Raw genomic sequence first — 72,089 nt, 5'->3', positions numbered from 1 at the left:
TGAGGAGTTGTGAACAGTCATGATCACCATGCAATCATCAGTGACTATCTCAACTTCTGACCTTACAGTCAAGGGAAGGTCCTTAATGATGCTGATGAAGATGGTTTCTGAGGAAATACTCAGATCTGCAATATCTCAGGGCTCAGAACCACCATCTTTTATGTTCAGAATTTTTTGAATTAATGGAGACTTTTCCCTTTAAAAATGCACTAACTTCAATTTTACCCGAGTTTCTTGATGCTATATCTGACCAATTGCTGCCCTGTCATTATTAAGGGCAGTCACTCTCATATCACCTTTGTCAGTTTTTGGACCAAGGCTGAACTAGGTGTGAAATGGCAGATTTGATAGAGTATAATTTTGTGTTTAGGTCCCATATGTAGCATTTCAGATGCTGAAAATGCATATCAGGAACTCAGATATGTTGTGACAAATTTTTACTGCCAAATATATATTTATCCAGATTTAACATTTGACTCGTATGCCTTGATTCAGTCAACTCTTTCATTACTGAAATGGATAGATAGATCATTATGTCATAACTGATGACTGTGTTGGTCAATCTAAGATCATACATTACCACTAGAAACATAAAACCAGTCAATCAGTTATTCAACAAATATGAAAATTGGCATTTATTTAGTACATTATCAAAACACTTCCAAGTTCATTGTTTTTAAGCCCATAAGAAATAAGAACAGGAGTAAGCCATTCAATGTTTTAAGGCTGAGCCACCATTCCATAAGATCATGGCTGATTCAATGTTCTTCATGTTCACTTTCCTACCTTTCCCCATGACCCTTCATTTTCTCTACCGATCAACAATCTCTCTGTCTCAGCATTAAATATACACAAAGATCTTGACTTCAAAACTCTTTAGGCATTTAAAAGACTCAACCCCCATGAGAGAAGAAATTAAATTTAATTCCATAAGACCATAGGACATAGGAACAGAACTATGGCCATTCAGCCCATTAGATCTGCTCCGCCAATTAATCATGGCTGATCAGATTTTTAAACCTATTTTTCTGCTTTTTTCCTGTAACCTTTGATCCCCTTGACAACCAAGAAACCTATCTAGCTCAGTTTTAAATATATTCACTGACATGGCCTTCACAGCCTTCCATGGAAATGAGTTCCACAGATGCACCACTCTCTGGCTGAAGAAGTTTCTCCTCATCTCTGTTGTAAAAGGTCTTCCCTTTACTCTAAGGCTGTGCCCTTGGGTTCTAGTCTCTCCTGCCAATGGAAAGATCTTGTCAATATCCATTCTGTCCAGGCTCCCCCCCCCATCTTTCTGAATGCCAATGGGTGTGGTACCAGAGTCCTCAAGTGTTCCTCATATGTTAAGCCTTTCATTCCTGGGATCATTCTCATGAACCTCCTGTGGACCCATTCCAAGGCCAGTACACCCTTCCTGAGGTTTGGGGCCCAAAATTGCTCACAATAGGTGGTGTGATTAGAGCTTTATAAAGTCTCCGAGGTACAATTCCCGCTTTTACATTCTAATCCTCTGGGGATGAATGACAACATATTTGCCCTCCTAACTACTGACTCAATCTACAAGTTTACCTTAAGAGAAACCTAGACTGGGATTCCCAAGTCCCTTTGCACTTCAGATTTCTGAATTTACTCCCCATTTAGAAAATAGTCTATGCCTCTATTCTTCCAACCAAAGTGCACAACCTCACATTTGTCCATGTTGTATTCCATCTGCCACTTCTTTGCCCACTCTTTTAATCTGTCTAAATGCTTCTGCAGCATCCCTGCCTCCTCAACACTACTTGTCCCTCCATCTATCTTTGTATCATCTGCAAACTAAGCCAGAACGTCCTCAGTTCCTTCATCTAGATCTTTCATGTGTAAAGGGAAACGTTGTGGTGTAGTGACACCCTTGTGGAATACCAGTAGTCAATAGCTGCCATCCTGAGAAGGATCCTTTTATCTCCTCTCTCTGCTTTCTGCCATACAACCAATCCTCCATCTATGTTAGCACCTTGCCTCTAACACCATGGGCCTTTATCTCACTCAGCAGCCTCCTGTGCAGCACTTTATCAAAGGCCTACTGGAATTCCAGACAGGTAACATTCTATTAAGAGTCGTTCCAGCAATGTGGTGTACCCCGGCAGTACAGTTCATTGACTATAGAAATAGCCACTGCAGTTATTGTATGCCTAAATTATGACAGGTGCTGACTTTCCAGTTTATGCTTTCCTAAGTCTTTTACAGTACCTCTTACCATCACCCTACTCACACACACAAACAATACACATGCACCCACACAGCATATTTGTCAAACTTCCCACTATTGCATTAGCAGGGAATCTTGCTGTATTCCAACAGATGCATAATTTCCTCAAATGGCCAACAAAAAAAAACTTCTTGTGACCATCATAAAATAGATTTTGTTTTCTTTATCATTTGTAAGGACTCATTTGGGGAAAAAAAAACAAAATAATAGAAGCAGTAATCACTGAGCAGCAGTTGTATAGACATTGTGAGTTTCAGTCCTAATAAGGCCAGCTCTGTACAGGAAATCTGAATAGGATGTCCTCACTCGTTTCAGTGCTTAGTTTAAGATTATTGTACAGAACATCAAGCCCAACAATAATTCACAAGAGTACCACCAAGAAATTAATTCTATATAATTTCTCCCTTTACCACAGTACAAATGTTAGCACCCGGAGTCCTGTGTACTATGTGTATTTTCTAAACAATCTGTTCAGAGATTGTATTTACACAACTCTTAGAAATATAGATTTAACTATTACTGGTTGAATTAACCGTAGTCCGCAGCAGCTCTTGTCTATGTCCTACCCCATTACAATCATTTCCTGATTTGTCTGTTTTGCCTGTTTTCAGCTAAATCCTCAGATTTCGCTCACAGAAAAATACGACGAAACCTACAAGCTAACACGTCAAAATTTAATTGAGACCACATATTTGTTTGTTATAAAGGCACCTGTACAGCGAGCAAAAAGGGATAGTCATACTTAGCTCGCCATGTGAAGTGAAGCAAACTCCAACTGCTATGTTTTCCCTGTTCAGGGAGGCTAGCAAGTAGCATAATTATCTGGATAGTGAAAGATGGGTTGATGAAACACAAAATAAATACATATGCTAGTTCTTACGAGGCTATCTCCCACCAGAAAGTCAAGGTGGTCTATTTTACTAACATTATATAAAAGGACAGGCACTGATAGAACAGGGAGTTCCATTAGTGTCAGAGGAATGGTTTGCACATCTTGCTGGAAGAGGAAATTGGCAAAATAAAACAGTGGCTGTCTTTGGAGCAGCAAGTGCAATTGTGCAGGGCTGTTGGAGTTCGGAGCGACAGTAAATTAAAGCTCCCTGGCATGACAATTGGATTTTACACTTTGAATCTCTAGAGGTTTTATCAGGGCAAGTTTATCATCTTACACTTTCTCAATGATCACCAGAGCTAGTACATGAAGTCTGCGATGGGGTGCACTCTCGCAGAAAGCCCTCGTCATTTCTAATTCTTTTTCTCTTCCAGTCGGTTCTTCCCAAGATGCTTGTGGAGACAAATGGAAGGATAGAATCAAGGCGATTACAAAAATCTACTTGCCCTTTTCCTCATTTCCTCTAATCCTGCGATCAAAGGGGGGAAAGTCCAACATCTACATTGTGTTCCTTTTAACACATTGAATCTTAGGTAATGTCACTGTTGATAACATCTTTGTTTATATTCTAGCTTTAGCCTGTGTGAACTTTCAAGTTCTTATGCCATTGGTAGAATTTGCAATATTTTAAATGTGGGCTATCCATGATGTAGAACTTTTCAATCTGTTAAGCAATGAAATGAGATATCCTCTGGATGCTTTCAAATTATTAACTGATCATTTGACAGGTCATCAATCAATGATCAAAAATTGCATAATTCCATTGTTGGCTTGCAAAAGAAAAGGCAGTTTTCTCATTATGCAAATGCTTTCATAACCAGTTTGGATTTGTTAATTTCTTCCCCAAATTAATTTGGCATCTTGATCTCAAAATCTCATCCTTGTTTTCAAGTCCTTCCACTCATCTCTTGTGAACTTGACCAGAACCACAACCCTCCCAGATATGAACTCCTCTAATCTGGCCACTTGTGTATTCCCAAATTTTAGTTGACACTCTATAGGTGGCTATGCCTTTAGTTGCCAAGCTCTGGAATATTTTCCCTGTACCTCTCTGCCTCTTTTTACCCTGCTTTCCTCCTTTAATGTTAAAAATCACACAACACCAGGTTATAGTCCAACAGGTTTATTTGGAAGTACTAGCTTTCAGAGCGCTGTTCCTTCATCAGGTTACTAGTAATGTAATTTCTAACTTTGTTCACCCCACTGGCACCTCCACTTCCTCCTTTAAGCCATTCCTTAAAATCTACCATCTGACTAATATTTCTTTATTAAGGTCAATTGCATATTTTGATTGATAATGCTCCTGTGAACCCCTTGGGACATTTAACTATGTAAGAAGTGGTAAATAAATAAGTTGTTATATTTAACATGTCCCTATCTTTTTGACTATTATCAATTGTACTTAGTCTAATCATCTGAATACAGAAATTAAGACATTAGTAAATGTCAGCATGTTATTAGTGTATCCATCCCTTTTTGCTGTACTTGTGTGGATATAGAGTCATAGATGTCTGCAGCTCATAAAAAAGCTCTTCAGCCTACACTTGTTAAAGTATGCCTTGGCATCACAAGTATACATCTAAATACGTCTTAAATATTATGCAGATTTCTGCCCCAACTCCTCTGGCAGTTAGTTCCAGATTCTCACCATCCTCTGAGTGAAAAAAAACCTACTTACCCTCTAAGCCTCCTGCCCCTCACCTTAAATGTATGCCCCAGCCATTGATCACTCCACCATGGGGAAAGTTCCTTCCTGTCTACCCTGTCTATGTTCCTCATCATTTTATACAGCTCAATCATGTCCCTCCCCAGTTTCCTCTGCTCCAAGGAAAACAAGTAATAGATCAAATCTCACATAAAACTAAAACTTTCCAGTTCAAGTAACATCCTAGCAAATCTGCTCCGCATCCTCTCCAGTGTAATTGTATTCCTCCTATAGTGTGGATTCCAGAACTTCACACAATGCTCTAGCTGTGATCTAACCAATATTTTATACAGTTCCAGTACAATCTTCCTGCTATTAAACTCTATGTTTTGACTATAAAAAAAAGTATCCCATATGCCTTCTTAACCACTTTATCCAGCTGTCCTGCTACATTACAGGACCAGTAGATATGCACACCAATGTCCCTCTGATCCTCAGTACTCCTCAGTGTGCTACCTTTCATCATATCGTCCCTTGCCTTGTTTATCCAACCCAAATGCATCATCTCACACTTGAATTCCATTTGTCACTGATTAGCCCATCTGATCAGCCATCTATATCCTCCTACAATTTAAGGCTATCCTCCTCACTACTTACTTACCACCCCATCCATTTTCATATCATCTGAAAACTAACTGATCAACCTTCCTATATTGAAGTCTAATTTTATATACACATATCACAAACTGCAAGAGCCCCATCATTGATTCCTGCAGAACCCCACTGGACAGGCTCCCAGTCACAAAAGCATCCCTCAACTTCCTGCCATTCAGCCAATTCTGGATCCAAATAGCTAAATGTCTTTGGATTGCACAGGCTCTTACCTTCACTTCTTACCTATAGCATTAGATATTGTGTTTCTGCACAGCCACTGCAACCGTGCCAAACACTCCAAATGTTAAATGTGGTCATCATCTCATCTAAGAATGCACAAATATGAATAGATGGAAGAGGCAGTTGGATGTGTTGTTGAAAGGAGGAGGCATTCTGGATATGCTGAGACGCTGAATGAACTCCCAGAGGAAGTGGTGGAGGCTGGTACAATTGCAACATTTAAGAGGCAGTTGGATGGGTATATGAATAGGAAGGGTTTGGAGGGATATGGGCCGGGTGCTGGCAGATGGGACGAGATTGGGTTGGGATATCTGGTCAGCATGGACAAGTTGAACCGAAGGGTCTGTTTCCATGCTGTACGTCTCTATGACTCTAAGTGGGATTTTATTCTAAAACAAAAATATGTTGAACCTGTGGTTCAATAACTATGCTTACCAGTCATAACTTTGTTAATTAAAAGAAATAATTATTATTTTGGCGTCTGATTTTCTTAACACTCATTCATTTGCTGTTTATATAAAGAGTTCACTGATGAGAAACTGGTTAGATGTGGACATATTTCAAATCAGTGTCAGTGCAATATTACATGGAAATAATGTAACTCTCCACTCCATGATTCAAAAATCACTAACATTGAAGATTTAGTTTCCAGGGGTGGAAACCAAAATTCCAATGATCATTTGCTGTGCTGACAATATTATAAAAATACTAAATCACCAGAGAAAGAGAGATTGGACAATAGCTAAACAGGAATGGGGAGTGAAGTTGGGGTAGGGTGGGATGAGTATGTACAATAGATAGGTAAATGGAATCAATGCAAAGTACACACAGGAAACTAAATGAGAGTGAGAAAATGAAAACAAGGTGGTATAGTAAATGAAAAATGAACGATTGAACGAACTGGGACAAAATTGATATAGACTGAAATGAGAATGTACAGAAGGCAAACAAAAAAAAAGTAAAGGCCAGGGAGTCGGAATAAAAGCAAATGTTAGATTAGATTAGATTCCAACAGTGCAGAAACAGGCTCTTCAGCCCAACAAGTCCACACTGACCCTCCGAACAATATCCCACCCACCTACTCCCTACTAATGCACCTAGCGCTATGGGCAATTTAGCATGGCCAATTCACCTGACCCGCACATCTTTGGACTGTGGGAGGAAACCGGAGCACCCGGAGGAAACCCGAGGAATAGGATAAGAAAATAGGTAAAGAACTTTGGAAAGGGGGTGAAAAAAGAAAGGATTGAGATGGATAACAGAGAATGGGAAAAAGATGATTTATGAGTAGTGTGAAAGTAAGGGAGGAAGACAATTGTTGCAAAGAAAATCAGGTACCTGATAGCGTGTAAGAAAGTGACTGTGTAATGCAAAGACATATGAAGTAGAACAAAACGGTGTGAAAATGACAGAATGTAACCTGTATCTGAATATGACACGGCTTTGCAATCCAGGCCGCTTGGGAAAACATTGTAAAAAGGGGGAAGCCTAATAGGAAAAAAAGTCGAATATGAGATAACTTTTCTTTTTCTCATTATCACAAACCATTAAATAATAGCACAACTCGGTTCTTTACGGTCAGCACTGAGCATCAGGAGTACATTTTCTAAAGCACATCGAAATCATTTGATTAGATAGGTATCGATAAATACGTGTACAACAGGTTAATACGTAGTTACATGATTCATTGGCAATACGTGATGAAGCTCTTACCGGTTTGTACATCGTACTTTCACAATGCTTTGCGATGCAAACGCATCGCTAATTATTTAATCATATCAAAAGAGAGACAAATATAGTTTCAACTTTATACAACGGGTTACTAAATAATTATTTTTTTCTGGGATGGATTGATAAATTCCAGCCTCCCTCTCAGGAACTGCAGCGAGGTGCTGATTCTGGTACCCAAGCGAGTACTAAAGGAGGCTGTTTTTCTTTCAATTCCGCGCGGTCCTATAGCCCGTGCGAGTTCTCTCCTGCACGATGCACACAGGCCCAACACCAATATCATGGAGAAGCAAACGTGCAATAATGGAATATCTAACCAACAAAAAGCTGTGCAAGCAGCAAATTAATAACACTGAAGAACTGACAGAAGACAATATTTTCTTTACAAGACAGGTCAGATTGTACTGTGATTTGGCAAAAGAGAAACGATGAAAAAGGTTAAAATTTTGCGCGCACTCAATTTGTTAAGTACCTAGATCAGAATAAATCGAAATGTGTGCTTTTTATTGCTTGTTTTGATTGTGATTGAAGTTGCTAAATAGATGTGCCATCATGAAATAAAAGTTGAAGTACAAAAGAAGCAGTCCAAACAATTGGCTGATGCTAATGACAGGATGCTGTATGTGTTTTTCTGGGTGAGACTGGCAGATTGGGCGCAGATGGATCTGCTGAAACCTTGAAGGTGCAAATGAAACCCAGATCCTCCTGGTTAATGTATAATTTGCAACATATGGTATTTTAAAATCCAGCCCATGCTTTTGTGAAGAGGATAACTCAGTGTACGACTCACTAATGATTCCCAATTATTCATTAACAGTCTCCAAGACCAGATCTCTATGGATTTTCATTTGCTAATATTTGCTCTTCAAATATTTTCTGAAACGTTTACAACATATTTTATCTACAGACTCGGCCGAGAACATCTGTGATCGTTTTCACAGCAACATTTTATTAACAGGGAGCTGAATGGCCCATCCACTGTTACCCATATTTACCTCTCATGCACAAACACAAAAAAACGTAATAAAAGGGAATAATAGGGGAGATTTATGATTTTTTTTCCCGTGCAAGTGTATGTGAACATATGGCAGGCGTTGTTTCAGAAAGTTCTTCGCTCTTTATCACTGGAGAGAGGGATAGATCCGCGACGCAGTTAGACCCAACATCAGCCTCTGCAACCCGGAGACAGTGGTCACGTGACCAGGCCCATGCAGAAACACAAGGTGATGTGAACTAGATCATTCCCTTTTCAAACATAAAATCAACAATGCCTCTACTCCCCAGACATCCCCAAACACTTGCCACTCAGTTGTAAAGCTGAGCATCTTCCGCGTCTGTGCAACATCGGGCTGATGGGCACAGTTTGCAAACTGAGGCCAAAGATGCTGAGGACGGGAATTAAACAAAAACTTCCCTGTCTTCTGCTTATTACAAAGACTCCTTCAGTATCCGACCTTCTTATTCATCATGTTTGCTTTTTGATTTGTGGTCTAGAAAGATTAGGTTCTTTTTTGCACGTGATTTCTGTGAGGGTGCGATTGCAAACACCTCATCCCTGGAGAGGTTTGTATCCAGCTGCATGTTGTCGCTGTGATCTCCAACCTGTTTTTAAAAAAAGGAATTCTGCGTTTCACTATTTTTTAACGGGGCTTCTTTTGTAACCCGGACACCAACTCTCCATTAACCTGTCATTTCTCCTCTTCATCGGCAAATTGAATTAATCATCCGTTATATTATATGCTACCTCCCAAACTCGATGTAGAATTTTAAATATTGTTGGGATACTTGCGCTGTACCGCATTATACAGACTGCCACCCCGTGTAGCACAACATCTTTCTTACATAATTATTGCAATTAACTGTATCACTTTATGATACAACCTACTGCCCACATCTGAATCAAACTAAATCTAAATGCATTTTAAATTCTGATAACGCTTACATCAGTTTGGATGCAAACTGGGAGAAGGGTATTTCGCGAAATATTTATTATCAAGCGCATATTCGCTTTTAGTTCCGAAAAGAAAATTGCTCATCGCCCCTTCCTTCTGCGAGAGCCTGGTTAAGATCTCAGGCTATTCAGGGAAACATTTCACTCGTCATTCATCGCTAAAACAATAGATGTTAAGCACACGCTCTCCGTCAATGATGAAGAGGAGCGCACTGCCAGTAAAACGCGAGGAGTGTGTCTTGCACGTTTCTCAAAAGACAGAACTGCCTCGTCAGTGTGAAGCTCGCTCTCTGATTCAAACTGTGGCAAAGTTACATTCCAGAGTCGCACCCCCACTCCCTCCTTCCCAACACATGCTTGACAGTTTAAAAGGCCTGATTTTATTTTAACTGAGCCACCACAGTGGCTCTCCCCACGCATTCAGAAAGCTGCAGCTGTAAGACCCACTGGGAGGTAGATCTCACGCTTGTAGTGATCTTGAATTCGCCATGCGAGAAATAATGTCCCAGTTCGGCGTTTCAGAATTTCTGTGGCTCCTGTAACTCGGCGTAACACTGTCGTTCCATGCCGCACAGCGCTCAAACAGCGCATCCTCCAGGGTAATAGGGTGATTAACGTTGTTTGTTACCCCAGCAATTTCACTCCGTTAAACGCCCATCATTCAGGTTTTCAAATCAACCCCTTCCAGTGGCATCAGTCGTCAAATCTATGGACACTTACAGATGTGAAAGGATTTGGTTTCTTGCTAAAGTACATAAATCATATTTGAACAGTTCGGGCAACTGTGAATAAAACTTCTAAAGTTTGCCCATTATTAAACTAAGATACCTTTTTGTTTGAAAAAGATGTGAGCTGTTTCGATTGCGTTCTTTCCATTTCGAATAAAATCGCCCCATGTCCTGATATAATCAAATCAACTGACCGCAGGTGATGCGTACTCAGAGACCAGAAAAGCGCAAGGCAAAAGGGAGGTCTCTCCTTTGGGCGCAATGAAAGGACCGGACTCGTGCCGTTGAACATTTTAAACAGGGATGATATAAACAAAATGTTCTGGTTTAAGTTTACATCCATTACGAAACTCCCAAACAGGTAGAAACAAAATCAAACTAAACAATAAAGTTATGTTCGAACAGGGATAAAAATATTGTAACTAAACATATATAAATCATTTGTTAACTTGAAAAAGTAAGTGCCAGTGTTGCTCTTCCACAGTTATGTTTGTGACATGGAATTGATGAGTTATGTTCGTAATTTACGATAGCCCAGAGAACAATCCTATGGTTTACTGGACGCGGGCTGGTGCACTCCTGTCATTGTCCCAAACACACTCCCAATTCCTGGGCTCTGTCAAACCAGGTCCTATCATGTGAGCATGGGAACTTCTCTGGTATGATTGGTTGTGGGAAATGATCTTGACCCAATGTGAAAGGATTTGAGTTCTTATTGATTTTGTTTACAAGCTCCGCAGTATTTATGTTACAATGTGAGTAAATCTCTTCCCACGACAATGATGATTCATTTTCTGCCGGTGGATTCAGTCAGTGCACGTCTCAAGTTAAAGAGAGTTCCGAGGCAATTGTTAGACCCTGCACTGGGTCGGCTGGAGGGCTATCTATGGCTGGGTCACAACGAGTTCTCCAGAGATCCCCGATTGCTCACTCCTCCTTCGCGATGTGACCTCACCTGCGTACTCCTATCAGAGTCTGCTTGACGAAGTGTTAAAATCAACAGGAGGCAGGGACAAAAGACTACATTAACTCAGGACCAGCCCGCAGAGGGATTACAAGAGACAAACATTCACTTCGCGCTGAATTCATCCAACAGAAGGTAACAAAGCTCAACTCGCGGTACAACTATTTCTGATTATTTTTGTCTTTACATAATTGGTAGAGTCCAAGGGTGAGAAAGTTTAAAGTGATCGTTAGTTGTTCAGTGTAAATCCTGTAATTGTGAGCGATTTGACTTGAACAATGATTTGAAGTTAAGGGGAAAAATTAACAAAACTTTGTTCTTCCCGTGAGAACCTCCATTCAGTCGCATCCTTTCGAGGTTAAAGACCCTCAAACCCTTCTTCCTTCGTACTTCAATGTACTCGCCTTGGAGACATTGAATTCCTTTGCACTGCTTCCCGGGTTTAATGATTTGGTACGTAATAGCGTTTTGATCAAGGCTCTGCTATTTATTTAACTGTCATGCATTGCTTTAGCAGTAACAATATGGAATTCTGATCACGCTTCCCATTGCTGCTGCGGCTCTACTGAATAAGTTAAGTACTAAGCTCAAGAACTCTTAGATCTTATTCAATTTTGCTGCAAGCTGGATCAGCAGTACCTACCTCATAGAGTTGTATGCCGTCAATATTCTTTGCACAATGTGCAATACCTTAGACTTATTTTCCATGTCATTTTATCCCCCTGAAGAAACCAATAACTTTTTGAAAAGAGATTGGTTTCTAAATGACCAATGAAAGTAACCAAAGACTAAGGTTTCACATTTTTATTGCAACAACTAAAATCAATCTTTCTCCTCAACCAAGCATTGCTTAACAGGTAGAAAATACATCAAACTACAGAAAATGAATTTTAGTAAAAATTAACATGATCTATACAATATAAAAGCAAATTACTGCGGATGCTGGAATCTGAAACCAAAAGAGAAAATGCTGGAAAATCTCAGCAGGTCTGGCAGCATCTGTAAGGAGAGAAAAGACTCGACACGTCATGATCTATACAATCTCTTTCACTGTGTCCTGCATTTCTGGCAGCTGTATAGGTTTACAAGAACAAGTCCAAACTTTCTCCAGGATTTCCAGAAACTCATTTCTCCTGCCACATTCTAGTGAAACTATAACTGTCCTTCAAAGCTGTGCCACTCAGCCTGATTATTCCAGATCAGTCTTCCACCAATATGGCCTGTGCAGTTATTCCTTGTTCATTAAATCCTCATTGGTTCAGTCCTCCTCCTTTCAAAGGTGATTAATACCTAGCTGTCACACCCAGGATTTGGCAGCTGTAAGAATATTGAATGACCTCAGCTTTAAGGATGTATGTATGCAATGCATATCATATCACAGACTACCCACTTCTCACACTGCTCAACGTACCACACAAATATCACACTCCTATAAGCAGATCTCCTAGCACTCAGGATTGGTTCTTTATCATCCTTGTTTCCTTTATTCCTAATCACTTCTGTGCTCTTAGCTAGTCAAGAATTGATGGCTGCTTGGCTTCCAAAGAGACATGAGGAAGAAGTCAAAAGAGTGAAGGGGAGGGTTTTACACTTGTAACCAACAGCTGAGCTACAGAGCAAATGTCAGAGGCCAGTGTAGCATTGTTTGAGTTGCTGAGCACAAGTGGACTATAGCCACATCAGGAAGATTGGATCAGATCATGTGCAAACTCTCCAGAGGGTACGGTTACAAAGACTTCTTCTAGGAGTTCTCAGATTAAGTATTGTGATGGGGTGGATTATAGGAAATCATCTGATAGTGATGCATGCTGAAAGGTCCTAACTGCCCCAGAGTGTGTAATAACACTTCTGAACAGGTTGATTAAAAATCTTTCAGTGCATTGACAGGCCTGCCAGCAGACTCCACTGACTAGCCAGGAATTTGGAGGAATTCAGCTCCAAGTGATACATGGCATTGCTCAGATTTTAGAACCTATTTCTCCCCTATGGTGAGTGTCACTATTACAGCATTGTCAGATTGACCTATGGAATGTCTGCTGATTCCTATCTGAATTTCACTGTTGCAAAGACAGAGATCATAAGGTTGCTAAATGTTAAAAAGCAACTGCCTCCAGGCACAAATTGCTACCATGCAAGTTCAGATTGCTACTACTCTTGGTGTTGAATTCAGTTTTCAAAGGGGCATGCAGGTTCTCACAGTAGTCCAGCAATCTATGGTGAAAGAGATTATGAGGATTACTGTGGTGCCACTATATGGGAAAAGCAATAGCATCATGGATCACAGTTCTGCTATGTTCTGTCAGAATGACAGTTTTCACCATTCCACTGCTGTTCCATGCTGGTCCTTTTTACTTGAACTTTTCTTGGGATATGGATAGTGCCAATATTTGTTGCCTATCCCCCAATTGACTTTGAGGCCAGTTAAGGGACAACCACATTACATGCAGACCAAGTTGGGTAAGGATGGCAGATTTCCTTCCCTAAAGGACATCAATGAGTCATATGGAGCTTTATGACAGTCAATAGTAGTTTCATGGTCACTATGACTGAGTGCAGCTTTCATTAATTGATTAATTGAATCAATTAATTGAACTTACAATCTGTCATGTCCACATAATATTAGGTCTTTGTAACTTCACCCTCTGGAGAGTTTGCAAATGATCTGATCTATCTTCCAGACATGGGCCTCTGGATTACCAGTCTGGTGACATTATCATTACAACCCCCACCTCCTTCTTATTATTATCACTCAGGCTGCTAGCCCAGACTGCTGCCACCCATTCCAAGGTGATGCACTCTGAAGTCAGGTCCTCAAGGTTCAGAACTGCATGAGAGTGCCCTATCAAACCATATGCAGACTTCCCCATGGCAAGCCATCAACACTAAACCAACCAAGTTGTACCCACTGTGATAGAACTGCAAGTAATTACTAAGCTGGGGAAGGATGCCCTCACACAAGTCAAGAACTAAGGAGATACATAAAACTGCTTTTTTTAAATACTATTGATGTGTATTTGGATAATGTTGTTGAATAAATCTTTTTGCTATTGACTTTTACTGAATTACATTGACTAAATGCATACAGCGGTGTCTGATTTAAAGAATGATGGGTCCATGTTGGGATGGAGAAATTCATTTTAACTGAATTGAAACCTCACAATGTTCTGGTTCCTATTGCTCCATCCATGCAGTGGATGTGGATTCCTAATTTACTATCACTTCCTTTATCTCCTCCTCCAGCACTGGTCCCTCAGAATTACAAATTTCTTGGTGTCACCACCACAAACATGGAAACACACTTGGCCATGTACTGTAGAGACTCCACAGGAAATCCAAGGAGCAAAATTGTTGCTTTAAGAGGCCAATGACTTGACCCACAATGGTGTGGGTTATTCTATTTCAGAAAGTCTTCATGTGGTAGAATGGTGTAAAAGGTAGCTCCTGTTATTGATCAACTGTCTTCTGTTGCATGAAAGTGGTGGGTATTGCAACTGGTGCAGGATGAAAGCAACATGGGTGCTGCTGGGATGACAGGCATTCAGAGTTTTTTTGGTGTAGTCACAGATGTAGTACAATAAGTGAGTGGTAGCCTTTGTGTTTGTGGTACTGCTTCTTGTTAATATGGGAATTTGTGTGATTCATTGACATTCTGCAATATAAGGAAGACTCCCAACATGGAGCAAGTATCTTTAACTTGTGACACAAGTACTTTCAAAAACCTTGCCTCAACAAACTAGTCAAAATTGCTTCAGCTGTAATTTGTATATATAATAACTAGAAAGAAATTGAATACTCACTCTAATTGCCCTGACATATTGATGGCTGATTGTTCTGAACTATTAGATAGGGAAATGCATAATACCAATGGAGTAATGAAGAAGAGGTGCTAACATGGGTCCAAGTCATGACTCAGGGAAACCTCACAATGATAGTGTTCTCAAAGCATTGCATTTCTTCTCTTTTCAGTGATGGAGGGGGCATGTAGGGTAAGTGCCATTGATTTGCTTTCCCTGTACCCCAGCGGCCCACTGTAGATCCATTCCTCACCCTCACCAATCTTTGCTGAAATGAAACTTGTGGAAATGGTTGATGTCTAAATTTACCAAAGTCAATATTTATACCAGCGGCTTGCATAGTTTTCAGCATTTATATGCCATCTTTCCCAAACATAGAAAGCTCTTTACAGCTAATAAATGACTTTTGTACTGTAGTCACTGTTGTAAAAATGTTTAGATGTAAGATATAGTGTTTTGTGCCTAGAGAAAGGCTACTTTCAGGAAAGCCAAAGTGGTGAGTGGGAACAACGGTTAGAAAGGCAAGAAACATAAAAAGCAATATGATCGATGTTTGATCTCCCCTGTAAAATTTGCATTGTTAGCAACAAAGTATGTATAAGTTGCTGTCTCATGGTAAGAACAATGAAAACCCTCCCAGGACAGTTGGCTATGAAGAGGTAAATGGGCAGATGTTGATTGTGTTTGTGGTCATGTAAGAGAGTGCCAAGAAAGAACATCTGGAAATTGTGATGGTGCAAGGATAAACAGGAGTATTCTGGAGAAAATAACTTCTGCAAGGTTGGCAAATAGAACGGAAGTCATTCTTTATGGGGTTCATATCAAATGTGGTGGATATGGTGGAGGTTGCCAAAGATTTGTGATTGTTAATAATCTAGGAATGATGTGGGGTCATGGTGGAGAATGAATTAAAGAGAGGAGTTAGTATTCAGTGTTTTAAAGTCCTGATGAAAGATTTATTCCTTCTCTCCCAAATCCTTTTTTTTTGTAAAATCAAATGTTGTTTTGTGAGAGGAAAGGCTTTTTAACCTCAATCATGAACATTTTGGATTTGATGACCATGTTCCACAGTAATAGTTGGGCTTAATAAAATCAGATGGTGGTTTCTTCTCCGTGCCTGCTTCGGAACCGTGGTCTAATTGAAATGAATTTGACCCCACTATGTCGTGGGCTTTTCTAATTTCCACATAGCGCATCATTTGAAGAAGTCAAAGAAGGTTAGTGAAGCAAAGATTGCCCATTCTGAAACCATGTTGTGTGTCAGACATTAGATTTTTGTTCATATAGATACTCCTCAATTTTGTTCTTTAAAATCTATTCCATTATCTAGAGTCAATCGATGCAATTGTTTGGTTTCTGATCGTTCTTGAAAATAGATAGCGCTATAGTTTGTTCCCATATCCATTGGAACAGTCTCTGATTAACATTTTCTAGGTCGTGTCTAAGGGCCCTTATATTGTCTAGTAGTTTGATTTATTTAAAAAATAAAACATTGTCTATTAAATTCATGTAAGGGAGATCAAAATCATTAAAGTTGCAAAAATGGTCATCTCAGAACAATTCGTGCGTCTGCATTAGACAGAATATTGAGGCTGTCGAATTGGGTCTATGTAGTGGAGCTCTTCCAAAGTAGCTCTGCCTCAATAGGAAATGCCTGCTACTCATCTGGAAAGTCCGTTCTACAACTTAGCATTCTCGCCCGAAGGAACTAAAACATTTAACCAAAATATTAGCAGAAGTTGTTCTGATTGTTGAATTTTTTGCAGAACACCAATCAATGATGACAATAGAGAGAAGCTGAGTCTGAATCTGAAACAATGTCACATAAAGGTATTTAACCATTTAATTTCAGAGAAAAGTGTGATGGTTTAAATTTATTTGTTAATGATTCTTTTCTGTAGTTGTCGCAGTGGATGCTAGAATACAGGGCAGGTCGACCAACATCTGAAAAGATCGCTTAATATTTCGGCCTTGACCATTCATTTCAGATTTCCAGTACTTGCTGGGCTTTGCATCTGAACTGATCATAAAGTCTTCTTCATTATGCAGAGAGCATAAAATTCAGGGAATAATCTTATTGAAACAATTTCTGCCCGTGGGATATCGGTATCGGCATTATTTCTATTAATGTGTTCGGTTTGAGTGCGTACCATTTTAACACGTCGAATGAACAATTGAGTCTCGAAATAATATGATTTTGAGTGATAGATATATAAAGAACTAAATGCCATTTAGTTAAATGAACTTTGCTGCAGCTTCCGATTTGAGAAACGCGCATTTTCCGTTTGTTGTTACAACATTTCCGCTGTGCAGAGCACTGAACGAAGAGCGCTGTCCATAGTGCTGCACAGAAAGACAGCCAGCGGATGATTACAATATAGTGCAGTATTGAGTGCGAGTTCCAGTTTCAATGTCTGTTATGTTCTGAGTTAAAAATGTGTTGCTGGAAAAGCGCAGCAGGTCAGGCAGCATCCAAGGAACAGGAGAATCGATGTTTCGGGCATAAGCCCTTCTTCAGGAATGAGGAAAGTGTGTCCAGCAGGCTAAAATAAAAGGTAGGGAGGAGGGACTTGGGGGAGGGGCGTTGGAAATGCGATAGGTGGAAGGAGGTCAAGGTGAGGGTGATAGGCCGGAGTGGGGTGGGGGCGGAGAGGTCAGGAAGAAGATTGCAGGTTAGGAAGGCGGTGCTGAGTTCGAGGGATTTGACTGAGACAAGGTGGGGGGAAGGGAAATGAGGAAACTGGAGAAATCTGAGTTCATCCCTTGTGGTTGGAGGGTTCCTAGGCAGAAGATGAGGCGCTCTTCCTCCAACTGTCGTGTTGCTATGGTCTAGCGATGGAGGAGTCCAAGGACCTGCATGTCCTTGGTGGGGTGGGAGGGGGAGTTGAAGTGTTGAGCCACGGTGTGGTTGGGTTGGTTGGTCCGGGTGTCCCAGAGGTGTTCTCTGAAACGTTCCGGAAGTAGGCGGCCCTGTCTCCCCGATATAGAGGAGGCCACATCGGATGCAGCGGATGCAATAAATGATGTGTGTGGAGGTGCAGGTGAATTTGTGGCGGATATGGAAGGATCTCTTGGGGCCTTGGAGGGAAGTAAGGGGGGAGGTGTGGGCGCAAGTTTTGCATTTCTTGCGGTTGCAGGGGAAGGTGCCGGGATTGGAGGTTGGGTTGGTGGGGGGTGTGGACCTGACGAGGGAGTCACGGAGGGAGTGGTCTTTTCGGAACGCTGATAGGGGAGGGGAGGGAAACATATCCCTGATGGTGGGGTCCGTTTGGAGGTGGCAGAAATGACGGCAGATGATACGCTGTATATGGAGGTTGGTGGGGTGGTAGGTGAGGACCAGTGGGGTTCTGTCCTGATGGCGGTTGGAATGGCGGGGCTCAAGGGCGGAGGAGCGGGAAGTGGAAGAGATGCGGTGGAGGGCATCGTCGACCACGTCTGGGGGGAAATTGCGGTCTTTGAAGAAAGAGGCCATCTGGGTTGTACGGTATTGGAACTGGTCCTCCTGGGAGCAAATGCGGCGGAGACAAAGGAATTGGGAATATGGGATGGCGTTTTTACAGGGGGCAGGGTGAGAGGAGGTGTAGTCTAGGTAGCTGTGGGTGTCGGTCGGTTTATAGTAAATGTCCGTGTTGATTCGGTCGCCCGAGATAGAAATGGAAAGATCTAGGAAGGGGAGTGAGGAGTCTGAGATGGTCCAGGTGAATTTGAGGTTGGGGTGGAAGGTGTTGGTAAAGTGAATGAACTGTTCAACTGTTCTGAGTTCGTCGGTTTTAGCTGGCATACTGATAGGATCAATGCATTCCACCTTAATGTAATTGGGATAAATATGTGACCAGAGTTTATATTCCTGTTTATACAGCTATGTTTGCCTGAAAGTCTATATACATAGTGAATGGGAACTGAACTGAGTGCTCCCTGCAGAGATGGGCTGCATAATATGAAGACTGCCTGATAACCACTTGTAGAAGAATGGGTTAAAAAAAAACATGCATTTCTCCTCTACCTTCTCTGTTTATAGGTGTGGGCTGTGTGAATCAACTTGGAGGGGTCTTTGTGAATGGACGCCCCTTACCCACCTGCAAGCGGAAGAGGATCATCGAAATGGCAGTGGGTGGCATCAGGGCATGTGACATCTCCAGGATTTTACAGGTCAACAAGATTTAAATATTGCTTAAACCTCTTAGGAATATAAAATACATAACAGTAAGATTCAAATGTTCATGTCTGAATCCAAAATAAAGGGATGAATGGCTTCCCTGTCTGTTGTATACTGAGGTCCAAGTGAAATTAACTGGGATAATTGCTAGTAATTTCAATCATATCCAAAAATTCAAGACCAACTAATAATCTTAGAGGGAATGAACATAGTGCTACAAATGACTGTTAAGACTTCATTTAACTAGAACATTATTTTGCTGAACATCAGCAAGATCAAAGATATCACATAAATTAAGTGCTATATAAATTAAAGTTGCTGCTTCATCATGATTGTCACCTGAGCAGTGATTAATGCACCTTACTGCACCATATTGAACCTTCCATCACATTGCAACATCTTACAGCACCCTCCCATAGTTACCACATATTATTGCTTCCTCTCTCCAATGCAGGTGTCCAATGGCTGTGTGAGTAAGATTCTGGGCCGATACTACCAAACAGGATCTGTTGGTCCAAAAGCGATTGGTGGGAGTAAACCACGACTGTCAACTCCAGAGGTGGTGGCTAAGATTGCTTACTTTAAATGGAATAATCCCTCAATGTTTGCCTGGGAAATCCGTGGGAAGTTATTGTCGGAAGGAATCTGTACCAAGGACAAAATTCCTAGTGTGAGTTTGTTGATGAGTTATTTTTCATGTATCTATGAACTCCAACTTCAGATAAGGCTAAGACAACATTTTTTACATCAAAAAGCAGGTTAAAATAATAAAATCTAACAGCATTGAGGAATGCCACTTAGGCCATTGTGACTATGTCAACTATTTGAACAAAATGTAACTCATACTGAAAGGTTAAAAGTATTTTATGTTTGTCAATTGTAAGAGCTCAATGTAACAGGGCAGTTTCAAATCGGTTTGCTGAAGGCTTAGGCTTACTTGATAAGAATTCTACTAATTAATTAAAAATGAGTTAATTTAGAGTTGTGTAAGTTTAGCTGTCACGGCTGCAGTGAAAGGCAATATTTGATGTTGAGTTGAGTATGCTTTTTGCCTAGTATAGGATGAAACCTATTAAGTTCAATCTGGATCAATCTAATGTTAGGAATACAGGAGATACAAATAGGAATAGGTCATCCATCCAGTCAATCCTGTTCTGTCATTCAAATAGATTGTAACTGATCATTTACATCTACATCATTTTTCATCACTATTGCTATATCCCTTGATGTCATTGGTATTCAGAAATATACAAATTTCTGTATTGAACATTATCAATGATAGAGCTTACGTAGCCCTCTGAGATAGAGAATGCCAGGGTTTCACCACCTTCTGATTATAAGTGCACTACATGCTGATCTTAGGTTTTTCTTTTAACTGTCCAGATATTAAATGTACAGTCCTAATTGTGCCAATGTGAATCTTTCTTACTTTTACCTTTGAAAGAGTGATCCTTTTATTTCATCAAGCCAATTCTGCCATTTTTGTTAGACCATGACTGATCAATAGATCAAAATTATTATATTTCCTTTCTTTATATCCCTCAGTATGTTTCTTTCGCACAAACCAATGCATGTCAATCTTGAAATTTTCAATAATTCCAATACCTACAGACCAAACAGATTGTTAGATATCTACCAAACTTTGTTGAAGAAAAGTACTTTAGAACCTCAATCCTAAATGACCAAGGTTTAATTTGAAAAATCCTTGAGTGGAGGAAATTGTTCTCTATAAATACCCTATTTAGTTCCTTTATTATTCGAAAGATGTCAATTATACTATCCCTCAACCTTCTAAATGCAAGAGAGTGTGTGGCAAGTTTGTGTAACGTATTTAACTATTTAAACTCTAATATTGCATCAATTTGCATCAAATGCCCTAAAATGAAAATCAGCAAATTAATTAATTCATACTATTTTACATTGAAAGAACCTATGCTCATTATTGATTCTGCAAAGGTATGACTGAATAAGTGCTTTTTGCATCTTTTCTAGGTTTCTTCTATTAACCGAGTCTTGCGGAACCTGCAGTCTGACCTACAAATGTCTACAACTGAGATCACAACACGGAACCAATTGACAGGAGGTGGGGCTGCTTCCAACATCAGCATGATAGTAAAGCAGTAAACTAAATTGTAACTGAGGACAAGAAGGGAAAAATGACAAAACATAAATAACAGACTTTGTAAACAGTCTTTGTCTCTGAGCTTATCATTGCTACGGGGTAGTACTTTGGTAGGCTAAGGTTATAAGAACATAAGGATACAACTCCACAGTAGTCCATTAAAGTTGCCAGCCCTTTTAAATACCAGTAGAGGAGCTGTTCAGGCTATTGTCATCATTTTGCAGGTGAAGGTTGAGGTCAGTCCTTGTTGAATCAATGATATGTCTGACTCTTATTCCCATCTGATTTTCATACAAATTATATCAGTGCACAGAAGACCCACTATTCAGAACAGCTAGGGGTGAATATTTTAAATGCAACTTTTTCAAAATTGCTCAATTTTCAAGAACAAACAAATCCTAGTAAAATCATTCAATAGCTAGTTGTGTATTCACCACGAAAGCATATTTAATTATAAATAAAGAAGCAGGAGAGTCCTATTCAGCCCTTTGAGCTTGTTCTGCCACACAATTAGACCATGTTGATCGGTGCCTCAATTTCGTTCATCCAAGATTTGGAGATGCCAGTGTTGGTCTGGGGTGTACAAAGTGTTGTGTAATTTTTAACTTAGCTTATTTAACTTTGTCCGATATCTTATTATCTTTACCTGACTAAAAGCCTATTGATTTTTGTCCCGTAAGTTCCAATTATCCTAGCATCTACAATTTTTTGGTGTAAAGCAAGTTTGGGGTGCAGGTTCATTGTTCCTTGAAAGTGGAGTCACAAGTCGATAGGATAGTGAAGAAGGCATTTGGTATGCTTTCTTTTATTGGTCACAGCATTGAGTATAAGAGTTGGAAGGTCATGTTGCGGCTGTACTGGACATTGGTTTGGCCACTTTTGGAATCTTGTGTGCAATTCTGGTCTCCCTCCTATAGGAAGGATGTTGTGGAACTTGAAAGGGTTCAGAAAAGATTAACAAGGATGTTGCCAGGGTTAGACGGTTTGAGCTATAGGGTGGGACTAAATAGACTGGGGCTGTTTTCTCTGGAGTGTTGAAGGTGAAGGGGTGACCTCATAGCGGTGTATACAATCATGAGAGTCATGGATAGAGTAAGTAGACAAGATCGTTTTGCTGGGTTGGGGATTCCAGAACTAGAGGGCAGAGATTTAGAGGCAGAGGGGAAAGATTTAAAAGTTATCTAAGGGACAACCTATTCATGCAGAGTATAGTGCATGTATGGAATGAACTGCCAGAGGAATGGTGCAGGCTGGTACAATTGCAACATTTAAAAGGCATTTGGATGGGTATGGGAAGAGGAAGGATTTAGAGGGATAGTTGCCAAGTGCTGGTAAATGGAATTAGATTAGTTTAGAATATCTGGTTGGCATGGATGATTGGACCAAAGGGTTTCTATGCTGTACATCTCTATGATGCTATGTCTTAATGGTAAGGTCCTGGTGAGTGTTCCCGAACAAAGACACCTTGGAATTCAGGTTCATAGTTCCTTGAGAATGGAGTCACAAGTAGACAGGATCGTGAAGAAAGCGTTTGGTATGCTTGCCTTTATTGGTCAGTATATTAAGTATAGGAATTGGGAGGTTATTTTGTGGCTGTGCAGGACATTTATAATAAAGTTGCCAGAGTTGGAGGGTTTGAACTATAGGGAGAGGCTGAGTAGAAAATGTGTTGCCGGAAAAGCGCAGGAGGTCAGGCAGCATCCAAGGAACAGGAGAATCGATGTTTCGGGCATAAGCCCTTCTCCTCATTCCTGAAGAAGGGCTTATGCCCGAAACGTCGATTCTCCTGTTCCTTGGATGCTGCCTGACCTGCTGCGCTTTTCCAGCAACACATTTTCAGCTCTGATCTCCAGCATCTGCAGTCCTCACTTTCTCCTCGGAGAGGCTGAGTAGGCTAGGACTACTGGCCCTGGAGCATCAGAGGCTGAGGGGTGACTTTGAAGAGATTTATAAAATTATGAGGGGCCTGGATTGGGTAAATAGACAAGGTCTTTTCCCTGGGGTGGGGGAATCCAGAACTATAGGGCATAGATTAGATTAGATTGCCGACAGTATAGAAACAGGCCCTTCAGCCCAACAAGTCCATAACGACCCTCCAAAGAGCAACACACCCAGACCCATTCCCCTTCATTTACCCCTGACTAATGCACCTATCACTATGGGCAATTTAACATGGCCAATTCACCTAACCTGCACATTTTTGGACTGGGGGAGGAAACCAGAGCACCCAGAGGAAACACACACAGACACGGGGAGAATGTGCATACTCCACACAGACAGTCGCCTGAGGCTGGAATCGAACCCGGGTCTCTGGCACTGTGAGGCTAACCACTGAGGTCTAAGGTGAAAGGGGAAAGATTTAAAAGAGACCTAAGGGACAACTTTTTCATGCAGAGAGTGTTGCGGTTTGGAAAGGACTGCCAAAGGAAGTGGTGGAGGCTAGTACACCTACAACATTTAAAAGGCATCTGGATGGATAGATGGATAAGAAAGGTTTAGAAGGATATGGACCAAGTGCTGACAAATGGGACTAGATTAGGTTAGGATATCTGGTTGGCATGGACGAGTTGGACTGAAGGGTCTGTTTCTGTGCTATACATCTCTCTGACTCTGTGACGCTATGTATTCTTTCAGCCTGAGCAGGAAGGTGGACTCTCAGTTTAACCTCTCTTTAGTAAGACAGTATTTCCGACAATAGACAATAGACAATAGGTGCAGGAGTAGGCCATTCTGCCCTTTGAGCCTGCACCACCATTCAATATGATCATGGCTGATCATCTTTAATCAGTATCCTGTTCCTGCCTTATCTCCATAACCCTTGATTCCACTATCCTTGAGAGCTCTATCCAATTCTTTCTTAAATGAATCCAGAGACTGGGCCTCCACTGCCCTCTGGAGAAGAGCATTCCACGCAGCCACCACTCTCTGGGTGAAGAAGTTTCTCCTCATCTCTGTCCTAAATGGTCTACCCCGTATTTTTAAGCTGTGTCCTCTGGTTCGGCACTCACCCATCAACGGAAACATGTTTCCTGCCTCCAGAGTATCCAATCCTTTAATAATCTTATATGTATCAACCAGATCCCCTCTCAGTCTTCTAAACGCAAGGGTATACAAGCCCAGTCGCTCCAGTCTTTCAGCATAAGGTAGTCCCGCCATTCCAGGAATTGACCTCGTGAACCTAGGCTGCACTCCCTCAATAGCCAGAATGTTTTTCCTCAAATTTGGAGACCAGGACTGCACACTATACTCCAGGTGTGGTCTCACCAGGGCCCTGTACAGTTGCAGAAGAACCTCTTTGCTTCTATACTCAATCCCTCTTGTTATGAAGGCCAGCATGTTATTAGCCTTCTTCATTACCTGCTGTACCTGCATGCTTACCTTCATTGGCTGGTGTACAAGAACACCTAGATCTCTTTGCCCCTTTACCTAAATTGATTCCATTTAGGTAGTAATCTTCGAGGAGAAAGTGAGGACTGCAGATACTGGAGATCAGAGCTGAAAATGTGTTGCTGGAAAAGCGCAGCAGGTCCGGCAGCATCCAAGGAACAGGAGAAGCCCTTCCTGAAGAAGGGCTTCTGCCCGAAATGTCGATTCTCCTGTTCCTTGGATGCTGTTGGGCCTGCTGCGCTTTTCCAGCAACACATTTTCAGCTCCATTTAGGTAGTAATCTGCCTTCCTGTTCTTGCCACCAAAGTGGATAACCATACATTTATCCATTTTAAACTGCATCTGCCATGCATCTGAGCACTCACCTAACCTGTCCAGGTCACCCTGTAATCTCCTAACATCCTCCTCACATTTCACCCTGCCACCCAGCTTAGTATCATCAGCAAATTTGCTAATGTTATTACTAATACCATCTTCTATATCATTAACATATATTGTAAAAAGCTGTGGTCTCAGCACTGATCCCTACGGTACCCCACTGGTCACTGCCTGCCATTCCAAAAGGGAGCTGTTTATCACTACTCTTTGTTTCCTATCAGCCAATGAACTTTCAATCCAAGTTAGTACTTTGCCCCCAATACCATGCGCCCTAAGTTTGCTCACTAACCTCCTATGTGTGACTTTATCAAAAGTTTTCTGAAAGTCCAGATACGCTACATCTACTGGATCTCCCTCGTCCATCTTCAGAGTTACATCCTCAAAAAATTCCAGAAGATTAGTCAAGCATGATTTCCCCTTCATAAATCCATGCTGACTCTGACCTATCCTGTTACTATTATCGAGATGCGTCATAATTGCATCCTTTATAATAGACTCCAGCATCTTTCCCACCACTGAGGTCAGACTAACTGGTTTAAAATTTCCTGCTTTCTCTCTCCCACCTTTCTTAAAAAGTGATACAACATTAGCCCCCCTCCAATCCGCAGGAACTGATCCTGAATCTATCGAACTCTGGAAAATAATCACCAACGCATCCACGATTTCTCGAGCCACCTCCTTCAGTACCCTGGGATGTAGGCTATCAGGTCCCGGGAACTTATCAACCTTCAGACCTAACAGTCTCTCCAACACCAATTCCTGGCAAATATAAATTCCCTTAAGTTCAGGTCCTTCAGCCACTGTTACCTCAGGGAGATTGCTTGTGTCTTCCCCAGTGTATACAGATCTGAAGTACCAATTCAATTCTTCTGCCATTTCTTTGTTCCTCGTAATATATTCCCCTGTTTCTGTCTTCAAGGGCCCAATTTTAGTCTTAACCATTTTTTTGCCTTTCACATACCTAAAAAAGCTTTTACTATTCTCCTTTATATTTTTGGCCGGTTTACCTTCGTACCTCATTTTTTTCTCTGCGTATTTCCTTCTTAGTAATCTTCTGTTGTTCTTTAAAAGCTTCCCAGTCCTCCGTTTTCCCACTTATCTTTGCTATGTTGTACTTTTTCTCTTTTAACTTTATATGTTTCTTAACTTCCCTCATCAGCCACGGCCACTCATGCCTCCTCCTAGGATCTTTCTTCCTTTTTGAAATGAACTGATCCTGCAACGTCTGCATTATACACAGAAATATCTGCCATTGTTCCTCCACTGTCATCCCTGCTAAGGTATTGCACCATTGAACTTTGTCCAGCTCCTCCCTCATAGCTCCATAGTTCCCCTTATTCAACAGAAATGTTGTCACTTCCGATTGTACCCTCTCCCTCTCAAATTGCAGATTGAAGCTTATTGTATTATGGTCATTACTTCCCAATGGCTCCTTCACTTCGAGGTCCCTGATCAATTCTGGTTCGTTGCACAATACCAGATTCAGAATTGCCTTCTCCCTGGTAGGCTCCAGCACCAGCTGTTCTAAGAATCCATCTTGGAGGCACCACAAAGTCTCTTTCTTGAGGTCCAATACCATCCTGATTCTCCCTGTTTACCTGCATGTTGAAATCCCCCATAAAAACTGTAGTAACATCTTTGCGACAGGCCAATTTCAGCTCCTGATTCAACTTACATCCGACATCCAAATTACTGTTTGGGGGCCTGTAGATAACTCTCAGCTCTGTCCATACTGACTCTACATCTCCTGATTCTACGTTCCCCTGCGCAAGGGACTGAATATCGTCCCTTACCAACATGGCCACCCACCCCCTCTGCCCGTTAGTCTGTCCTTACGACAACACGTAGCCTTGAATATTCATTTCCCAGGCCCTATCCACTTGAAGCCACGTCTCAGTTATCCCCACAATATCGTATCTGCCTTTTTCCAAAAGAGCCTCAAGCTCATCCATCTTATTTCCAATGCTTCATGCATTCATGTATAATATTTTTAATTTGTTACTGCCCTCACCCTTCCCATCAACTCCTATTTCACTCAACCTTACAGCATGATCCTTTTTTGAGTGTGCAACTCTCTTTCAATACTGCTGGATTGTGTGTTCACATTCCTGTGGTAGAACTTTAAACCTCTGATGGTTGATGTGAGAAATGGGAAAATGTATGGTTTTCAAGTTGGGTGTAGCTTTCAGAGTGGAATCAGAGAATATTGTTGAGCTTTATTCTGAATTGGTCCTGTGCTCTATTACCTTTGTGATTGCTTGATAGTTGATGCAAAAAATGTTGTGTTCTAAACACTGACCCTTATTCTTTTTGAGTTCTTCTTCCAGATCTTGGAGAACAAGAAATAGATGGAAGTTTTAACATCTTGCCGTCTGATTTTGTTGAAGATGTTCAGCCAAACTGTCAGCAAAGGAATCGAACAGTTTTCACACAAGGGCAGGCTGAAGAGTTAGAGAAAGGTATGGACCTTTCGCATTTAGGACTGGGCAAAAGTCGTTGTTGAACAAAATCTCATAGATTGTAAAGTAAATAACAAAAGTGCTCATATTGTTTCCTGCAAGTTCCCAAAAAACATATTGAAATACTACTAGAATAAAACAAAGAGCTGTGGATGCTGAAAATCTAAAACAAAAACTGCAGCTGCTGGGTACACTCAGCAGGTCTGTCACCATCTGCAGAGAGAAAGCAGAGTTATCATTTCAGGTCCAACAACCCTTCTTCAGAACTGACTGTAACTCAAAAAAGGTTGATGTATATAGAATCACAGAATCGCTACAATGCAGAAAGAGGGTATGCTGAGGATAGGGTAGGGGAGGGGGAGGAATAAATGATAGTTGGAGATGAAGCCCTGAGAGACAGAGAACAACAGTTAGATGACCGGCAGTCTGGGAGAATCAATACTTGCTAATTGGAACCATTAGTAGCTGACAATGGAATGGTCGTGGTAGCAGCCCATGTGATGACTAGGCCTGGGAAGTGGGGTTTGGGAATAAGGACATGGGAGAAGATTCTCAGGCACTAAAATGATTGAACTTGATCCTAAGTCCTGAAGGCTGCAGGGTCCCTAAGTGGACATTGAAGTGCTGTTCTTCCAGCTTGCATTGAGCTTCACTGAAGCACTACAGCAAGTCCGAGACTATGGCAGAGAACACTATGATGTGTTGAAGTGGCCGGCAATAGGAAATTCAGGGTCATTTTTGCAGACAGAGTATAGGTATTCTGAAGAACAATTGCCCAGTCTGTATTTTGTCTCCTCAGTGCAGAGACCACATTATGAGTGTTTACAGTAGGCTAGACTGTGAAATGTGGGTAAACCTTTGTTTCACTTGGAAGGTATGTCTTGAGCCTTGGATGGTGAGGAGGAAGGAAGTAAATGGTTAACATCTTCCTCAATTTTCAGTTTTCATGTTGATAATGTTGCAATTCTTTGAGGTTAGGCTGAGATTAATGGAGTGAGCCCAAGTCCTATCAATCCTTGATTTGTTGTGTTGAAATTATCAAGGTAATTTTGGACTTAGAAAAAGAGAAAAATCTCACAAAGGTTACAAGTCTTTGCATTCTCTATCTCAGAGAGCTGTGGATGCTCAGTCATCAGCATTTTCAAAACTGTGATCAATGGTCTTTGGATGATCGGGATTGAGGAATATGAGCAATGGGATGGGGTGTTAGATGGACTTGAGATTGAAGCACGGCCATGATTTTACTGAACAGTGTATGAGCTAATCTTGTGCAGCCATGTGGTTTACTTCTCCTGCACTTATTTCTTGCATTCTTAACGTATACCTTGATCAGTAAGAATATACTTTTGTGTAATATTTCTGTTGTGGTTTCAGAATTCAGAAGAACACAATATCCAGATGTGTTTGCACGAGAAAACTTAGCTTCAAAAACATCTCTTCCAGAGGCTCGAATCCAGGTAAGAATTGCATCTCTATTTCCAATGAGCTGCCTTCTAATTTCTGAACATTAACTGGATGTTCTTCTCCATAAAACCTTCACCTGAAAGATCCTTGATACCATAAAGCAACCCCTTATTGATAAATATTATGGAGCTGATTCTGAGTCTGGATGTGTATCTAATGAGATGGATTGGAAACTTACCCATTGCTGCAGAAATATGGACAAGTTATTGTTTTAAACATTTAACCACATTTGAATCTTTCTGGCCACTATTATGCACATTCTGAGTCAAGTTACCAATATTTAGAACTCCTGGAATTTAAACTTAAGTGGCAGAACAATTCTGTAAAGAAAAAAAATCACAGGAGAGATATCATATGGAAATTTAATACTACTTTTTAAAAATAATTTTGTGGACAATTTCATTTCCTAGTTACAAAATATTGAAAAAGCAAAACAAAAGGCTATTTGATTAACATTCAGGAATCATCCAATCAGACAATAAAAGTTTATATGCATTTTGGTTGGAATAGAAAGGTGATGAATACGATATGAGATTGTGTCTTCATCAATAGTTAATCTTTACCTTTTATAGTACCACAGATTCAAAATTGAATGTGAGGGAATTAAAATGGTGAGCAAAGTTGGTTTCATTGCCCAAATGTTTTGAATTTACAGTTTCACTTCCAGGGTTGGGAATGATGAAAAAGTAATCAAAGGAGTAAGGGAATAGGCCAGTAGATATGACTAGAACTATTTGCAGCTATGGAGGCTAAAATCGGAAGTGGATTGACTAATCTGAATGAAATGTATCGATGCTGTAGGAATTAAATCACAGAATCATTGAATGATATAGTGCAGAAAGAGACCATTTGGTCCATCATTTCTGTCCAGATTCTTTGAAAGAGCTATTCAATTATATATAATCACCATCTCTTCTCATTATCCTGCATTTACATTCTAAAATATTAATCCAAATTCATTTTGAAAGTTATTACTGAATCTACTTCCACCACCCTTTTAAGAAGTGCAGGTCATTACTGTTTAATTGCATTATATTTATTTCCTCAAATCACATGTTTTTTTCTCCAGAATAACCTTGAGTCTTGTAATAACCAACTGTTGTACCATTGAAAACAATTTCTCCTTATTTCCTGTATCTAAATTCTTCAATGTTTTAAACTCCTACAACAAATCACCCCTTAACCTTTTGTGCTAAGGTGAACAATTCCAGTTTCTCTATTCTCTCCACAAAACTGAGATTTCCATTCATTTAACTTTTCTAATAAATCTCCTTTATATCTCCTCTAGGACCTTGACAGAAGGCTTTGGAGGCCAGGTCATTGAGTATATTTAAGACAGAGATAGGTTTTTGATTGACAAGGGGATCAAAGGTTATGGGAAAGAAGTAGAAGAATGGGATTGAGCCATGATTGAATGGTGGAACAGACTTGATGGGCTGAATAGCCTAATTTCTGCTCCTATGTCTTATGGCCTTATGAACATTTTTCTGAATGTGTGGCTTCCAGAATTGGCTATGATACTTCATCTGAGGTGTTACCTATGTTTTATAAAGGCTTAGCATAACTTCCTTGCTTTTGCACTCTATGCCATTATTATTATTGACAATTTTTAACATGTATGTACTTTGTTCAGTTTCTCTCCTTTTTAAAATTAATTCATGCGACCTAGGCTTTGCTGGCTGGGCCAGCATTTACTGCCCATCCCTAATTGTTCTTGAGAAGGTGGTGATGAGCTGCCTTTTTGAACTGCTGCAGTCCATTTGCTGTGGGTAAACCCACAATGCTGTTAGGGAGGGAATTCCAGGATTTTGACCCAGTGACACTGAAGGAACAGCAATATATTTCCAAATCAGATTGGTGAACTTGCAGGTAATGATGTTCCCGTATATTTGCTGTCCTTATTTTTCTAGATGGTATTGGTCATGAGTTTGGAAAATTCTGTTTAAGGAGTCTTGGTGAATTTCTGCAGTGCATCTTGTAGATGGCTTACAGTACTGTTGTTATGAATGTGGAGGTGGAGGTTTGCAGATGTGGTTCCAATCAAGCAGGCTGCTTTTTCCTGGATGGCGTTATCCTCAAATGTCTTCAGTCATTTTGGAGATGCATTCACCCAAACAAGTGGGGAGTATTCTGTTACATTTCTGTCTTGTAGATGATGGACAGACTTTTAAGAGTTATGAGGTGAGTTATTTGCTCCTAGTCTGTGATTTACCCTTGTAGGCACAGTATTTATATGGCAAGACTGATTCAGTTTCTTTTCAATGGTAACATTCAGGATGTTGATAGTGGGCAATTGAGCAATGGTAAAGCCATTACATGTCAATGGGAAATGGTTAGATTATCTCTACTTGGCGATAGTCATTTCCACTTTTCAACCCAAGCTTAAATATTGTCCAGATCTTGCTGCATTTAGAGACGGACTTTCAGTGTCTACAAAATAGTAAATGGTGCTGTGCATTGTGCAATCATCATTGAACATCCCCACTTCTGAAGATGCTTGGGATGGGATACTACTCTGAAGAAACCCTGCAGAGATGCCCTGAAGCTGAAATAACTGTCCTCCAATAACCACAACCATCTTCCCTTGTACTAGATATTACTCTAGCCAGCAAAGAGTGTCACCTGATCCCAACTGATTTCAGTTTTGCAAGGTCTCCTTGAAACTCAGTCAAATGTGTTTTTGATGTAAAGAGCATTCATTTTTACCTCACCTTTGCAGTTCAGATCTTTAGTCCATGTTTGAACCAAGACTGTAATGAGATTAGGAACTGAGTGGCCCTGGTGAACAGGTTATTGCTAAGTTGGTACTTCCTTATATCACTTTACTGATGGTTGAGGGTATATTAATGGCTCAGTAATTGACTGGGTTACATTTGTCCTTTATTGTGTATAGGACACACCTGGACAATTATCCATATTTTGGGTTGCTGTCAGCATTATAGCTATATTGGAATAGCTTGGCCAGGGTAGGAGGAAAGTTCTGGAGTTAGAGTCTTTGGTACTATTGCTAGAATGATGCCAGGCCCAGGAGCATTTGCAACATTCAAAGTCTTCAGCCTTTTCTTGTTATCAAATTAAATGAATCAAATTGGCTGAAGATTTATAATGTTGGAAAACTCTGGAGAAGGTTTAAATTTGTAAAAAAAATTGCATCTTTTGTTTCTATTCCCTCTCATTCTTCCTACCAAAACCAATCACTTTTACATCACTCTTGTTGTGATCCTAGCTGATAAAGTAATCATAAATTAAATGTTTGCTATTGGTTACGGTGGTGGCTAATCACTGAAATATATTCACATGAGGCTACAAATGTTCTGTAAGAAATCCACAAAAATGTATTACAAAAAAGAAAATAAAACAGAAGAGTTGTATTTAACAGGATATAAAGATCTGAATATAAACAACAAAGCAAAGTTTCAAACTGTTTCCCAGCAGCTTCCTTTACAGAAAATCAATCTCACATAAATATCACTGCTATCTCAACATTTTAATGATTTTAACAACATTTTAACTATTTCCAGTTTTCTTTCTGAGACTGCTGAGACATATGTATGAATTCTTTCTAATTCTAATGGCCTAAACCTCCTTCCATTTTTGACACCTTGAAAGCTTCCCTATGAATCTTATATCTTGGAGACTTTGCAAACTAAAAATCCTTGTGCTAAGATGAAAATTGTTCTCCTGAATCCTTAGCAGTTTGGTCAGAGGTGAAGAGACAACATTGTAAGCTATTACTAATCCATAATAATGTTGGACTGACAAAGAAACAATTGGCCCTGTTTTACTTCCATTTCTAAATGCATAATCAGTGCACAACACGCTGAACTCAAATTAGATTTACCCTAACTCAAACCTCATACCCTTCCACTCTGCAGTACCTATACTTAATCTTAATCCTTTTTTGAATACTAGAACAAGATCAGTATTTACTGACAATTTATTTGCCTGCAAAGTGTAGCTTGTGGCTCCTTCAGTACATAATTAAAAATATATAATCCCATGCAGGTGTGCGCTGGAAGTTGAAATAATAATATTTTTTGACAGCAGAGTTTATAATGCTCTTCCATTGGATGTGGGTGTCACTGGCAAGGCCAGCATTTATTTCTCATCCATAAATGTGCTTCAGTAGCTGGTGGTGAGCTACTTTCTTGAACTACTATGGCCCATTTGGTGTCAGTACATCTATAGTGCTATTTTGGAAGGCAGTTCCAGGACATTGATCCAGTGATAGTGAAGGAACAATTATTTAGTTCCAAATCAGGATGATGTATGGCTCGGAGAGCAACTTGCAGATGTTCTCATGAATCTGCTGCCATTATCCTTCTAGGTGGTAGAAGATTCAGGGTTGTAGAAGCAACTGCCTAAGAAATTTTCATTAACTACTACATCTTGTAGATAATACACTCTGCTGCTACTGTTCTGTATTGGTACTGGGAGTGAATGTTTAAGTTGGTGGACAGGGTGACGACCAAGCAGATTACTTTTCCAGGAAACAATAGAGCTTCTTGAATTTTGGAACTACATTGACAAATAGACACTTTTTCCAGAAATTTTCTGATAGTGCCCTGTAGCTGCTGGACAAGGTTTGAAAAGTCAGAAGATGTTCTCTTGCAGTCACTGTATTTATGTAGCCAATTAGGTTTTTAGTCAATGGTAACCTGCCCCCAGTATTCATGAGGTACTCAATGATGATAATGCCATTGAATATCAAGTGATAGTTAGAGTCTCTATTTTGGAGGGCATGACATTGGATCAGACATTCATTATGATTCAACTTATTTTCATTACCATTGAGCTCAATGATCTAATGTGACAACTGAGGCAATATGTTTGTTGCATGTGATTTCCTAGAGTCAAAATGACAGGTGAATAACTCCAAAATGAAATCAGAAAGTGATGGAGAAACTCATTGAATAGTCATTGGACCCTAAATATTAACTCAATTTCTGTGTCCACAGGAAGGTTCTTTGGACTGAAAACATTAACCCTGTTTCTCTCTTTGCAGATGCTGCAGACCTGCTGAATTTCTCCAGCACTTTATTTTTATTTCAGATCTCCAGCATCCACAGTATTTTTTCGATTTAGATAGACATAATGACACAGTATAGAAACAGAAACTTAGGTCCAAATTGTCCATGCTGATGAGATATCTTAAATTAATCTAGTCCTATTTACCAGCATTTAGCCCACATCCCTTTAAACCCAAATATATTCATATACTCAACCAGGTACCTTTTAAATGTAATTGTACCAGACTCCTCTGGCAACTCATTCCATACACCCACCACCCTCTGTGTGAAAACGTTGCCCCTTAGGTCCCTTTTATATCTTTCCCCTCTTACCCTAAACCTATGCCCTCTAGTTTTGACTCCGCCACCCTGAGGAAAAGACCATGTCTATTCACCCGATCCATGCCCCTCATGATTTTATAAATCATCCCTTACCCTTAGATGCTTCAGCAAAAATAGCCCCAGCCTATTCAGCCTCTTCCTATAGCTCAAACTCTCCAATTCTGGCAACATCCTTGTAAATCTTTTCTGAACCATTTCAAGTTTCAGAAAATCCTCCCTATAGCAGGGAGACCACAATTGTACGCAATATTCCAAAAGTGGCCTAACCAATGTCTTGCACAGTTCAACATGACCTCCCAATTCCTTTATCCAATGCACTGACCAACAAAGGAAAGCAGATCAAATGCTTTCTTAACTATCCTATCTATCTGCAACTCCACTTTCAAGGAGCTATGAACTTGCACTCCAAGGTTTCTTTGTTCAGCAACACTCCCCAGGACCTCACCATCGAGTGTATAAGTCCTGCCCTGATTTGCTTTTCCAAAATGCAGCATCTCTCTTTTATCTGAATTAATCTCCATCTGCCACTCTTCGGCCCATTGGCTCATCTGATCAAGATCCTGTTATAGTCTGAGGTAACTTCCTTCGCTGTCCACTATACCTCCAATTTTGGTGTCATTGCAAACTTACTAACCATACCACCTATGTTCACACCCAAACGATATATATAAATAACAAAAAGTAGTGGACTCAACACCAATCCTTGTGGCACCAATCCATTGGTCACAGGCCTCCAGTCTAAAAAGCAACCCTCCAGCACCACCATCTGTCTTCGACCTTCAAACGTTCTGTACCAAATGACTTGTTCTCCCTGTATTCCATGCAATCCAGCCTTGCTAATCTGTCTACCACGAGGAATCTTATCAAACACCTTACTGAAGTCCACATAGATTATGTCCACCACTGTTCTCATCAATCAGTCATCTTCGTTACTTCCTCAAAAATCTCAGTCAAGTTGGTGAGACACAATTTCCCATGCACAAAGTCGTGTTGACTATTTCTAATCAGTCCTTGTCTTTCCCAATATATGTAAATCCTGTCCTTCAGGGTTCCCTCCAACAACCTGCCCACTACCAATTTCAGGCTCACTGGTCTGTAGTTCCTGGCTTTTTCTTCCCACCTTTCTTAAATCATGTTAGCTGACATCCAGTCTTCTGGCACCTCACCTATGGCTATCAATGATATAAATGTTTCTGCACATAACTCCAGGTGTGTGAAGTGAAACTGAATTTGTTCTTTTTCTGATTTACACTCACTTCACCTTCACTTAGGTCTGGTTTTCCAATCGACGAGCCAAATGGAGACGAGAAGAGAAGGTGAAAAACAGAGGTGGTCTTTTAAATGGTAAGTGCACATTTCCTGCTGCAATCAGTCCCCTTTAAGGTCATCTTAACATTCAACCCATTTCTGTCTTTACCATTTACTTACTCATATTTACTTTGCAGAAATTATTTTTGTACAGTCAAATAGTCTCAGATATGATTGATGCTGACATTCACATACCACCAAGAATCTACAGGCTCTCAATAAAAGTGGACTTGATTGTGAAACTCCAGCGGGAAACAATACTTCAGGGTCCCTATTGTTTCCACTGGAGTTTCACAATCAAATCCACTTTTATTGAGAGCCAGTAGATTCCTGGTGCTATATAAATGTCAATACCAATCATATGTGAGACAATTTGACTGTATACCACAACAGAAGAGAAGTTAGTAAGTGATAATGATGGCCAGAAGTAGGAGAGAATGGGTAAACTGCGTTAAAAGTAACATGTACCATGACAGGACCAGTGTGTGGGGAAAGACAAAAAGCATGGAAGGATGTAACCAGGCTCTAAAGTTATTGAACTTTATGTTGAGTCCTGGAGACTGCAGGGTCCCCAAGCAAAATATAAGATGTTGTTCTTTGAGTTTGTACTAAGCCTTCCTAGAGCACTGCAACAAGCCAGAGACAAATGTTGGCATGGGAGCACATTGCTGTTTAGAAGTGGCAGGCAATTGTAAACTCAGGATAATTTCTACAGGTAGAACATAGATGTTCTACAAAGCAATCATCCCTCTGTGTTTCATGTCCTCAATGTGGAGGAGACCATGTATTTGTATCATACCTTGCACAATGTAACAGTGTCCTAAAGTCCTGTAGAGGCAAAAAAAAATAACATTTTGAAAATTAATCTTCATGTAATGAACAATTAGCAGACAGTATTTTCTCACAATAATGCCTAGATAATTTATCTTGGGTAGCATGCCATAAATTGAGTTTCACTGTTCCTGGAGTCATTCCAAATGTTTTTTTTTCAGAAGTATACACAGTATCCCATTTACATGACTTTCAGAACAAGGTTGAAGACATCTGAATGAACAAAGATTTTTATTATTACAAGTACAGGAGTTGGGAGGTCATGTTGCGGCTGTACAGGACATTGGTTAGGCCACTGTTGGAATATTGTGTGCGATTCTGATCTCCTTCCTATTGGAAAGATGTTGTGATACTTGAAAGGGTTCAGAAAAGATTTACAAGGATGTTGCCAAGGTTGGAGGATTTGAGCTATAGGGAGAGGGCTGTTTTCCCTGGTGCATCAGAGGCTGAGGGGTGACCTTATAGAGGTTTACAAAATCATCAGGGGTATGGATAGGATAAAGTCTTTTCCCTGGGGTAAGGGATTCCAGAACTAGAGGGCATAGGTTTAGGGTGAGAGGGGAAAGATATAAAAGAGACCTAAGGGGAAACTTTTTCACGTAGAGGGTGGTGCATGTATGTGAGCTGCCAGAGGAAGTGGTGGAGGCTGGTACAATTGCAACATTTAAAAGGCATCTGGATGGGTATATGAATAGGAAGGGTTTGGAGGGATATAGGCCAGGTGCTGCAGGAGGGATTGGATTGGGTTGGGATATCTGGTCGGCATGGACAAGTTGGACCGAAGTGTCTGTTTCCGTGCTTTACATCTCTATGACTCTAAGTAGTTAGTCTATAATTACAGGTGAATAATATAAACTATTGGCATAGTTTTATAGTTTTATAAGTAAAACTATATCACTTATAACCCCTCCCCCCCAAACACACAGACAAAAGTAAATAAGATCAATGACCAAGGTAGAAAAACTGGAAAGTCAGTTCTGTGGTCTTTGCTTCCCAGTGCTGATGTTGAGGTAATCCTTCTTCAGATGGCCAGACCATTGGTGTTCAGTTGTCTTTCTCTGGAAATTTGCCCTGATTTGTAAAAGGCACAGAGTAGATAGTTCCCTGTACAAATCCCTGATTTATCAATTCAAAAATCACTGCTCATTGGAACTGCTTTAAGAAAAATTACTGGTTTGCTTCACATTTAAATTAATTTTTTTTCAACTGTAGTCAATAGGCAGCTACTGCTGAGAAGAACAACTGCACACTTCAATGTCTTTCTCTCTTGTCTATGCCTGTGTCTCTATAAATTGTGTTTCCAGTTCCAAACTGCAAAGTTTTAGCTGGGAAACAATTAACTTCACTTGTAAACAACGCATTGACTCCTGATCATCTGCACTTTGCAGGTACGAAAACAGAGTTGACAATAGGTATCAAATTTCTTGCCGTGAAAACATACTGCCATCCTGGTAAATCCGCATTTTATAAATTAATTATTTCTTGTTGCTGTCAACAGCTTTTAAACACACAAAAATAGAAAGATACAGTCCTTATAGTGATGTTAATTGAGGAAAAACATTGTCCATGACACTGGGGAAAACCTCCCCTAGTCTCCTTTGAATACTCCTGTGCTTGCTCGATCTTCCCTCCTGTAGACACTCCTTCTGGCAGTGATTTCATTCAATGTTGAGAATGATTACCTGGGTTATATGCTCAAGTCTAAGGATTTGGTGTTGTATCTATAACATTTTGACTCAAAACACTGTGCCACGGCGGGGAGTATTGGTGAGATCATCTGTTTCTTTACTATATGGGGATGTCAGGACATGAGCATCACATGTAGAATTTCAAGAGTACTGCAAACTGAACCATGTCTGTGAGAACATTCATCGGGCATCCACTGTCAAGGCTAAGATATAATAAATAGTCATGAGATAGGGTGGTACAGGGCTCCCATGTGGAAATGTATCCCTGGTGAGTGCCTTTAAGACATATGTAGAGCAAAAATAGGGAAGAGTGCCCCACACGAAACATCCAAGACCTTTCATACTTCCCATGCCCTCTCAGTTCATCCCTCCTCCCAGGTGTCCACGTACCCTCCATAACCATTCAGTCAGTGTCCACATTAGAAAAAAACTTTTAATCATCTAATAGGTCTGCCATATTCAAAGATAAATCCATACAACCCATTCAAAAAAAATTAAATCCTCTCAAATAGTCAATCTGTTGTAAAAATAAACTTATTTACTTGTGACATTGAAAACAGTTAACCAATTAATAATCTCTTAAAACTGTCAATCAGAATGGAAACCATCGAAACTGAAATACCAGATAGTTACTTTTTAAAAATCTGCAGATGTTTTTAATTTCTATTTCATAGTAGATTGCCTATCAATCAATGGAGTTTAGCTGTGCTTTTAATTTTTTTCAGTTAAACGGAAAGGTATATTTTTCAAAGGCAACAACATTTAAATGAATATTCTCATGTCCAACTTAGGTACCACATGTGGTTTGATGTTAAACCAACTACAAGCTTCACCTCATGGTTTTTCAACATTTCATCCATCACCAATGATTGACAGTCTGTCTCTGCAGGTAACCTTACAACTTTATTTCCATTTTTTTCATCTTTCCTTTCTGAAGTTAAGATACATTCCCAGAATGAGATACATTTCCAGCAACAATGTAACCCTTGTGAGATAACTCCACAGAGGTTGCTATCCTCTCACCAAGTTACACTTTATTTGCACATGTATAGTTGTTAACATTGGTCCAGCTTCCTCAGAGCCAACTCTCACAGTGAACAGAACCTCTGACACTTATTTTTAAAAATGTCAGCCAGGGCTCCCTGATTGGACCAGATTAACAATGCCATCAGGGAATTCATATTCTATAAGCTCCACCTGTTTAACCTCATTACACTCACTACGTTTTGTAATCTTGAAAAATTTCAAGCCTAGACAGTCTTTCTGTAGATTGTTTTTTTGTGGTGGTATCATAAACAAGTCTTATCTATTCAACAATGTCAATTAAAAGTCAGAATTTTATTTTTCAGATTCTTGAGTCTGGAGTCAGTTGTAGGCCAGACTGAGTAAGGATGGCGGTTTCCTTCCCTACATTGGTGAACCTGATGGGTTTTTCCTGACTATTGACAATGCTTTCATGGTCATCATTAGACTCTTATTTCCAGACATTGAATTAAAATTCCATAATCTGCCACGATTGGATTCAAACCGGGATTACTAGTCTAGAAGTAATATCAGTAGGCCATTTCCTCCCTCTTACCTACCCTGACTGTTTGATCAGACCATACAAAGGCACAACCCAAATTAGATACAGAGAAAGGCTTTCTCTACACTGTCCAATCAAACAGTTAGGGTAGGTACAAGGGAAGAAATGGTCTACTGGTATTATTGTGAGACTATTAATTCCAGTTTGAATCCCACTGTGGCAGATTATGGAATTTGAATTCAATGTCTGGAAATAAGAGTCTAATGATGACCATGTAAGCATTGTCAATTATCAGGAAAAACAGTTGTGCCTTGCCATGAAGTGCTGAGTACAACTAGCTTTTGATGTTCAAAGTAGAACATTTCCATTTCCCAATGTTAATGTCCTTTACACATTGGTTCCAGGACTTCATTGGAAAATATAGTATTATTGCTGATTTGTAGTTATAATTTTATATGCAGTTATATTTGTGGATATTAGGGTCAGAAAAAAGTCATTCAACCTCTCAAGCCTCTCTTTTAGAAAATGGTTGATTTATTGCACAACTTCAGTTTTCTATCTTCGCTGTAGATTCTTTACCTGGTCAAAAATGTATGGATCTCTCAACCTTGAAAGCCCCAACTGTCACCAAGTATCCACAGCTTTTTGGGGGAGTAAATTCTAGCTTTCCATTAACTTTATGTGCAAAAATGCTTATAGACTCAGATATTAACAGCACAGAAGGAAGCCATTTAGTCCATTGTGTGCATACTGGTCAAGACTCTGACTATAATCATCGCATTTTCCAGTTTGTGGCCTATAGCCTTGGAGGCCATGGCAACAGAAGTGAATATCGAAATACAGCTTAAATGTTATGAGAGTTTCCAATTCAACCATCCTTTCAGCCAGACTCCCACCAACCTCAACATGAAAACATTTCTACTCAACTTTCCTCTTAGAGTCATAGAGTCATAGAGATGTACAGCATGGAAACAGACCCTTCGGTCCAACCCGTCCATGCCGACCAAATATCCTAACCCAATCTAGTATCACCTGCTAGAACCCGGCCCATATCCCTCCAAACCCTTCCTATTCATATACCCATCCAAATGCCTCTTAAATGTTGCAATTGTATCAGCCTCCACCACATCCTCTGACAGCTCATTCCATACACGTACCACCCTCTGCGTGTAAAAGTTTCCCCTTAGGTCTCTTTTATATCTTTCCCCTCTTACCCTAAACCTATGCCCTCTAGTTCTGGACTCCCCGACCCCAGGGAAAAGACTTTGTTTATTTATCCTATCTATGCCCCTCATAATTTTGTAAACCTCTATAAGGTCACCCCTCAGCCTCCAACGCTCCAGGGAAAACAGCCCCAGCTTGTTCAGCCTCTCCCTGTCGCTCAAATCCTCCAACCCTGGCAACATCCTTGTAAATCTTTTCTGAACCCTTTCAAGTTTCACAACATCTTTCCGATAGGAAGGAGACCAGAATTGCACACAATATTCCAACAGTGGCCTGACCAATGTCCTGTACAGCCACAACATGACCTCCCAACTCCTGTACTCAATATTCTGACCAATAAAGGAAAGCATACCAAACACCTTCTTCACTATCCTATCTACCTGCGATTCCACTTTCAAGGAGCTATGAACCTGCACTCCAAGGTCTCTTTGTTCAGCAACACTCCCTAGGACCTTACCATTAAGTGTATAAGTCCTGCTAAGATTTGCTTTCCCAAAATGCATGACCTCGCATTTATCTGAATTAAACTCCATACTTTACATCTATAGTTATTGACCGTCAAATAATGAAAATTGTATAGACCAATACACCCTATCTATGCCCCTTATAATGTTATACACTCCTATCAGGTCCACTCTCAGTCTTCACTGCTCCAATGGAAACCTTTCCTTCTAGCCCCAGCTCAGACAGCATGTTGGTAGATCTTACCTGCATCCTTTCTTGTGCAATCATATACTTCCTCAAATATGGTGACCAGAATTGCATATATTACCCCAGTTTTGGCCAAACCAACATTGTATACAGTTCCAACATAACATTGAACTGCTCCTTGTTGCTGTATTCTGTGCTTCTGCTAATAAAGACAAGTACTTGTGTGCTTTCTACCTGTTCTGCTGCCTTTAGGTATCTGTGGATATGCACATTGAGGTGCCTCAGATCTTCAGTACTTTCCAGCATCCTAGCATTCATAACGTAATCTCTTGCCTTGTTTGCTCTCCCCAAGTGCATTACCTCACACCTTTCCAGGTTGAATTATGTTTTCCACTGCTCTGCCTAGCTGAGAAGTCCAACCCTATATTTCTGCAGCTATCCTCCTCAATACTTATCACCTGATCAATTTTCACGCCATTGACAAACTCCTTGATCATTTAAGTCCCCATCATTAACGTGCACATTAATATAATGATTATTCTGAACACTTATTTCTCTAGTTTTCTAATATATTGCTAGATTTGTTATATTTTTATTTTTCTCATTCTTTCCCTGGCTACCTTGGTACCTAAGATGGGTCCGTAAGTGGCGACTGGTAACTTTTCACTGTACTCATGAGAGTACATGTGACAATAAAACTAATTGTAATTGTAATTCTAATTCATTGAAAACAGCAAGGGCCTCAGCACCAAAATTTGCATAACCTCACATGAAACAAACTTTCAGTCACAGAGACTTCCCACTACTATTGCCTTCTGCTTCCTGCCTCTCAGCCAATCTTCGATCCAATGTACTACTTTGCCTTGAATCCCATGGGCTCTTACTTGACCAGTTTGCCATAAGCAGTTTGCTTATCAAAAGCCTTTTGTAGATCACATCAAAATGCATTACCTTCAAAATCTATTAACAAAAGAATTTGCATTTGATCTTCCCCAAACAAATCCATGCTGACTCTCCCCGATTAATCTGTATTCTGACATGTAGAATTCTTTCCCAATGAAGTTTTATTCATGGTCCAGCATATTCTTTCCTATAGCTCCCCTAAATCTAACTGCATATGATCACTATCTTCAAATTGCCCCCCTTTTTAGAACAAGGGAAGTCAAGAAAGACAACTGTATCAATGAGGCATAAAACTCAGAAAGGGATCATGCTGTAAGGTTGAGTGAAATAGGAGTTGATGGGAAGGGTGAGGGCAGTAACAAATTAAAAATACTATACATGAATGCACGAAGCATTAGAAATAAAATGGATGAGCTTGAGACTCTTTTGGAAATTGGCAGATATGATATTGTGGGGATAACTGAGACGTGGCTTTGAGTGGACAGGGCCTGGGCAATGAATATTCAAGGCTACACGTGCTGTCGTAAGGACAGACTGACGGGCAGAGGGGGTGGGGTGGCCTTGTTGGTAAGGGATGATATTCAATCCCTTGCTTGGGGGGACCTAGAATCAGGGGATGTAGAGTCAGTGTGGATAGAGCTGAGAAATTCTAAGGGTAAAAACACCCTCTTGGGAGTTATCTACAGGTCCCCAAACAGTAGTCTGGATGTCGGAAGTAAGTTGAATCAGGAGCTGAAATTGGCCTGTCGCAAAGATGTTGTTACAGTTGTTATGGGGGATTTCAACATGCAGGTAGCTGGGAGAATCAGGATGGTATTGGACCTCAAGAAAGAGACTTTGTGAAGTGCCTCCAAGATGGATTCTTAGAACAGCTGGTGCTGGAGCCTACCAGGGAGAAGGCAATTCTGGATCTGGTATTGTGCAACGAACCAGAATTGATCAGGGACCTCGAAGTGAAGGAGCCATTGGGAAGTAATGACCATAATACAATAAGCTTCAATCTGCAATTTGAGAGGGAGGGGGTACAATCGGAAGTGACAATATTTCTATTGAATAAAGGGAACTATGGAGCTATGAGGGAGGAGCTGGACAAAGTTCAATGGTGCAATACCTTAGCAGGGATGACCGTGGAGGAACAATGGCGGATATTTCTGTGTATAATGCAGAAGATGCAGGATCAGTTCATTTCAAAAAGGAAGAAAGATCCTAGGAGGAGGCATGGGTGGCCATGGCTGACGAGGGAAGTTAAGAAACATATAAAGTTAAAAGAGAAAAAGTACAACATAGCAAAGATAAGTGGGAAAATGGAGGACTGGGAAGCTTTTAAAGAGCAACAGACGATTACTAAGGAGGAAATACGCAGAGAAAAAAATGAGGTACGAAGGTAAACTGGCCAAAAATATAAAAGAGGATAGTAAAAGCTTTTTTAGGTATGTGAAAGGCAAAAAAATGGTTAAGACTAAAATTGGGCCCTTGAAGACAGAAACAGGGGAATATATTACGAGGAACAAAGAAATGGCAGAAGAATTGAATTGGTACTTCAGATCTGTGTTCACTGGGGAAGACACAAGCAATCTCCCTGAGGTAACAGTGGCTGAAGGACCTGAACTTAGGGGAATTTATATTTGCCAGGAATTGGTGTTGGAGAGACTGTTAGGTCTGAAGGTTGATAAGTCCCTGGCGCCTGATGGTTTACATCCCAGGGTACTGAAGGAGGTGGCTCGAGAAATCGTGGATGCGTTGGTGATTATTTTCCAGAGTTGGATAGATTCGGGATCAGTTCCTGCAGATTGGAGGGTGGCTAATGTTGTACCACTTTTTAAGAAAGATGGGAGAGAGAAAGCAGGAAATTATAGACCAGTTAGTCTGACCTCAGTGGTGGGAAAGATGCTGGAGTCTATTATAAAGGATGAAATTATGACACATCTGGATAGTAGTAACAGGATAGGTCAGAGTCAGCATGGATTTATGAAGGGGAAATCATGCTTGACTAATCTTCTGGAATTTTTTGAGAATGTAACTCTGAAGATGGACGAGGGAGATCCAGTAGATGTAGTGTATCTGTTCTTTCATAAAGCTTTTGATAAAGTCCCACATAGGAGGTTAGTGAGTAAACGTAGGGCGCATGGTATTGGGGGCAAAGTACTAACTTGGATTGAAAGTTGGTTGGCTGATGGGAAACAAAGAGTAGGGATAAACGGCTCCCTTTTGGAATGGCAGGCAGTGACCAGTGGGGTACCGCAGGGATCAGTGCTGAGACCACAGCTTTTTACAATATATGTTAATGATATAGAAGATGGTATTAGTAATAACATTAGCAATTTGCTGATGATACTAAGCTGGGTGGCAGGATGAAATGTGAGGAGGATGTTAGGAGATTACAGGGTGACCTGGACAGGTTAGGTGAGTGGTCAGATGCATGGCAGATGCAGTTTAAAGTGGATAAATGTATGGTTATCCACTTTGGTGGCAAGAACAGGAAGGCAGATTACTACCTCAATGGAATCAATTTAGGTAAAGGGGCAGTACAAAGAGATCGAAGTGTTCTTGTACACCAGTCAATGAAGGTAAGCATGCAAGTACAGCAGGTAGTGAAGAAGGCTAATAACATGCTGGCCTTCATAACTAGAGGGATTGAGTATAGAAGCAAAGAGGTTCTTCTGCAGCTGTACAGGGCCCTGGTGAGACCACACCTGGAGTACTATGTGCAGTTCTGGTCTCCATATTTGAGGAAAGACATTCTGGCTATTGAGGGAGTGCAGCATAGGTTCACGAAGTCTATTCCTGGAAAGGCGGGACTACCTTACGCTGAAAGATTGGAGCGACTGGGCTTGTATACCCTTGAGTTTAGAAGACTGAAAGGGGATCTGATTGATACATATAAGATTATTAAAGGATTGGACACTCTGGAGGCAGGAAACATGTTTCTGCTGATGGGTAAGTGCCAAACCAGAGGACACAGCTTAAAAATACGGGGTGGACCATTTAGGACAGAGATGAGGAGAAACATCTTCACCCAGAGAGTGGTGGCTGCATGGAATGCTCTTCTCCAGAGGGCAGTGGAGGCCCAGTCTCTGGATTCATTTAAGAAAGAATTGGATAGAGCTCTCAAGGATAGTGGAATCAAGGGTTATGGAGATAAGGCTGGAACAGGATACTGATTAAAGATGATCAGCCATGATCATATTAAAAGGTGGTGCAGGCTCGAAGGGCAGAATGGCCTACCCCTCCACCTATTGTCTTTTGTCTATTGAAAATCTTGGCCAGGCTCATTTCTGAATACAGATCCAGAAATGTCCCTCTCTTGTTGGGCTTTCTATCTACAGGCTAAAAATTTCTCTTGGATGCAATTTAAGCTTTTTGTTTCCACACTACCTTGCACAACAAAACTATCCCAGTTAATATGTGGGAAATTAAAATCTCTTACTATTACTGTCTTATTATTATTATTACATGTCTCTTCTCAATGTTGTTCCGAAGTGATGTGGCTTTAAAATATTTTTCTTTTAATGGAATATTGGCTGAGATAGACTGATTTTTGGTCTTACAAGAGAATCAAGGACCCGTGAGGAAATTATATTAAGGCACATGATCAGACATGGAGTGTAGGTTTGAGGGACTGTACGACCTGTTCAAGTCCTATGTTCTCTATTTTTAAGGTTATGTGCCCTTTTACTGATTCTCCTAAGAGGAAGTTTCTTTGTACTTGGCCTATTGAATTTTTACCATTTAAACTGAACCACCTCAAACAGCTCACCCCTCAAACTTTGATACTGCCAGATTTAGCGAGTAGGCAATGTACCATTAAGTGGATAACCAAGTTGCTTTTCTGTGTCTTGCAGCCTCACCAGCCTCAAACTGTACAAGCAAATCCTGCCTTTTTGTTTCCTGAGACACTGAAGTCACACAGATGTGATCTCTACAGCATGGCAGAATCACAATTGTGCATGAACACCACTACAGAGCCTTGGAAGATGCATGGCTTTGATCTATACAGAACATTGGAATCACCTTCATGTTGGGGCCCTGGACCAGTGTACACCTCAGATGTCCCTAATGGTAAGGCTGGTTGTACCCAGAAAGTATTTTATGATGTATTAGGATGATTTCTGTTATTCATCAACTTTTCATTAGAGGAAAGCAACTTATAAATGATCCAAGGTACTGAACACATGTAGAACATGGATTTGTCCTTGTCGCTGAACTTAAAGCCAGGACATGTCCAGACAGGAAAGTAAAATACTATCCGATCAATAATTTTGTGGCTCACTTAGTAGCACTTTTATCTCTGAGTTGCAAGGTTATTGATTTAAATCCCAATCCAGAGGTTTGAGTACATAATATCAGCTGATACTCACAATACACTATTGACAGAGTGCTACACTATCGAGAGTGCTATCTCTCAGAAGAGATTCTAAGCTAACGTTACATTTAACCTCTTCTAAAAGATATTATGTCACTATTTGGACAGTAAAAGGGTAAAGTCACCATAGTCCTTGAGGACCATTGTGCTGCTCTCTCAGAGAAAGAGATGACTCGTGGTGAGTTTAACTGAGGATCACCACACCTCAGGCAAGGGGCAAGATTAAATAGGGGAGACCTTCATGGTGACCTTAGCTGGTACAGGAATTGAACCTGTGGTGTTGGTGTAGTTTTCAGTCTTGCCCTCAAAGTGTAGGTTTCCCTCCATCCAGCAATTTGGAGCTAGGTATGGAGGTCTTAGGCAATCTGCCAACTCAGCCTGGATTCCTGCTGTCCATCTGGAGGTCAAACAGCAACTTACTTAGAATCACTGAATTGTATTCTTAGGCAATTCAACAAACTCCAATTGCAGTCCTGGAACAAAGACAAGCATTTCAGCTGCTGGTGGTCCATCTCAGAGGGCTAACTGGAACTGTACATTAACTATGTTTATCTAACTCCCCTATTAGAGTTTTCTTTGTGAGGTTGAGTGGTGACTATTAAAGCATAAGTGCCATTTTAACATCATGGGTTTTGACATTTTCCTTTGTCCAGAGCTGGCTGAAGGTATGGTACATGGCTAATCTCCAAGCCCTTTCTGTCAGTTTTAGCTGTACAATGCAGGGGGCTCAGGAGCTTCTGAAAATACAATCATGTGATCAATCTTGGCCTTTTTATGACTACAGCAAGGTTGTCTGTTTTTAAAAACACAGAATTTAAATCCAAAAATGTGAAAGACAATATAGGTTTCTTTGGGATTTCTCTTAGTGACCTCTGGTCACGACAGAGCTCTTTGAATAATTGTTTTTTACTGACTGCCCATTGTGATAGTCTGTGTTCATGAAGGGTGTTATATGACTGCAACTTATTTATTTTCTTCTTTTTTGTGACTGTGGGTTCTGTAGTTTGAATAGAGAATGACCTCAAATTCTCTAAGTGCTGGTATAAGAGAAAGTGAGGACTGCAGATGCTGGAGAGTCAGAGTCGAAAAGTGTAGCACTAGAAAAGCATAGCAGATCAGGCAGCATGCGAGGAGCAGGAGAGTCGACATTTCAGGCAAAGGCCCTTCATCAGATGCTGGTATAGCTCTGTTTCCTCATCAATTCTTCTCTCTGAACAATGAAAATATAATAAATCTCAGCTTGGGCCCAGGGCAGGTTGTCGCTGGAAGCTGAGAGATTTCTGGAATAGGTGGATGCCAGGAGACTGCTGATGAAGGAGCTTGAATTACAAGTATGTTAAAAGGGTCATTTGTCGACAGTCAAGAGTCCAAAGCTGAGTGTCACCATCTCGTGCTGAGCTATGGTCCATAACTACTACAGCTGTATATGGGGCAGGGGAATAGGATGGAATAGAATAGATTAGAATAGAAAAGAACTGAAAATAATAGAAATTTATTGTCACATGTACTTTTACATGAAAAATAGTGAAAAATTTTATAAGTCACCACATCACAGCACCGATATTAATGACAGAAAAATTGGAAAAGCAATTATGTTGGCCTTTGATAATTAAGGGAACAGCAAGTTTTTCTTTGGTTGTTGGTGTGAATCCAGGATGGTTTGTTTCTTCCCCACTAAGTTCCTGCTGAGCCCCTAAGCAGAGAGGGAAAATGGCCAGAGATCTTATCAATATCAACAAATTAGGTTAGAAGAGAGGTTAGGCAAAAGTTAGAGAGCTAGCAAAGAAATTAGCAAGCATAGTCAAAGAGTCATAGAGAGTTACAACATGGAAACAGACTCTTTGGTCTAACTCATCCATGCTGACCAGATATCCTAACCTAATCTAGTCCCATTTTCCAGCACTTGGCCTATATCCCTCTAAGCCTTTCTTATTCATATACCCATCCAGATGGCTTCTAAATGCCGTAATTGGACCAGCCTCCACTACTTCCTCTGGCAGCTCATTCCATATACACACCACTTCTGTGTGAAAACTGTTGCCCCTTTGTCCCTTTTTATTATCTTTCCCCTCTCACCCTAAACCTATGCCCTCTAGTTCTGAACTCCCCACACTGGGGAAAAGACCTTGTCTATTTATCCTATCCATGTCCCTCATGATTTTATAAACCTCTATAAGGTTACCCCTCAGCCTCCAATGCTCCAGTTTATTCAGCCTCTTCCTATAACTCAAATTGTCCAGTCCTGGCAAAATCCTTGTAAATCTTTTCTGAACCCTTTCAAGTTTCACAACATCCTTCTGATAGAAAGGAGACCAGGATTGCACACAATATTCCAAAAGTAGCCTAACCAACGTCCTTGTTATGACATGGTGGTGTACCCTTCTGCTAATTAAACCAAACACCCAAAAAGTTCACTTCACCTCATAATCTGTTGAAGTATGAGTGACAGCAAACTTCCAAATTTCAGTATTTAAAGAAAAAAAACAATTTGTTCTCTAACTCGAAAAGTGAACATTAAAAAACAACTATTTACAACCCTAAGCCCCCTTTCTCTTAACTAATTATGATCTGCCTTCAACTATATAACAATATTCTGTTCCAATAAGCACATATTAAAATTACATCAACTTAATTTCAAAACTACACAGTCGCTGTCATTGTCGTGTCTGTCATCCTCTGGCTATAGATCTCCTTGGGTTGTCTTCGGTCTTTTGTTGCAAAGATGTTTCATGTGAAAAAAATACTTTTAATAGAGAATGTTTTGAATGGTAGTCTCTCTATAGATGGCAGTTCATATCTGTTGATGGTAGTTGGTCTTTGTCTAACTTTCCAAAATGCCTACTTCTTTATACACCAAAACATTGGATCATCTCATTGTTTAAGGTTGGCAAAAACAATAAATTCAAACTTGATTGGGTTTTAGTATCCTGGGGTATAATTAAAACTAATTTATTAAATTTGAGTTGTGGCAAAAACAACTGAGGTATCTAGTTTACAGCAAATGTTACATATTATCAATTTTCCAGTACACTCTGAGACTGCAAGTCAGTTACATGAGAGGTGCCTCAGTGCAAAACAGCTTTCACTTTCTCTCAAAGGTATAGTACACACCTTCAACTGCATAACATCCTGTAAAGCCATAACATGACCTCCCAACCCCTATACTCAATGCTCAGACCAATAAAGGAAAGAATACCAAATGCCTCCTTCACTATCTTATCTACCTGGGACTCTACTTTCAGGGAACTATGAACCTGCACTCCAAGGTCTCTTTATTCAGCAACACTCCCCAGGACCTTACCATTAAGTGTATAAGTCCTGTTCTGCTTTGCCTTTCCAAAATGCAGCACCTCACATTTATCTAAATTAAACTCCATCTGCCACTCTTCAACCTATTAGTCCATTATTAAGATCCCACTGTATTCTGAGGTAACCTTCTTCGTTCCAATTTTGGTGTCATCTGCAAACTTACTAACTATACCTCCTATGTTCACATCCAAATCATTTATATAAATGATGAAAAGCAGTGGACCCAGCACCGATCCTTGTGGCACATCACTAGTCACATGCCTCCAGTCTGAAAAGCAGCCCTCCACCACCACCCTCTGTCTTCTACCTTTGAGCCAGTTCTGTATCAAAGTGGCTAGTTCTCCCTGTTTTCCAGGAGATCTAACCTTGCTAACCAGCCTCCCATGAGGAACCCTGTCAAATGCCTTACTGAAGTCCACATAAATCATGTCTATCACTCTGCCCTCATCAATCCTCTTTTTTACCTCTTCAAAGTACTCAGTCAAGTTCATGAGACATGATTTCCCACGCACAAAGCCATGCTGACTCTCCCTAATCAGTCCTTGCCTTTCCAAATACATGCAGAATCTCAAAAGTAGTAACATCTAGTCTATTCCCACTACCTCAGATTAGGTGAATATAGAAATAGGAAGACACAGCAAAGGAATGATTGATTAAACAGATGGTTTGGAAGGGAGAGGATGAGATCCTGGAATATTGAGTCTCGTTCTGGGGACGTGGGACTTGTACAGGTTGAATAGGCTGCAACTGAACAGAGGTGAGACCAATGGCTGTGTGGGATTTGCAAGTGCAATAAGTGCCATTTTTTATTCATTCATGGACTGTGGGTTTTGCTGCCTTGGGCAGCAAGTATTGTCTATCCCTTACTGCCCTGGAGAAGTTGGCCGTGATCTTCTTTATTGAACTGTTGCAATCCTTGATGTATATGTACATTCACAGTGCTATTATGAAAGGAGTTTTGACACAGTAACATTGAAGGATTTACAGTATAATTTTGGTCAGGATGGTGTGCAGTTTCTGGTCAATGGTTAGTTGGTGTTAGTTAACTCAATTAGTAGATTGTGGGAGATTCCGTGATGGCAATGCCATTGGATATCAAGGGGTGATGTTTAGATTCTTTATTGTCCAAGATAATGATTACCTGGCACTTGAGTGGCTCAAATGTTACTTGCCATTTGTCAGCCTTGGACATTTTCCAAGTCCTTCTGCATTTGGACATAGACATAAATTCAGGTTAATGGACAGATTGGAAAATTAGGGCTGTAATTCTTGGAGAAGAGAAGATTAGGAGGATACTTGATAGAAGTGTTAAAATTGATGAGGGACAGAGTACAAAGGAAAAAACTGTTTTCAGTAGTGAAGGACCATGAAATAGAGGATACTGATTTAAGTTGATTGCCATTGTTTCTTTTGTCAATATGGAGAAAAACATACTTCATTAGTGAGTAATTAGATGGGTTCATAAGCAGATGGCATAATTTTAAGGTAAGGAGCAGGAGGCTTTGAGGAGGTTTGTAGAAAACCTTTTTACCCAGAGTGTGATAGGTGTCTGGAACTTACTGTTTTCTGACCATAGTGGACTGGGAGCAGTTACTTACAGAAAAACTGCATCAAAGCATTGGGAATCATTCAAAAGGGTAACAGTGGACGTGCAGGGTCAATGTGTTCCTATAAAGATGAGGGTGGACCAACTTTCTAAACTCCTCTTGGCATCTGCAGCATTGAACCCTTGGTATCTACCATAAACATTTTTTTCTTATCCAGTCCTGTATATCCCTGACATCAATGCTCTGTGGACTCATTGATTCTCCCTCACCTTTACGGGAACACATTGGCCCTGCACTTGCAGCAGCACTCCCCTTCCTCCCCACCACCGGTCTCTTGTAGGACTTTCCTCATGCTGACTTTAAAAGCTTTCCTGGATACATTAAGAATTCCACCCCTATATGCCCTTCATACTTTGTCTCTTTTAGTTAATATTGGGGAAGTTAAAATCTCCTACAATTATTACCCTCTCTGAGATTTCCCTCCATATATATCTTTCTATCTCTCCCTGATGCAGAGTACATCCTGGGCAAAGTGATATCTACCTTTTTGCTTTTAAGTTCTACCCATATAGCCTCATTTGAGGAACCTTCTAAGATATCATCCTTCCTTATTTCAGTAATTGACTCATTGATCAATATTGCGACACTACTTCCTCTTTTACACCCTTCCATGTCTCACCTGAAAATTCTATACTCCGGAATATTGAAGTACCAGTTCTGTTCCTCTCTCAAACATTACTGCATGATAGCAATGATATAACATTCGCATGTGTTAATTAGCAGCCTCAACTCATCAGCTTTGCTCACAAGACTCCTTGCATTAAAATAAATGTCATCAAGTCTTGCCATGCCAGCAATTCTGAAGAAGGGTCACTTGACCGAAAACATTGACCTTGCTTTCTCTCCACAGATGCTGCCAGATCTACTGAGTTTCTGCAGCATTTTCTATTTTTGATTGTCATACTTCCTTGTGCCTTAACCTGAATACTCACATAACCTTCCAGATTGGCATGGTTCTTCCATACTTGTTGCACATCAACCTCTCCCGTGTCTCCACTCCATTTCCCAGACCCCTGCCAAAGTAGTTTAAACCTCCCACCAACTACACTCATTGCCTAACTGGCACACTATTCACTGGAGATAGATGGGAAGGAGCTTGAGTCACTGGACACTAAAGTATTATCTCAGCTCTGGATGAAGTATTGCTTGCTGTAAGTAACTTGCACCAATGCCTTTCGAAACGATGCGCTGAGCTGCATAACTGTTTTGCACAATTTGTGCCTGCAGGTGGCAGTGCTGGATGATATAATTCTGTAAAGCAAACCAAATTTGAATTTTGATATCATAGAATCATAGAAAATTTATAGTGCAGGAAGAGCCCATCTTGTTTGCATCTGTTGAATAAATTAGCTACCCATTCTAATCACACTTTCCAGCCTTGCAGATAACAATGCTTCAAGTGCAGATCCAGGCTCCTTTTAAATGAATTATCATTTACAACACCAAATTGGGCAGTAGATTCCAGACATCCACCATCTTCTGGGTAGAAAAGCTTTTCCTCATGTTCCCTCTAATCCTTCTACCAATCATCTTGAATCTGTACCCTCTGGTAATTGACCTCCTCACTAGGAGAAGCAGGTTCTCCCTGTCCACTTTATCAAGCCCTTCATTATTTTGTACCTCCTCGATTAAGTTTCCACTCAGCCTCCTCTATTCTAAGGGAATTAACCCTAGCCTATACAATCTTTCTTCATAACTGCAATTTTCAAACCCAGGCAGCATTATTAATTTCCACATTGTGTGAATGAATAGAAAAAGAGAAGCATAGTTTGAGGATACAATCTGTGGTAATTAAGGATCTCCAGGAAAATTTGAATCATAAAATGGCATTGTGTCAAAGGAAACTATTTGGTCCCTGATGCTTGTACTGACTCTTTGAAACAGCTAGTTGATTTACTTAATTTCCTCAGTCTTCCTCCGTATCCCAGTGGCTTCTATCGTTCAAATACTTATCCCATTCCCTTTAGAAAGTTCTTAGTTCACAACCCTTTAGGGCAGTTCATTCCTGATGGTATCAAAAAATCATAATGTATTGAAATTAATTCTCATCTTGACTCTGGTTGTTTGCCAATTAACTTAAATTTGGGTTGTGTGAGTATTAACCCTCCTGCCAGTGGAAACAGTTCCTCTTTGACAACTCTATTGAAAACTTTATGATTTTGAATGCCTCAAGGAAATCTTTCTTCAACTTTCACCCCACTAAGGGGAACAACACCAGCTTCTCAATTCTTTCCATTGTATTAAGCTTTGTGTGTTATAACCTGACCTTCTAGTTTAGTATTCTCACACCTTTATCTCCTGTAACTTAACAATATTCTGTGGCTATGACAGGTACAGGACAGGTACAAACAGTACAATCAATGGACCCAGAAGGGTCAGTGACTCATTGCCACAGTGACTGAATGCATTACTCCATGTGGTGCTTAAACACAGAGCCTAAGATGATCCCATCTTTGATCTCTCGGTCTCCATTTAGCAACCAAAGCAGAAGTAGTCATTGACTTCAGTGTTTTCTGATATGGGTTTTGTGACATCAAAGCTGAGTTTCTCCAGCAATTTGCTTTTGTTTCAGATCAGGCTTATACTCTGGGCACATGAGTTCAAATCCCATAGCAATAGCTGATGGAATTTGAATTGAACCAACTAAAATCTGCAATTAACAACTAGTCTCTTTTGTAATTTACATGGAAGATGGGATCAGGTTCCACTGTGAGATCTTCACAGTTAAATAACACCAAGAATCTTTATCCAGGTTTACATCTAATGACTAATAGAATGAAGTAGATGCATTCCTGAGTCATTGCTGAGTCTTAATTGATGACAATAGAATGAGAATGAGAATGAGAATAAGACCATTACCATATTAGTCCAACAGACCACTCTTTATGAGATTATCAGATATTTGAAGTACTGCAACAGGCTGCAAGATGTGACACTTCGTGGTTTCTCTCCACCTTGAAAGGCTGGGAGAGAAGGCAGAATCTAATTATAGTCTTTCACCAAGTTAGAAACAGCAAGGTTTATGGCTAGAGCAGGTGAGTGAGTTAATATTGAATGGCCTTTTCCTATCTACTGCAATGTTACAGGATGTTAAATTGGAACTTAAGAGTACATTGTTATTGAACATTCAAACATTAAATACCTACTGCTGACTCTGTGTAATTCAGTTGTGAAATAAGGTCGTAATATTTGTATAATGGATGTCTATTTTAGTTTGCTGCATTTAGTTTCCAAAGTCAGCCAACTATGATATTCAGAATGACCAATCTTCTCTTAACACTTTTTTAGGACAGATTCACACTGGAATTCCACTTCCTGTTCCTGTTACGGATTGTACGTCATTGCCGATTTCTCCTGGCACAGCAATGTCACTTCCCGTCCATGGTATAGAATATTCATCACTTCCTCTTCCTACCAGAGAGTGCATGTCATTTCCTGTTTCTATGGGGGCTTACCCATCCCATTCTGTTTCAGACAATGCCTCAGTGCCATTGTCAGTTTCCAGCACTGGATATTTGTTGGATAACCCACAACAGTATTTTAATGCATCAAACTATAATTCTTTATTGTAGCAATCCCTCCTCTCTTGTAATTCTGTACTTGCAAATGGACAATGTTTAGTAGAGTTTCTCAGCATTCTGTTTTTTTTGAGTGATATTGTCATTGAGAAATGATTATAAGTACTTCTGACTGTCCTTATATTGTACTCTGCTTTCTCTCTCTTTCTGGAACATATTGGCAGCATCAACAACTCTGCTTTGTCAAACTGATCTTTCTTGAAGTTCACACCCAAACAATAAGTGTGAAGGATTATTCAACCCCAAGTTTACCACACTTGAGCAGTTTCAAGAGGCTGAAATGCCTACTCCTCCTCATAGTTCTTATGTTCTCAACTAACATCTGAACTAACACCAGGATTTCCAATCCTGGTGAAAATCAAAGCTACGATTTTACAGTGACACTGTCCTGTGCTTTTAGAAATAATTTGTACCTAAAATCACTGCTGACAGTTAATGTGTTTATCTTTTTCTTTGTTATTTTGTTAATTTCACAGTTGGAACAATGGAGGAATATTGTATACAAAACAGCACGTTAAAACGTTATTATAAACAGCAATTTATAAAGACTTCCAGTCACAAAATAATTAAGCATACAGTGCCGACATGAAACAAAGTCAAGTATCTTTAGGAGGCATGGTTTAATAATGAATATAAACCTTAAATCCTGATTAAACTTTTAATGCATTGACAGTCTAAGGAATAGAATGTAAACTAGCCAACAAGGTTGGATGTGGATACAAGCAATTGATAATGAACGTGAGGATTTTATAAAAGGATAAAAAAATGAAAATGACTAGTTCCAATATGTTAAACTAGCCAACAGTACTATACACAATGGTAATGTCATTGAGCAGTGGTACAAATGAGGAATCATTGGGGTTACATTTTGATACAGATTAGCTCCAATGATGGAACAGGTTTGAAGGACTGTATGTCTTACCCCTCATTTTTTGTTCCCAAATTCCTACCATTGTGTTTTATTCTACAATTTTATTTTTGTTATTGGATCATGGTCAAAAAAAAAAGAATCTTGCCTACTGTACCAGCTGAGGGAAACTGATGTCATTTGAATCAACCTACTACATTAACTGAGATTAACTAACTGACCAACAATCAAACTTGGCTCAACAGGTTTAGCAGCACGTGTGAGGAAAAAGCAAAGTTAATGTTTCAAGTTGAGTGACTTTTCATCAAAGCTGAGTTTCTCCAGGAATTTGCTTTTGTTTCAGATCAGGCTTACACTCTGGGCACATGAGTTCAAATCCCATAGCAATAAGTGATGGAATTTGAATTGAACTAACTAAAATCTGCAATAAACAACTAGTCTCTTTTGTAATTTATGTAAACAATATGGAAGAGAATTTAGGAACCATGATTAGTAAGTATGCAGATGAGACCAAAATTGTGGTATAGTGTACAATTAAGAAGGTTGCAAAGAGATGTTGACCAACTGGGTAACTGGGCTGAGAAGTGGCAGGAGAAAGTGAGGACTGCAGATGCTGGAGATCAGAGCTGAAAATGTGTTGCTGGAAAAGCGCAGCAGGTCAGGCAGCATCCAAGGAGCAGGAGAATTGATGTTTCGGACATGAGCCGTAAAAGTCAATTCTCCTGCTCCTTGGATGCTGCCTGACCTGCTGCGCTTTTCCAGCAACACATTTTCAGCTCTTAGAAGTGGCAGATAGAGTTTAATTTGAATAAACACAAGGGTGTTGCATTTTGGTAAGAGCATCAAGCATAGGTTTTGTACAGTTGATGGTAGGGCCATGGGGAGCATTATCGAACAGAGAGACCTCAGGGTTCAGGTACTCGGTTCTTTGAAAGTTTTGTCACAGGGAGACGGGGTGGTTCAGAAGGTTTTTGGCATGCTTGCCTTCATTGCTCAGACCATTGAGTATAGGAGTTGGGGCATCATGTTGCAGCTGTACAGGATGTTGGTGAAGCCACTTTTGGAATACTGTGTACCATTCTGGCTTCCTTTCTATAGGAAGGATATTATTAAATTGGAAATGGTGCAGAAAAGGATATTACCGGGACTGGAGGGTTTGAGTTATAAGGACAGGCTAGATAGGCTGGGACTTTTTCACTGGAGGGTGGGGGGAGCGGAGAGGTTTATAAATTCATAAGGTGAATAGCAAAGATATTTTCCTTCAGGTAGGTTCAAAACTAGAAGGCATATTTTTAAGGCAAGGGAGAAAGATTTAAAAGGGACCTGAGGGGCAATTTTTTCACATATAGGATGGTTCATTTTAGATTAGATTACATACAGTGTGGAAACAGGCCCTTCGGCCCAACAAGTCCAGACCGACCTGCCAAAGCACAACCCACCCAGACCCATTCCCCTACCTTTACCCCTTCAATTAACACTATGGGCAATTTAGCATGGCCAATCCACCTAACCTGCACATTTTTGGAGGAAACCGGAGCACCTGGAGGAAACCTACGCAGTCACGGGGAGAATGTGCAAACTCCACACGGAGAGTCGCCTGAGGTGGGAATTGAACCCGGGTCTCTGGCGCTGTGAGGCAGCAGTGCTAACCACTGTGCCACCGTGCCGCCCACATGTGGAATGAACTGCCAGAGAAAGTAGTCGATGTGGGTATAGTTACAACATTTAAAAGATATTTGGACAGCTACATGAATAAGAAAGATTTAGAGGGATATGGGCTAAGTGCAAGCAAATAGGACTCGTTTAGTTTGGGAAATTTGGTGGACATGGATAAGTTGGACCATGGTCTGTTTCCATGCTATCTCTGGCATCTTTAGTTCTTTGTTTTAATCAAATCTTGTGAATGTAATCCTTTGGCAATACACTCAACCATCAGGATTCTCTTTGAGTACTCACTCACATACCTGAATGTGTCTGCAGTTGGAATAAGGCTGATGATATACCACAACACAATGTCTTCAATCTTACTCTCACCCAATCAGAATTCCCTATCACATAACAACTATGTAAAAAGATATTTGGTTGCAGATGGATTAAAGATCATCTGAGGTAATAAAGCCTGCAGACTGGAGAGACTATACTCTAGATTAGAGTGGTGCTGGAAAAGCACAGCAGTTCAGGCAGCATCTGAGGAGCAGGAAAATCGATGTTTCGGGCAAAAGCCCTTCATCAGGAATAGAGGGTTTCCAGCATCTGCAGTCCTTGTTTTTACCCTGGAGAGTCTATAGTCTAACTGCTGATACAATTGCTCGCCTATGACTTGGAACATTTCAAGGGTGTTTTGAGATGTGTAGACACCCATTTCATCCTCATGGAGTCGCAGAGATATACAGCATGGTAACAGACCCTTCAGTGTAACCCGTCCATGCCGACCAGATATCCCAACACAATCCAGTCCTACCTGCCAGCACTCGACCTGTATCCCTCCAAACCCTTCCTATGGTAATGATGTAAGAAATGTTTGCATTTATGTAGCACATTTTATATTGTAAAATTTCCTGAGGTGTTACATAGAGCATTATAAAACAGAATTTGATACTATAAGATATATTGAGAAAGTTTGATCAGAGAAATAGTTTTAAATGAATATCTTAATTGTTGCTGAAACTAATTATTGCACTCATCAGGATAATTTGCAAGAATGCTAACATAAAGGGAAAACAATATTTATACTTTATGAGAGGAGTGTGATGACTAGTTGGCAAATGGACACTGATTGCATGAGGTGTTGTTATGATGAATGCACCAGTTAATGATAACTGGAAGACAGCTGACATGCTTTGTTTAAACTTTAAACCACACAAGTTGACTGATTGGTCAAGGCATTACCCTGAGATGTCAACCAGCAAATGGCTGTCACATCGTTTGTTGAGTTGAAATAGGAGCAGTGTGTGTACGTGTCTTTTTTGTCTGCAAAGAATAGGGCCTGCATCTTAATTTATGTAGCTTCCATTACAGACAAATGTGCTACATTACGAGCCTGACTGACATTCTAAAAAGGTTGCCAGTGTAAAACTTAACACATTCAGGATTATCCAACAAACTTTATCCAGTTACACAACTACGTTCATTATGAAGAAGTTTTTCCTGAATTCCATTTTGGATACCTCTACTATTAAGTGTTTTGGAAGTGCACATTAGTTGAGTATTTTGATACCTTATTTGTTGTGAACAGCTGAAGGGATATGCTGTTTGATATGAAGGCCAATCTTTGGGGCTTATGGCCTATCTATGTAACATTGCAACATTGCAATTAATATACCAGATCACTCAATACTGTGATAGGCGGAATTTTCTTTTTGGCTTAACAGATGCATCCTATTGGTGGCAAACACCTCTGTGTAGCTGCTGCATCATAGCGATGTGAAACAGGTAGTTTCATTCGCTGCACAAATTTTTGAGCTTTCTAACCCTTCCAGGAAATCTGCAGTAGACTGGGCATTTTGCAGGTGTTACAATATGGGGTAAACCCTTCTGCTTAATTTAAAATCAGCAACACAGAAAAGATTTCTCCAGTGCAATAATCTGTAAACATTCGAGTGGCCAAGGACTATTTAAGGTAAAATTAACAACTTTATTTCTTAAAGTATAACAGAGAATAATTAACTAACAACTATTTACCATTCCTTACTCTAATCTATCTGTTACCTTCCCTTCTATAATACTAGTCTGATAGAACTCCTAGTTAAGATTTACAAAACAAGACTTCTTATCTCAAAACCAAGCAATTTTCATTCTTCTATTCGGATCTTCCTCTGTCTTCTTGTCTTCTCCTTTGGAATTTTTGTGGCACAGAAAGATACCTTTTTAAGAGAGCTATTTTTCAGGCAGTCTGTTTACATGCTGGGCTTGTCAGTTCTCCTCTCAATTGTTTAATTTTCCCTGGTCTTATACCCCCCAAAGCATCGGATTGTGTCATTGGCTTTTAAGATTGTCAATATACTCAATTCAAACAAGTAAGGATTGGAGTTTGATATTTTTCATGGTATAATTTAAACTGATTGGCTGAATTCTAATTTGTTCTTTTGTCTCCAGGCAACGAGCTAATCGAGTTGTTCGACCAAATGTTAAATTGTTGCCTTCTTGAGAACACTTGGTGCTGTGTCCAGTAGTTCTGCTGCTTTTAACTCTCTTAAAGTACACCCACATCTTCATAACTTAGGATCAAAAGCAATGACTTTAGGCCCATTCATTTCTTGCTGCATATTGTGCAAACTAATGAACTCTGATGGATAGATTAATGTGAGGTAAGGTAGATAAGCTCGGCTGGATGGTAGTGGGGTTGGAGGTGTGCCAGAATGGATGGATTTGAATGAGGGTGTGTGTATAGTTGGATTTTGTCAGATATACCTTTTGCTTCTACGTGGGATAGTATAGAATTTTGACAAGTACTACAAGATTCAAGGATTAGGAAGTACAAAATTGATTAGATAATACTCTTAATTCAATCAAGTCATTGAAATAATAAAACAAAATCATTTACATGCAACATACATGAGGTTCTGATTATAGATCACATTTCAAGGTCTCCTCAGGAAGTAGCAGGTGTGTTATCCTGTATGCTTACACTAACTTTGGGGACAAATTCCCAAAGGGTACCAATATCCTTTACATTGATGTGGACATAATTTCTCATGTATAGAGATGTAAAACTGTTTAATGGTGTGTGAAGTTATTATGTTTAATAATATGAATCTATTAATATCTGAGATTGTTTATTACACCCCACACACAAATGCACATTCATTGTGTTGAATGTTAACACAAAAACCAGAGCGTTCAGGCCAAGTCTATTCTAATATTACTGTAATACAGAAACCCTTCTCCCACCTAATTTCATTTCACTGTACCAGCATATCCTTCTCTTTCTTGCTCCATCATGTGTCTGTCTAGCTTTCCTTAATGCATCTGTTCTATATTTGTCTCAGCCACTCCCTGTCATTGCAAGTTTTATATTTCTACCACTTTCATTATGAAGAAGTTTTTTTCTGAATTCCATTTTGGATTTATTAGTGACTATCCTAGGGTTCTAGTTTTGGTCTTCCCACAAGTGAAGCATCTTATCTTTCTCTAATTTCAATATAATATTATCAGGTCACCCCTCAGCTGACTTTCTCCCAGAGAAAAGCGCCCTGTACTATTCAGCCTTTCTGATACTATTTTTATGAATCTTCCTTGCACTTCCTTCACTTATTATAATATGAGACCAGAACTGTACACAACTCTCTAATTGTGATAAATACAAGGTTCTGATTAGACTTTCTGTGGGACTCAGCGTTCCTTCTTCCCAGTACAACGATGGCTGCAACTTCTTCTCTATAATATAACTTAGTTGTCTATCAATAGGCAGTAGGTGAGGTCAGCATTGTCTCCTCTAGGTTTGAGTTTATATAGTCATTGCAGAAGCAGGACTGATTAGCTATGGTAGTTAGTTTGTAGTTCAGAATAGTGCCAACAATGCAGGTTCGACTCCTGTTCGAGTTCAGATAGATTTAGAATCTGCCTCTTTGCTCTTTCTCTGAGTGGAAAGCAACTACGAACCAGTACTGACAAAAACCAAGAAAATGGCTGAGGATGAAGCTTCAGAAGACAATGAACCAAGGACCTGCCTTTGTGCGGAGGGCATAATGAATGCTTCATTGCAGAATAAGTCTTTTGTACGTAGATGTGTGTTTTAAAAGCTTACTATGGCCATTGTAGATGGTATGCATATATTTACATAAAACACGATATTTCACCAGGTACAGGAATCACACTCAGTATTCCAGGCAGAATGAATGGAGATGAAAGTGAAAATGAGCCTGCCCTAGAAGTGAGGTTAAAGTATCAACTGTAATATAATTCTCTCCATGTCAGAAGGTTGAGAATCCAAAGCACGCAGCTAGAGACCTGAATCTAAGATCTAAGCTGCCACTCCAGTTCATACTGTGGGAGCTGCTGATTATCGATGAGATGTTAAACTGAGGCCTTACTTACCTTAGGGTGATGTAAAATAACCCAAGGTACAAATCCACAAAGGTGGGGAAGATCTCTGTGATGTTCAACTAACATCAATGAAACAGATGAATCTGGTCATTATCCTAATGACATTGGTAAGATTGCATTGCACACAAACTGGTGCCTGGATTTCACTTCCAGCAGTGACTGTGCTTCAATTAGCTTTTTGTAAAGTTTTTTTTTGGTACCTGCTGAAGTTGTGTAAGGTGAGATATAAATACTTTCATTTTCTCTTTTGGCTTCCATGTGTTCACCTATTAGACCTCAGCCGGGACATTGTGTAACAGTTCTAGATACCACATTATAGGAAGGATGTGAACGCATTGGAGGGAGTGCAGAAGCAACTTTCAAGAATGGTCCCAGGAATGAGAAATTTCAGTTTTGAGGATAGATTGAGGAAGTTGGGACTGTTCTATATTGAGAGAAGAATGCTAAAAGGAGATCTGATAGAGGTTTTCAAAGTCATAAGTGGGTTGGATTGAGTAAATAGGGTGAAACTGTGCCCACTTGTAAAAGGAACAAGAACAAGATTTAATGTGATTTGAAAAATTAGCAAATGGAATGTGAGAATTTTTTTCACACAGAATTAGTTAGAGTATGAAATGCATTGTGGTAGTGGCAGGTTCAATTGAGATATTCAAGAGGACATGGACAATTCTTTGGATATCAATAATGTGCAAGGATTAAGGCACATCAGTAGCACATCTGACTCCAGGTCAGAAGGTTGCATGCTCAAATCACTTTGGGCTCAAGGTTTTTGACTGCAGCCCAACTCCTTGCATTTGGGCAGCAGGTGGCTCAATGGTTATTACTGCTTCCTCATAATGTCAGGGATCCAGGTTCAATTCCAGCCTTGGGTGACTGTCTATGGGGAGTTTGCACATTCTCCCCATGTCCGTGGGTTCCTGCCAGGTGCTCTGTTTTTCTCCCACAATCCAAAAATGTGTAGGTTAGGTAGATTGCCATGCTAAATTGCCCTACAGTGACCTGGGAGGTGTTAATTGGGTGGATTCGCTATGAGAAATTTGGGGCTAAGGGATAGTGTGGGGGAATGGGTCTGAGGTGGATCCTCTTTGGAAGATCAATGTGGCTGAATGGCCTCTTTCTGCACTGTAGGGATTATGTAAAACAGGAGGGAAAGCAGGAAATTAGGACAAGGTAACAATGTTCATTTTAAGACCAGTGTAGACACCTCTGTGATTCTGAGGCTAGATATTCAGCCATGGCGGTGTCATTAAGAAGCAAGGCTTTCAATAGCCTCCTCAGTACCAGAGGAAAGGCCAGCTCTGAAGTGAAAGTATAGAAAGACCATTCTTTTGCCCAATTTTCTCATTTGAATCTGGTGACCCACACTGTTCAGGGACTTAACCTGTCTGTTATTTCATGTTTGAACCTGGACACACTCAGTCAGCTGTTACACTGAGAAGGGAATAGTAGGCAAACATAATTCCTTCAGCTCCTGCTGAATAACAAAATCTGAGAGCAATAAATTAATCTCAATAGATTCTATTGGCCTAATTGGGAAAAAAAGTAAGAAGTGCCATTTTATGTGGCACCTTTTCATGAACACCAGACAACTTAAAGTTCCTCACAGCCAATGAAGTACATCTGAAATGTTTCATTGTTGTGATATGGGATTCTAAGATTTAAAATGACAGAGTGGATCACTCCATGATGTGAAGTGTGCAGAACATGCAGTTGTGATATCAACTGTGTACAACAGCTCAGCTTATTGTAACAGCTTGTAACAGCTCAAATATCCACTGATGATCTCAGTACGGCTGAATACATTAAGCAACATGAAGGACCCCCTATTGGTTAATTGTTGGTTGATTTCTTGTTTTTGATGCTTCCTGTAGTTGCTTCACATTGTAGCCTATAAGCATGGCTGGGGCTGAAACACTTTGTTGATTTTAACACTTCCGCGTATACCAAATGTTCATTGTCATGAGCGTATTAGCAGGCTTTCATCTGGGAATTGAGCAAGTCTGGGAGAATGAGCAGAGGTCGCATAGAGCAGAATAAGCTGCCGGAAGAGGGGAAAAACACTATTAGCTGATGGCTGTATCTGACCAAGATTTGAGATTCTGCACTAAGGAGTTTGTCTTTGAAATCTATCAACTGTGACCACTGTTCCAATGGTAGCATATCAGTTGCTACACAGTGGCAAGAAATAACTTACAATTATCAAAGCACCAAATTCCATCTCTCAGAATGATTCAAAGTGTTTCTCATACAAAGAATTTGTTTGAAATATAGTCTCAGTTGTTGGGCGATGATCAATCACAATCCACAGAATAAATCCTTCAGACACCAATGAGAAAAATGAATGGTAGGATGGTGGGATGAATTCCTGGCTGGGACATCGGGATAATACCCTCCTTTTCTTCAACTAGATCCCTATGTCCTTCAATACTGCTCTGAAAGAGCTGATAGGGCTACACTTTAATATCTCATTCAAAGGGCACAACCTGGGACACTGCTTCACTTCCTCAGTATCCCTCAGGTTTCACTAATTGGTGAAACTTACATTGTCACAGACGTGAGGAGATTCACATACTCTTTCTGAGGTTCTACATACCAATTATGTGAACTTATTGCTGGCTTGTTGGTCCTCTGTCATTTTGCAATACTTTTTTTGCTGATTTGCTCTTCATGATTAACACACATTCCCATTCTCTGGTTATTATTGCAGACATGATATTGAGATGGTTATGTTACTGGGCTGGCAATACTGAGATCTGCATTAATAATCTAAACAATTAATGGGACCTCATTGAGAATTTGAATGAAGTTCAAAATAAGAGTCCAGATGCAAATCTGGTGTTAGCAAACGAGACCACGAAGGTTTTGGAAGTGTTCATTCTTGTTCTTTAAGGAAAGAAACCAGCCACTTGGACTGAACCAGATGTGAAACCAGACCCAAACCAACATGCTAGTCTTTTAACTACCCTCTGAAGTAGTTAAAAGTGTTCAGTTAACTCATTATCATGCAATGCCCACATCTTACTTGGAGTTACATATACCTTTTTTTGAAAAAAGTAATATCCAACTCAGCAAAAAAAGTATTTAAAAAATTGCATTCCTGTCAATATTTCACATTAAAAAAAAAGTAAAATCTCAGCCACATGATTCAGGAGACACAGGAATCACTTTAGACACAGGCTTAATATTGAACAGAAAGTCTCAGATAAATGGCACAATTTCCTCAATCACTTCCTCCATCATTGAAGTTGAAAGATTTGTCCAGTTGCACCCTTATCTTCTGGTCCCACATTCTTGTGAACCACTCTCTCACCTGAATATACAAAGTAGAAGTGAGTTTGAATAATCAGCTACTGTTGACCCCATGCCTGCTCACATGAGGTTGAATTTTAATAAAAAGAAATGTTTACTAAAAGATGCTGAATGTCAGGATTCTATTTCCAACTGGATGAATTAAACAATTTCAATTATGACATGGGCTTAAAACTTTACCAGAATTTTTAGTCCCCGTTTTGGCTTCCCATTCTCAGATTTTACCTGACTATAATGTAATCTAATGGTTTACACCTTGTGTTTTTAATAAATTGTTCAGTGGATTTTGATGCCTTTTGAGAGATTATATTCAATGCTCCTCATTATACTTTCCTCACTGACAATCCCAATTTGTGTTACCAAGTATCCTTGAATCAAGGGTCAAGGACGCCGTTATGTGAAGCAATCTTTTCAAATGCCTTATTAAAATACATCTAGACAACATCCACTGCACTACCCTCATCAATCCTCCTTGTCACTTCCTCAAAGAATTGAATCAAATTTGTTAAGCATGACCTTCCCTTGACAAAAAGCCATGCTAGTATCCCTGACTAGTCCATGCTATTATCCTTTCATCTTTGGTTTGAATCTAGCCAAGAGCCATAGCTTCCATTTGCATGAGGGGGAACCACTGATTTCTGAATCCACTCTCCAGTGATGAGTGTTGTGTTTGCACTTGATTGATTGAACACTGGGAACTTGCCACAACCCCCAAACCCAAATCAAACACCCCGCTTTGCCAACGCCACTGTCACCAACACCAATATAAGCAAACGCCCTGCAGTAATTTCATCCCAACATCTGCTCCACTGACTATTATACCTAGAGGGAGCATTCCATAGAATATTATATAAAAGCAGATAATTCACCTCTACAACAACTTGAATATTTATTACAACTAACATGAGAGAGCCAATATCTGTACATTTAGTAGGTGGGCAAACCCTATTTGGTCGGATTGCAAGAGGTTTCATCAGATTATCTCACATTTCTAATTGCCTCACATCTCTACTCCCTCATTGGTCAAAAATACAGCCCTCCTTAGGATGCATCATCTTCCTTTGTGAATTATAGAACAAGTTGGCTCTTCATTGACAATTGGATGAATAGAGCCAGTTAGTTAAACAACGTTTGTCCCGTTTCCAATATATTTAAAAATAATAAATAGAAATATTCAAATACATTTTTTTTAAAAAAATGAATGCCATGATTTTACTCCCAGTGGTATGTGAAAGATAAATGTTAATTTTTGTAGTCTCTAGGTCTCCTTGTGCTCATAGCCTTGCAGATAAATCTGATTTGGTGTGGTGGTATAAAATGGGTATCAGTGAATTGGAAGACTGCTTTAAACCTGCCCTGATTGTTACTTCAACTGATGTAAAGGCAACTAAAATTAAGATGAGATGTAAAGTGAATTGATGACTATCAGCTCCATTACTTAAACACAGCAAAACACGAGTGTAGTGCTGGAAAAGCACAGCGGGTCAGGCAACATCCGAGGAGTAGGAGAATTGATGTTTCAGGCATAAGCCCTTCATCAGGAATGGGCTCTTGCCCGAAACATTGATTCTCCTGCTCCTCTGATGCTGCCTGGCCTGCTGTGTTTTTCCAGCACCACATTCTCTACTCTGATCTCCAGCATCTGCAGTCCTCACTTTTTCCGCAGCAAAACAAGATTTACTCCAAAGGATGAAGGGCAGGGTTTTGATCAGGTAATGGAAACTAAGGAATCAAGCAAAATTGGACCCAGTTATAAAGGCAAATTTGAGTCCCTAATTTTAACCATTTCCTCCCTCCTTATTTTAATCTGCTTTCATCCACATGTACAATACAAACTCCCTCTGTAAATTCATCACCCAAAAACGACATCCTTCCACCAGTGGTGGAGCTGTAGTGCCAGCAATGGGACAAGGCTGCAACAACTCACCAGTTTACAGGGACAATTTCTATTTTAAACGTGGTTGTACAAATGTGTAATCAAAAATGTTGAAGGGAAGTACATATAATTTTTTTGTCATGTTATATAGTTGGGTGAACAGCCATGATCATATTGAATGGTAGAGTTAGCTCAGGGCCAAATGGCCTACTCCTGCTCACTATATTTCTATAGTGAAGATATGAAGCAGTCTTTTCAAGCTTTTGGAAGTAGCTGGCTGATTTTGGGCAGTGTGCGTGCGCAATTTTTTATTTACTTTTTTTTGAGTTAGAAGTTTAAGTAGATTCTCTGTGGTATTGAGTCAGAGTGCTAGTTATCTGATTTCTGAGCTGCCTCAAAATACTCAGGGGTTAGACATTGACAGGAACAAGATGATATTAAGTACTGCACTACCATTTCTATCTCCCTGAAAATGGCAGTGCAACACTCTCTCCGGCCATCCGCCACCCCTGCTTACCCCAGTAAATTCTTCCAGAGGCAAGTTATATTCAACCTTTCAATTGATTTTCCTAGGATATAGGGAGGCAGCAATGTGGTGGTAATGTCACTGAAAAAGTGATCCAGAACCCCAGGCAAATGATCTGTGGACATGGGTTCACAGGTAGTGAAATTTCACTTCAATAAAAACCTGAAATTAAAAAGCAAACCAATTGATGACCAGTTGATTCTCATAACACTTCCATCTTGTTCATTAATGTACTTTAGGGAAGGAAATCTGTCATCCTTACCTAATCTGACCAGTGTGTGACTCCAAAGCCACAGTAATGTGCTTGGCTTTTAACTGCCCTGTGGTCAATAAATGCTGGCCTAGTCAGAGACTGCTTGAGCAAACTAAGAAAAGCTGGTGAGTAGAGGTAAAATTTACCTCTGTCTGGATAAAGTCTAAAATTCCCACAGACTATCATTGTTGATAACTTTGTTTGATGCACTCAGCACTCCATTGCGATCACTACACAGGTAGCGACTGTTTAGAGCCTTGACTGTTAGGAGATTGTCTGCATGGATTTCTATAGAGAAATCCAGGGGAGTATCTCCTAAGACAGAGAAAGTGCTTTTGCGTCCCATGGTCCAGAACTTCCTGTTGTAACCTTATTTTTAAACTGTGTCCTCTGGTTCTGGACTCACCCATCAGCAGAAACATGCTTCCTGCCTCTGGAGTGTTCAATCCAATAATAATTTTATATGTCTCAATCAGATCCCCTCTCATCCTTCTAAACTCAAGTGTATACAAGCCCAGTCACTCCAATCTTTCAACATATGATAGTCCTGCCATTCTGCGAATTGACCTTGTGATCCTACAGTGCATTCCCTCAATAGCCAGAATGTCCTTCCTCAAATTTGGAGACCAAAACTGCACACAATACTCCAGGTGCAGTCTCACCAGGGCCCTGTACAGATGCAGAATGACCTCTTTGTTCCTATACTCAATTCCTCTTGTTATGAAGGCCAGCATGTCATTAGCTTTCTTCACTGCCTGCTGTACCTGCATGCTTGCTTTCATTGACTGATGTACAAGAACACCTAGATCTCATTGTACTTCCCCTTTACCTAACTTGACCCCATTTAGATAGTAATCTGCCTTCCTGTTCTTGCCACCAAAGTGGATAACCATACATTTATCCACATTAAATTGTATCTGCCATGCATCCGTCAAGTCACCCTGCATTCTCATAACATCCTCCTCACATTTCACCCTGCCACCCAGCTTTGTGTCATCAGCAAATTTGCTAATATTACTTTTAATGCCTTCATCTATATCATTAATGTATATTGTAAACAGCTGTGGTCCCAGCACCGAACCTTGTGGTACCCCACTGGTCACAGCCTGCCATTCCGAAAGGGAGCCGTTTATCACTACTCTTTGCTCCCTGTCAGTCTGCCAATTTTCAATCCAAGTCAGTACATTGCCCCCAATACCACATGCCCTAATTTTGCTCACTAATCTCCTATGTTGGGCCTTGTCAAAGGCTTTCTGAAAGTCCAGATACACTACATCCACTGGCTCTCCCTTGTCCATCTTCATAGTTACATCCTCAAAAAATTCCAGACGATTAGTCAAGCATGATTTCCCCTTTGTAAATCCATGCTGACCCAGACCTATCCTGTTATTGCTATCCAACTGAGTCAAAATTTCATCTTTTATAATTGACTCCAGCATCTTTCCCATCACTGATATCAGGCTAACCGGTCTATAATTCCTTATTTTCTCTGTCCCTCCTTTCTTGAAAAGTGAACAACATTAGCCACCCTCCAAACCACAGGAATTGATCCTGAATCAATAGAACATTGGAAAATGATCACCAATGCGTCCACGATTTCTAGAGCCATCTCCTTAAGTACCGTGAGATGCAGAACATCAGGTCCCGGGGACTTATCAGCCTTCAGACCTATCAGTCTATCCAACACCTAATATAAATTCCCTTCAGTTCATCCAATACCCTAGGTCCTTCAGCCAATATTACACCTGGGAGACTGCATTGTGTCTTCCCCAGTGAAGACAGATCCAAAGTACCTATTCAGCTCTTCTGCCATTTCCTTGTTCCTCATAATAAATTCACCCGTTTCTGTCTTCAAGGGCCCAATTTTAGTCTTAACCTTTTTTTTCTTTTCACATATCTAAAAAAGCTTTTATAATCCTCCTTTACATTTTTGGCCTGTTTGCCTTCATACCTCATTTTTGTCTAAATGTATTGCCTTTTTAGTTATCTTCTGTTGCTCTTTAAACATTTCCCAGTCCTCCGGCTTCCTGCTCATCTTTGTTATGTTATACTTCTTCTCTTATCTTTATACAGTCCTTAACTTCCCTCATCAGCCACAGCCACCCTGCCTCCCCTTAGGATCTTCCTTCCTCTTTGGAATGAACCAATCCTGCACCTTCTACATAATATCCAGAAATACCTGCCATTGCTGTTCCACTGCCATCCCTGCTAGGGTATTGAACCATTGAACTTTGGCCAGCTCCTCCCTCATAGCTCCATAGTTCCCTTTGTTCAACTGCAATACTGACACTCCCAATTCTCCCTCCCTCCTCTCAAATTGCAGATTAAAACTTACCATATTATGGTCACTACCTCCTAATGGCTCCTTTACTTTGAGGTCCCTGATCAAATCCAGTTCATTGCACAACACCAGATCCAGATTTGCCTTCTCCCTGGCTCCAGTACAAACTGTGTAGGACCTGGACCTGGACCTAGAACATTCCCATTTAAATAGCACTCACTAACTTTCCCAGCAGACTCTGTGCTCCGACCTCACTTCTGCCCAACTCCTGCTGCTCTCAGCTGCAAAAAGACCAGTGGGTTCGAGGTAAGTACTTAAATAGCACTCACTAACCTTCCCAGCAGCCTCTGTGCTCCGACCTTATTTCTGCCCACTTGACGGTATTCATACAGGAATGTGGATGACTCCCTACTAGTCATTTACCACTACTCTCCTACTATTATTGAATTAAACTCTCATTCAGTCCCTTCCATTCAGAAATACTTTCATAGCCATCTCTCAGCCAATCAGGTTCACTTGCATGATCATCCCCGATACTGAAGCATATCACACCTACATTATCTGGGAAGTAGCAGAGCCAGAACTCGTTTGCAGAGCCACTCCCAAGAAAGGACAGATCACATCTACATTGTCTTGGGGAATCACAGAGTCAGGAAATTGTCTGCATAATGATTCCCCAGGATTAGGACATTTATATTTGCATTATCTCTGAGGATGATCTCATCCTACCATTGTACCTGGGGTAACATGTGGTAGCGGGGTTGGGGGGGGGGGGGGGGGGGAGTTGCCAGAGTACCTGTGAGCATTACCAACTGACCTGTATAAAAAGGATGTGTTTTCTTTGTTCGGGGCCTCATTTTGACTCGACTTCGCATGACCAGTGAAGAGTGTCAGAGGGGTCACCTAGCTTGTACAAGCTTTAATAAACTTTAAATGTTTGCAGAAGTTGGTTTGTGCAAATTGCACCTTGTGTGTGAAACCTCGGGAAAAGAACCTAATGCTGAGGTAACCTTCTTCACTGTCCACTACACCTCCAATTTTGGTGTCATCTGCAAACTTACTAACCATACCACCTATGGTCACCTCCAACTCATTTACATAAACGACAAAAAACAGTGGACCCTGCATCGATCCTTGTGGCACACCACTAGTCACAGATCTTCAGTGTGAAAAGCAACCCTCCACCACCACCATCTGTTTTCTACCTTCAAGCCAGTTCTATGTCCAAATGGCTACTTCTCCCCATATTCCATGACATCTAACCTTGCTAACCAGCCAACCATGAGGAACCTTGTCGAGTACCTTATTGAAGTCCATATATGTCACATCCACCACTCTGCCCTCATCAATCCTCTTCGTTATTTCTTCAAAAATCCCAATCAAATTATTGGGACATATTTTCCCAAGCACAAAGCCATGTTGACAATCTTTAATCAGCCCTTGCCTTTCCAAATACATGTAAATCCAGTCCTTCAGAGTTTCTTCCATTGAATTGCCCTCTACCAATGTCAGGTTCACCGGTTTATAGTTCCCTGGCTTTTCCTTACCATCTTTCTTAAATAGTGGCAACACATTAGCAACCTCCAATTTTTGATGAGGCACCTCATCTTTGACTATTGATGATACAAATATCTCCGTAAGGTGCCCAACAATCATTTCCACAGCTCCCTACAGAGTTCTAGGTATACCTGATCAGGTCCTGGGGATTTATTCATCTTTGTGTTTTAAGCTGTCCAGCACCTTCTCTGAAATATAGACATTTTTCAAGATGTTGCTATTT

At 40.3% G+C, this 72,089-nt stretch overlaps 1 protein-coding gene across 1 annotated transcript; it reads left to right on the top strand.

Annotated features, from left to right (window-relative positions):
- The first annotated feature begins 16,664 nt into the window (after positions 1 to 16,664).
- Positions 16,665 to 55,145, top strand: LOC122561469 (paired box protein Pax-4-like). Its single transcript, XM_043713212.2, has 10 exons — positions 16,665 to 16,677; positions 18,866 to 18,996; positions 19,458 to 19,673; positions 20,996 to 21,086; positions 27,218 to 27,349; positions 28,724 to 28,806; positions 35,436 to 35,508; positions 38,783 to 38,880; positions 46,137 to 46,353; positions 54,862 to 55,145. The coding sequence occupies exons 1-10, from the start codon at positions 16,665 to 16,667 to the stop codon at positions 55,143 to 55,145; spliced, it is 1,338 nt and encodes a 445-aa protein (XP_043569147.2).
- The last annotated feature ends 16,944 nt before the right edge of the window (positions 55,146 to 72,089 follow it).

This window comes from Chiloscyllium plagiosum, unplaced genomic scaffold (genome assembly GCF_037043375.1).
Source record: "Chiloscyllium plagiosum isolate Xiang-an unplaced genomic scaffold, Cpla_swu_hap1 HiC_scaffold_23, whole genome shotgun sequence".
NCBI lineage: Eukaryota > Metazoa > Chordata > Chondrichthyes > Orectolobiformes > Hemiscylliidae > Chiloscyllium > Chiloscyllium plagiosum.
This window is presented reverse-complemented; position numbering and strand designations above follow the sequence as displayed.

Excerpts from the sequence above, each read along its gene's own strand:
- LOC122561469 (XM_043713212.2), top strand. Across the intron at positions 18,997-19,457 it reads ACATCTCCAGGATTTTACAG|GTGTCCAATGGCTGTGTGAG; the intron begins GTCAACAAGATT and ends TCTCCAATGCAG. Across the intron at positions 19,674-20,995 it reads CCAAGGACAAAATTCCTAGT|GTTTCTTCTATTAACCGAGT; the intron begins GTGAGTTTGTTG and ends CATCTTTTCTAG.